Source organism: Pseudopipra pipra, chromosome 10 (genome assembly GCF_036250125.1).
Source record: "Pseudopipra pipra isolate bDixPip1 chromosome 10, bDixPip1.hap1, whole genome shotgun sequence".
Taxonomy (NCBI): Eukaryota; Metazoa; Chordata; class Aves; order Passeriformes; family Pipridae; genus Pseudopipra; species Pseudopipra pipra.
This window is the reverse complement of record NC_087558.1, coordinates 20,123,547-20,195,635: the sequence shown is the minus strand read 5'-3', so window position 1 is coordinate 20,195,635 and position 72,089 is coordinate 20,123,547. Positions and strand designations below refer to the sequence as shown.

General features: G+C 39.3%; 2 protein-coding genes and 1 long non-coding RNA gene across 11 annotated transcripts in view; all 3 read right to left on the bottom strand.

Annotated features, from left to right (window-relative positions):
* Nucleotides 1-2,750, bottom strand: part of RBP2 (retinol binding protein 2) — an 8,334-nt gene extending 5,584 nt beyond the window's left edge. The window contains exon 1 of the mRNA XM_064666577.1: nucleotides 2,627-2,750. Coding sequence (XP_064522647.1) covers nucleotides 2,627-2,699 — 73 coding nt within the window. The 5' untranslated portion in view covers nucleotides 2,700-2,750. The remainder of the gene's footprint in view (nucleotides 1-2,626) is intronic.
* A 17,122-nt stretch (nucleotides 2,751-19,872) lies between these two features.
* LOC135419769 (retinol-binding protein 1) lies at nucleotides 19,873-59,615 on the bottom strand. 9 transcript variants are annotated; one of them, XM_064666572.1, is made up of 8 exons: nucleotides 54,434-54,560; nucleotides 53,052-53,137; nucleotides 51,540-51,676; nucleotides 44,151-44,334; nucleotides 39,921-40,030; nucleotides 35,679-35,857; nucleotides 23,242-23,343; nucleotides 19,873-20,151 (listed from the first exon to the last, which is right to left on the bottom strand). In XM_064666572.1, exons 3-8 carry the CDS (start codon nucleotides 51,646-51,648, stop codon nucleotides 20,098-20,100), a joined length of 738 nt encoding a protein of 245 aa, XP_064522642.1. In that variant the 5' UTR covers nucleotides 51,649-51,676; nucleotides 53,052-53,137; nucleotides 54,434-54,560; the 3' UTR covers nucleotides 19,873-20,097. The 9 variants fall into 9 exon arrangements, with proteins under 9 accessions (XP_064522642.1, XP_064522644.1, XP_064522646.1 ...); XM_064666568.1 differs by lacking the exons at nucleotides 19,873-20,151; nucleotides 23,242-23,343; nucleotides 35,679-35,857; nucleotides 54,434-54,560 and adding exons at nucleotides 37,959-38,454; nucleotides 54,808-54,923; nucleotides 59,368-59,455; XM_064666569.1 differs by lacking the exons at nucleotides 19,873-20,151; nucleotides 23,242-23,343; nucleotides 35,679-35,857; nucleotides 54,434-54,560 and adding exons at nucleotides 37,959-38,454; nucleotides 59,368-59,452.
* LOC135419771 (uncharacterized) lies at nucleotides 26,077-30,062 on the bottom strand. Its single transcript, XR_010433139.1, has 2 exons — nucleotides 27,677-30,062; nucleotides 26,077-27,315 (listed from the first exon to the last, which is right to left on the bottom strand). It is a non-coding gene; the product is annotated as an uncharacterized LOC135419771 (long non-coding RNA).
* Nucleotides 59,616-72,089: the final 12,474 nt, after the last annotated feature.

The following is a 72,089-nucleotide window of genomic DNA, read 5'->3' as shown; positions in this document are numbered from 1 at the left end:
GTGTTTAAATTACCTGAATTTCCAGGTTTTTTTGAGAACATGAAACAACAGGGGCTATTCAGACTGACATTGCCTGTTTGACCTCCCTTCCACATGAAGCTGTGGGATGCAGGAGAACTGTTATCATCTAATAACAGGGAGCCATTCCTTTGCCACTGCCTTTCCTGAGCATGCAGGAACTCAGGGGGCTCCCTGAGGCACATGGGGGTACTGCTCTTTGTCCTGCAGGATTACACTTCTAAAGAAGGATCTCAGAATAATATTCCTTTTCAGAAATAAAGCCTGTTAGAAGGAGTATGTAACCAAGGGAGAATGAGCACATAATCAAAGGGATTCTGGCATGTTACTTTTATGATGAACCTACAGCCTGTGGGAGTATATAAGAGGTTAATTAATTAACCTAAAATAATGAAATATATACTAATAAAAAAAAAGAAACAATTAACAAAAGCCTGACACCCATTATTGTCAGACAGTGGACGCAGAAATAAATTTCAGTTTAAAAGGAGACAAATTCAAAGTCAAAGTATCCATGCAGAGCATTTCCCAGTTCCTGTTCAATATTCTGTGAACATGTCAGGCAGCACTATCTCCTTAACATCCTTACTTTGCTGGTGACCAACATTCTAATGTAAACAACTGCTTGCAGTGGAATGCACTGGAAGTTACCAAAGGCAGAATATAGCTTACCATGCTGACAGCTTGCCCCAGCCAATCCACCTCATGCCAGCAGCATCACCAGCTCCAATAAATAGTTCTGCCCAGCTGGCAGGGAATCTTATTGTGGTGCTCTATGCAAATGAAATAATCTCACATGCTGCTGCAAGGGGTTGAAAAATGGGTTTGGTTTGCCAGCCGTCCTTTAGTGGTTTTGCATGGGAGTTAATCACTGTCAGCTGGGCAATGCCATGTTCTAAAGGAGCCCTTTTGCTTTTGGTAGATTCATTAGACTGCTTGTGAAGTGCTCATAGAGTTGAGTAAGAGGATTGGCTTTAAAAAAATGTGACTTTTTAACACAGGGAATAATGTTCTCGTTCGGTATTTATATTCAAGACTTCTTGGGTATATTTTATCTGCTGGGGTGGATTAAAGGTATCTCTGGGTCTGATTTACAGCCAGACAACATAAAATTTAGTTCTCTCCGAGGGAAAAAATTGTCTAGACCTCTAAAGAAATGCTATTTCTGACTAATATATTAGTCTTGTAGCTCCTGGAGAAAATTAGGGGAGGTTTTATTAAAGCATGGTTTTCATAACTGCATTTTGAACAATACAAGCAATAAAAAGGATATATTGTTCAATTTTGGTAGGTTAAAATACTTTGTAACATGTTTATGATAAAACCAAAGTTCCTGACTTAAAGGACAAAAGCATTCTTTAATTAAAGTATAGAATATATCTGTGCATTAATTAAAAGGCTGGATGAATTTAAAAAAAACCTCAGTGTGCTTTGAATCTGAGCACTTTCATACTTAAAATACCAACAACATGTAAAACTGTGAGAAACAGAGCAGAAGAATATTTTTTCACCCTTTGCCTGTAATTTGTTTTCATTCTGAGAATCACCTATAGCATATGTATCTTTGTGCTGGTTTTGGTGTTGGGTGTTTTTGCTAATCTATTGTAGTTTTAACTTCATATAACTTACAGTGTGTATGTGCATGTGTACACAAAAAAGCATGATGGAACACTCAATTGGTGACAACTGGAAGTTGTCTTAAGCATCAGCCAGACCAACAGGCCCCATATTCAAAGCTAAAATCACATTTCAGTTGCACAGAAAATAGCAATTATTCTTCATGCTTAACTAACTGCCAACCCCCAGCATGCAAATCACTTCAGTCAGTGTGTATCCTTCTCCTGAAATTCATGATATTGACTTAATCATTCTTATTTTTTTAAAACCTCACAGGTGTCTCTGTATCTTATCTACAGGTGTCCCCAAAGTTATTGATCTTTTTTCCATAAATACAAAGGGCAAAAACTATGAAGAGCGAAACTTGCCTTTCTCTCTTAAGCTTTGAGGAAATTAAAAATATTTTCAGTTGTTGGTGAATAATGATGAGAGTTTATTTATAAGTATTTTTGTGTATTCCCTCTCTTTCAATCTGAACAGATAAATCAATTAGGGTTAAGATTCTTTGGTAGGAGTAAAACTAGTACAAAATCACATAAAGCATCAAATTTTTCATTTATGTAACATATAATTTTAGTAGTTCAAAGCACTAATTAAGTATTAGCATTATTGTTGCTTTAGTGATCTAAAACATCCTATTCCTCTTTAGCAGAGCTAACCAGGCTGTGGCTTCACTGGTACAGTAAGTATTTACAGGAATAAAAAGAGTTTCTGTATCTGAAAGCCTGTTAGTTTGGATTTTTTCCCCCCCATCTGTATCTGTTTTTTCATTTAGCTAAATAAAGAATAATATATTTGGCTACAAATCTTCTCTTGCTTATATACTTATATCACAGTAATTATAAGTGATTTGTTGATTTTCACTTGATTGGCAGAAGCCCTTGTGCCACAGCACACACTACAGAAATAAGCTCATTAATTTTTAGAAGGATTTTCCTTATAATTGGAACATTTCCTCTTCTCTCTGTACAGTTACTATGTTTTCACTCACCTAAAGCCACCATGTAGCCCTCAAAGTTCTCGTTGGTCTCCATCTCCCAGGTGCCATTGTAATCAGCCGGCATGGTGGCCACAGCTTCCGATCACCTGCAGTCCAGAGGGGAGGCTGGAAACAGGACCTGCTCACACAAGGTTTTATAAAGCTTTTCGTATCTTTTTTAATAAGGTTTATGGTTTTCTAGATAATACAGTGTAAGGGGCAGAGTGATAACCCTGCAGACTTTGCCTTCGTTAACAAAGTTCACTTGAACAGCTGGCAGACAAGGAACACTGTCAGAAATCTGGAGTAATACAGGATATGATTTTCCAGTGACCTCTGGGAAGAATGACAAGCTATTATGGGATACCTTTGAAATAGACTGAACACAGTGTCAAATTGGGCAATCCACTTAAAAGTTTCCAAGGTGAATTCCCTTTTTCACTTCCTTTCTCTGTGTCACTGTTCCCTATGAAGGGTCAATTTTACAGAACTGTCACACCCAGAACTCCCATTTCAAATTTTTGGAATGTGCAAAAAATGTAAGGCAGGGCAGAAAAAGGAATATTCCCATTGAAAATATTTTTGTTTTCCTTTGATTTTCAAAGTAGCTGTGCTTATTCCAACCACACTTCCATATTTTTGTTTTAATTTAACAGCAAGTTTATCAAATATAAAGTAAATAAAAATCAAGCATAATTAATATCAAATCTGCCCTAAGAATGATTTTTAATTACGCTGAAACATGGCAGTTAGAAAGGTATTTTTCATCCATTGGCATTACATTGTTGTGGACAAACCCATGTATTTCAGTTGTGCAAATAAGCACATTCAGAATGTGTCTGAATGGAGAATTTGAATGTGCAGTCCAACTTTACTGGAATTTAAAGTAAGTACTAAAAGCAAATTAACATAAGATTTTACATTATGTGGCTTTAATCAGTCAAGAGAACTTAGAGATGGCTCTACAAAGAGAGTAATTGAAATGATCAGCAGTCAAAAACTCCTTAAACTCCTTGCCTTTCTTTCCCTCCTCTTTCTTCCTTTTTTTTTATGGGTATATTATTTAAAAATTTACTAGAAAAAGTAATAAAGTCTAGAACTCCAACTCAGAAATAACAAAACTGAATAGTTACTGATCTTATAATGTCTCTCCTATGCCTTCACTTTGTTAAAATTTAATGTAAAATTCCACAATTGCTGAAAATTTATGTAGGGTTTTAAAAAAAACAACAAAAAAACTAAAGAAATTTGAGAGTTTCTGGGAGCTGAGTTCTTAAAATGCCTTAACTTAAGGAGCTAATTTAAGATAAGGAAAGGAAGTCTCTTGATCTGTACTTACAGGAGATGGGGAGAGGGTTTTCAATCAGACAAAGGCTCCAGAATCTTTGTGTCTAAAATATTGTTCTGTGGTCATATTAGGTAATACCTATGCAAAAGGTTTGATTTTACATATCTTTGTGTACTTTCTTAGCCTCCATGCTGCATCAATGTCAATAAATACATTATTACTATTTAGATGTTTTGTGTATGTACTAAAAGGTTCTATAAATTTTATGTATGTACTAGAAGGTTCTATAAAAACAAGAAAAAGCAAATGTTATCATTCTCAAGTCAACCACTCCAAATTAGCTGTGTAAGCACCATCAGTTCCCTTGTGCACATGCATAATAATCTTTGCCTTATCAGGCTGTCTTCCCAACTGGAAGTTCTTCTCTCCCTCAGGATACTGAAAGAATGAGGTACAATTTATAAGCAGGTAAAGTTCTTCTCTCCTTCAGGATGCTGAAAGAATGAGGTACAATTTATAAGCAGGTAAAGTTCTTCTCTCCTTCAAAATACTGAAAGAATGAGGTACAATTTATAAGCAGGTACTCGGTGTTTTACCTTATATCTCCAAATGCCTAGGGGGGGATTTATGAGGAGTAGATCAGACTGAATGTCTACAAGCACCTCCAAAAATCAGAGCATTTGCCAGAAGCTCACGGGGAGAGATTTTATGTGCCTGTTGATTTTAGTTCTGCTGTAGTTTGCTTCCTATGTAACAGTCATTTGGGTAGGATGTGGAGGAGACTGAAGCTGTGCCATGTGATGATCACCAACTAATGTCCATTAACAACCAATAAAGTAACAGAGGGTCCTGTTGCTGCAGATAGGCAGAGCCAGGTACATTCAGAGAAAGTCAATTATGAGATGAGTACATCCTTTGCATAAAACACCATAATTAATTAACAGCATACACATATAACTGTACAGGTTTTTCTCATGATGTTTTGATGATATTCATCCCTTTTTCTTATTTTTCCCCCAATGTGTATATTTTCTAAGCATGTGTTTACCTATTAGACTAAAGTAGCATTTTGAGCCTTTTCAGGTAAATATACAGCCAAGAGGTTTACAGACACGAAGCTTAACCAATCAAAGAACTGGCTAAATAGGGAATTAATAAAACTGAAATACTGAAAATTAAATACTGACTTGGCAGAGTTCTGTGATGCTTCATGAGCTTTTAAAGAGCATTGTGTTAAGGTCCATGAAGAGAATTTTCAGCTTAAGAATGAATATCTTGGTAGACAGTAAAAGCTCTACCACAGTCAAACACCTGCCTAAATCATATGATGCCAAGACACAGTTTGGATATTGTGAACACAATTCTTTTTACAGCACTAGGTGGATAATTGCAAGTCTTGGGTCTGTGCCTTACCAGATATAGTGACCTGCTTCTCATCACATTTCAGATTTAAAATTTTGACTAATTATTCATTTGAAATCTTAGAAATTATTCAGTGCGCTCTGTATTTATTGTTTATGTACTGTAAACATAGAGACATACTCTCAAAATGGCAAAGGAATATTTCCTTCCCATGGGACAAGTCTACCTTTGGGGAAATGAAGATAAGGTGCCTTCTCCTGATTTTCATTAATATTTTGTTCTCAGCACCTTTTCTTGCAAGACCACCAGGGATGCCATGTGCAGCATGTATTGAACCCCAGGAATGGGGAGAGGGAGGGGTCTTTTCCATGTTTTCCAATATGTGTGTTAAACCCCAAAGTTCTGAGCTCATATCTTTTGTGTCAGGTGTCAACACAGGCGTAAGTTTTATGGCTGAATAGTGAGACCTTAGAAATAAAGCAAATCATGAAAAATCAAATTACTTTTGCTAAATGCCTAAGTAACTTTTTCAGTCTTTATTTGTGTGTGAAAAAACAAAGACAGTGTTGCCTCTTTCCTATGAATCAGTATTGAAAAAAATAATCTCACAGAAGGAGTCTGGACTGACAAGATGGAAAAGTGAGGCCCAAATGCTGTTTCTGTGGAATAAGTCAGCACTCATGGATGCTACTTCTAACACTTGCCTCCAGCTCTTCTCTCTGTGTCTGAGACCTACCTAGAAGAGAAATTCTATCCAGGTAGCTGAACAAAACTCAGCCTTTCTTGCTGCCTGAAAGAGCTGGTGGTGCATTCTGCTTGGAAAGGTTCTTCTGTAAAGCTCTGTTGGGAGCACCACATAAAGCACAGAATGACCAGGTCAAACAGAATTTTTCCTGTAAACTTTTGGGCATGGTATTTTGGAGAGACAGTAACATGCTTCCCACTCTGTCCTTGCCTCATTTCATTTTCATTTTAGATTGTCTAATATACATATATAACACAAGAGAAAAATGCCTTGTACTCCCCCAGCCAGCCCCTACACTCCTCATGCTTGACAGCTGGGACTTTTGCCTATAGTTCTCTGGTTGTTGTTTAACACATAGAAATATGGCAAGCTGTGGAAGTTGTTCTTAGCAACTGAATTCCCCTGAAGGCTCCAGACAGAAGCAGCATGGTCACAGACACCTATTATTATTTTTAACTTGTTAGCACATGTGAATTCACTGGGTTTATTTTTATTTTTAAGAAAATTAATCATTTGAAATGTATTCGGTGATGGCTGCTACTGCAAAAGCTGTCAGAGGTGCTGTCTCACCAGGCTTGGGGCTCTGTTCTGCACTAACCTGAGGAGTCCCATTATGGCAACTAAAAGTACACTGGCAGGAGGCAACACACTGCCTTGTAGGTGTGTTGGAGGCCTTGGGAGTTCAGCTGGCTGAGGAGAGCAATCCCTGCTGGGCAGAGACCTTAGCAAGAAGTGGCAGGAGCAGCAGGAGGGGGCAGAATCAAAAGGTGCTATTTGCAAAATGAGCTCAGCAAATAGGATTTGATGGCCCCCTTCCTCCAGCATCAGCTGGCACTACACTCCCTTGGATATCCTTAACTGAAAAGCTTTCCTGCTGGGTCAGAGCCATCTCTGAGCACCGAGGTTGGGGTGCTCAGTGCCTTGGGGTTGGAGTTTTGGGTTCTAACTCTTGAGATTGTTTGTTTGTTCAGGCCTAGACCCTCCAGAGAAGGACTGGAAGTCTGACCAGTTGTACATAAGAGTTGTTGGCTGAACACATATTATTTGACATCAGTTCTTAGCTGATCATGCCAAAACAGAAACCTGCAGGAACAAACTTTTTGTTGACAGCTAAGAGAAGGGAGAATTCCTTCATTCCCATCTCAGCAGAGGAACATGCCTTACACCTTGTTGACACAGCAGCAGGGACAGGTTGCAAACACTGTGGTGGCGTGAGGGAGTGCACAGGGCTTGCAGTTATGCCAGTGTAGCACATTTTGTGTTTACCTTCAGCTTAAACAAAGATGCACAAAAATATGTTTGTGATCACTCTCTTAGAAAGAAAATACTTGGCTTTCAGCCATCGGATTTTTGTCCTCCCTTTTTTTTTTTAAATCAATGACTGGCTGTCTTCAGTCATTCCTGTCTTACTCCATCTGATTTTGCTGATGGAGTTGGATGCAGATGTTACACACTTTATTAATTAGAAGCCTTCCTCCTCTCTAACTAAGGACTTTGGCTTAGCTCTTAGAGACTTCATAATGTCACTAGTGATCATGTTACTCAGCTTGATAATATTAAAAATACAAGCCAGTGGATCCTACTGGCTTGAGAACTCACTTTTATTAAAGTGGTTTACATTATGAAAAATTATGCTGTAGAGATAATATTAGCCAATGGATAAAGCTGACCTGGGTTTTTAGAAAAAAATGGGGGTTACTGAATTTATTTGTTCCTTAATTCTCCTGAGCATTTATTCAATGCTCTTTACCCAGGGGAAGCAGGCAAAAATCATTAGCCTTTATGAAATTAGAAAAATGTAGGGAGTGACATGGTTTGGCCAAGGGCACGAAGGTCATGAAGCCAATGGGCAGAGCAAGTTAGTGAGTATAACCCTTTATGTTATCCACTCAAATCATGCTTCTGCCTGGCCAACTTTAATGTGGATGGAAAATCTGGAGCCAGTTTAAATGCTTTGTCAATTTAAGGCTGCTTAAATTTTCCCTTCAAAGATTTTTTCAGGATTTGAATTCCCTGCATGAGCTGCACATTAATATCTGTAACTGTAATCTATAACTTAATTGTATTTATTCTGTGGCAAAGTTTTGTAATTGCGACTGCCACTTCTTATCTTCATCAGATAAAGGTTGCATTACTCAGACATTGGACTGGAATACTGATGGATGGGTTTTGAATTAAAAGAATCTATAGAAAGCAATCTGAGGTTTTTTCTTTGATACTTCTATGACAGGCACAATTTAGCTAAGCAAATGTGTATCTCATGCCTGACCATAAAAGCCTAAAGGTCATTTTAATGCAGGGTCTCATCCATTAGAAGAATATTTTAAAGAATCAATTTTGTCAAACAGAAAAAGTCCTTTTTACCTCATCTGAAGAACACTTTATAGGGATAATTTCAAATATCTTAGACCTCAAGTTTTCACATACCTCATAAGTGGTTTAATTCAATGATGGAAAGATTTTGCTTCAAGTTCTATAATTCAGATGAACAGAAAAATTGTATCAGGTGTTGCAGTTAGTGCACAAATTTGAATTCACTGTAGCCTTTAAGAAAAAGATTAAACCCGTTTTTGTGATAACCTGAAGGACCTAAAGCCATTTTCCCAGAAGAACTGTAGATTGGGTCCAGACATACTGATGAAAATCCGCAATAATGTTCTGCCTCTTTTCTTTCACTTCTCTGCTGCCAGTGTGGAGCAGTCACAGAACTGTTACCCCAGTCCTGGGGAAACTCTGACAGTGAGTGTATCTGTTTCCTGAATGCTTTCTTTTTGCCATACATCAGTTTTTTACTGCTTCAGATTGAAAAAATCACAAGCAGCTCAGGGGCAAAATCTTCACGGTCACTGAGTGCAACCGTCCCGTGCTGTCCCACCTCTCAGAGCACAGGAGAAGTCCCTATTTCCTGTTCATTAAGGGATGCTCTGCCTTGTAAATCTCAGGAGTTTACTCCTCTCCCAGTGCTGCATGGTTATTCTTTTCTGCCTGCATCTCCAGCTCCACAACAGCACCCCTGCTGTGGGAAAGGCTCTGCCTTCATTCTACCCACATTTGTTGAGCAAAGACCCAGTGTTTAGCTCTCCAGTGCATCCTGGAGCTTATTAGAAAATAGTTTGTTGTAGTAACAGTGGTGTTTAGATGTCTGTCTCTCCCTGTGGTGAATTTCTGGCTCCGAGTTAGTTGGCAATTATTTGATAGAAACAGCACTTAAGATGGAAATTTACAGTAATCTTTAAAAAAAAATCCCAATATTATCTGAGGTAGTTAAATGAGTTGGTACACTCTATGTTACCAAACTGCAACACTGACACTGCAAGCTGGCCCTTAAGGCATGTGTATAATCAGTCAGTTTAGGAATCCCTGGTGCTGGGCCAAGCAATATAATTCAGGACACGTTGCTGAAGTTAAGATTTCTCCCTGGCATCTGTCAGGATTGGTTCTTAACAACAGTGATACCCAGTAGTCTCAGGAACTGGATGCACATGCATGCAAAGCAGGGGGAAGGATCAATTTGATTTATTGATATTGCCAGTGGATGTTTGAGTTGAAATGAAGAATTGATAAATATGGTAATATCAGTTTTCAGTAAAAAGTACAAAGTACATTTAATATAGAAGAAGATAAAACAGAAAGTAAAGTTTCTTAAATGGTGCATTTTAGAAGAAAATGTATACTTGTAGATATAGATATACCTATACCAACATGTATAATATAACAGAATGGCAGGCTGTATTTAACTAGAAGAGTAAAAGAAAAGATAAAAGTAATTGAAAATTGAAAACCCGAGGCCTAAATAAAATCTCAGATCAGGGAAGAATTCCCCAGAAATTCAGTCATGTTCATGATGATGTGATAGTTTATGCGTGAAAATAAAATTAATCAATTGATCAGAAGAGTTACTTTCAAGAGAGCATTTGAAAGTTACCTTTACAAATTTCCATTTAATGCTTCCCAGAAATTGGAGAACTATATCAGTGTTTTTTCTCATACTAACTGGGTTTAATAAGGGAAGGAAGAAAGGAAGGGAGGAAGAGAAAGGAAGAAAGAGAAAGGGAGAAAGAAAGAATCCTTATTGATGGATGTAAAAGTACATTTTTATTTATGATATCATTAGTATAGCAGCTTTCCTAGAATGTTGACAAAAGGGACTTAAGGAAGCTGAATGAATAAGGCAAAACAACCACGTTTACCTTTGCCTTGCTAAAACTATTTGCTACTTAGTACAAAATGAAAGTATCCACACTGATCTGTTTTCCCACTCCCTTTCAGACTGTATTTGAAGTTATAGCTATTGTGGTTATTTGGCTTCATCTTGATCGTATGGAGATTTCCAGATGATCTGAGGTTTGAGCAGAGGAAAAACTAATATGGAAACAAGTATCTCCTTTTTATGAACACAGATACAGCCTGTCAGGTGTGTGGAAGCAGTGCAAGTGTCAGCTTTGACCTGTCTGATAGCGCCCATGACTAAAGAGTGTGAGCTGGGAAGTATTTCTTCAGCACCATCAGACTCCTTATGAGGAGTCTCCCTTCCTGACACTGGGAAAACAGCCTCGTGCTGAAATGAAATGTGTTACTTGTGAAAACATAGATAACTGGGCAATTTTTTCTGATTTGCCAAACAGAAACAGAAGTGGTTGCAGTGAGCTATATATCTGTTAGAATGATGTTTAGCATTACCTTTGTTTCTAGTAAAGGACAACCCTGTCAGGGAAAAGAAAGTGTCTTAGTTGTCAGGGCATTGTGCTCCATTGCTTCCTAGTTGAAAGATGAGCCTTTTGGGGAGAGGATGCTGCCTCAATTAGCTGTGTTATCAAGAGATTGCAACTAAAAGACATTTCAAGGGAGGAAAAATGTCTTTTAGACCAATATTGAGCATGAGAGGGGGAAAAATGATGCCTTTTCCTCCTTGTGACTATTACAGCTACATCTTCAGCCAGCAGTTCTAAGGATTCCAACAGCCCCGTGTTATAACAGTGCCAGTGCCAAAGTCCAGCGTGGTTGGAAGGTCTGTGAGCCCTGTGAACAGTCACTTGTGACACTGCCTGGTGCCTGCCATTCCTTGGAATATGCTCCTGGCCTTTGAAGGCTGATTTGCTATCTCTGCTCAACAACTTACCCTTGGCTCGTGAGTAAAGGTTACAGCACTGCGTGGCAGTCACACAGAGCTGCAGTTTCAAAGAAGACATCACCTCATTATTCTAACCTTTTATATGGTGTCTCTTAAACACACAGTCATTAGACTGAGGCTAGTTGGATGCTCTGAGAGCTTGGATTTATCGAAAGCAGCCCAAAACTCTTCCTCTTCCCCCCAGTAGTATACTCTTCATTAGGATCTGACCACACAGGCTGCTGAGTAAACTGCCTTTTATCTGGCCAGCACACTGACATAACTTTTTGCTTTCTGTCAGTGCATAGCTTTGTGTTTTAATAGCTTTCATATTTCATATTTCATATTTCAAGATAGAGATCTTGGGACCTCGCAGAATCTCATTCAAGCACGTTTGCAGTGCAGACAGTAGACTGAGTTTAGGTATTTAATTACAACAAGGAGACATACCTGCATTGATCTCTAACATGGAAATACCTACTTTTGAAATCCTTGGTGAAATTGCAGGTAGTTTTGCTATCTTTTCAAGAAAAAAGAAAAGAATTTAAACAGTGTTATTTCGGAAAATACTTTCATTGTGAAAAGATCAAATTATCAGCAAACAAGCACCAAAATGACCTGTGGTAGAGCTTTACAAAACTGAGTTTTCTAAAAATAAAGATCGCTTGCACCAGAAAAAAAAAGGAGTATGAAGAAAGGAAACTTTTCTTGCTTTGTGTAAGCTATTTCATCAACAAATTTTTTGTTCTGATGGAATGCACATGTTGCACAACAAAACAAAATACACTCCAAAAGAAGTTGTAGCAGGTCCAGGAAGAGCTGTACTTCACAAAGAAATAACTCTTATGAAAAGTGGCCTTTTCTGTGGGTACTTGTTCCATTCATTTTTTCTCTTGACTCGTACAGACGTTTCCAGGAGGAGGATTTACCAGCCAAGATAAGCAGTGTGCCATCCTGAATTCAGGCACAGTGTCTTGAGGTTTTATGCTTCAGAGATGAACTGCAGTAAGCTTTTGGTCAGCTCTGTAATTGAAAGCTGTACTTATTTTGCTATTGATGATTTTGCTGTTGTGGGGCTTTTTTTTCTTTTCGTTGTGCAGGGAGGACTTAAAAGAAGACCAGTGTTGTTTATGTGGGGATTTAATCTACATTTGCCTGCACATCACTAAGATTTAGGCATTCCTTTTTCAAATTTTAAGTGTTTGATGAGTACTGAAAACCAATCACTTCAGGGGAATGTATGACTGAAAAGGCAACTGGATGCTCCTGAAGTTACACAAGCTGGAGTGGGAAGTGCAGGACATCAGGCCAGCTTTTTAAAACATTCTGGTGGCTGAAGAGGGCAAAAGGCTCTCCTAAAAAAATCCACATGATGTTCAAGCAAAGTAGGTACTTGTTACCTGTTAATTTTAACTAACAGTAAAGCACCTGGTAAGGTTTTTGACTGACCTTAAGCAGTCTGAGTGTCTACCTGTTCCCTTGGTCCCCAAAATACAATCAAAAATAGATGCCACCATGTTGGAAGCTGGAAACAGAAATGGAGTTTTGTGTAATGTGATACTTTAAATGTTTACAAGGCAGAATTGCTGTGTGAGAAAAATACTCTGGAAAGCGTTGTGCATATGTTGAAAAAACCATTATCTGAAATAATTCTGCATTTGTGTTTGGGACACATTTGCCTTGTGTTCAATTGCACAAAAGATGACAAGGAAAGTTTCTAATGGAAATTTGGGGTTTTTTTGGTCCATAAGGAGGTGGAAGCAGACTGTTCACAGACTATTTTGCTATGGAACTCTAATGTTCTACTTATTTTCTGTTTTGCTTACTAGGGAATGAGTCATCTGTTTCTGCATCATTTAGGACAGTGTGAAATCCAGTTTGCAGTTCTTGTTTGTCTGGCTCCTACGTCAGCCCCCGTGTCTGAGATTGGTTGGAGTTGGGATGATGTGTTACTGCTGCAGAGTGTTGTGAAAGTCTGTTCTGTGCTTTTGGCTGGGTTTTAGGTATAATATGTCTAAAACTCTCAAGTAATTCTTTCAGAGCTCTCAGGAGCTGAGACAGTATCTGTGTTTACAGGTGCAATAATGGGACATATGTGTTGGAATCAAGGACAGTGATGGCTGGCTTTCCAGCTAGTGCTATTTTAGACCATATGTTGCCCTTAAGGATTGTCCTGAGTAATTAAGTGTCTCTGATGAACACTGTCATCAGTGATACAATGGAAAGGACTGACTGCATTACAGGGAACTACATTGTGGAACCTAAAAGTGAATGTTTGGAGGAACTGCTTGGTGCTGTGTTTGAGTAAGTTCTTTACTGTGTTGCTGTTACACACATAATATGGCACTTTTCTCTCCTTTTTCTCTACAAAAATAAACTTGGAAATGTCAGCATCAAGAATGGCAGCCTGTTTCTTGACAGGATGAGTGAAAGATCACACAGTCATTTCACAGAAGCACTGCTGAATAGTGTTAACTTCTTCTGTGTGCCCTTAACATGCCCAGCTGGAGAGAAGTGTTGGAAATTGTAATGGTTATGGATAATAAGGGTCAGTGTTTTGGTAAGAAAATATAAACTGAGTCATGCTGATTTAGAATTAGAGGAGGAGGTGAGTCTTATTGCACTTGATTGAATGTTAAATTTCAGTGAGCTCTCCCCATATGCTTTGGTTCTAAGCCCCACCAAAGTATAATGGTGACTGCATTGCATTATAAACAACTCCTTTTTGCAGTAAGTCCACTGACTCACACTAGAGAAAGATTTGGTGGGAACATCAGGACAAAGAGGAACCTTTCAGTTTAAGGGTAACTTCAAATTTCAGTACCATTTTGCATAAGCTCTTTCTTCATCTTTTCTTGTGTTTCAGTTCTGCACTTCTGTACTGTTGCTTTGTGCAGCTGAAAGGAGAGGGGAAAGAAAACCCAAAGAGTTAGAGGAAAACTTTGGAAGTGAGGCTACAATACTGATCAAAGCTTTTTAAGGAGTGCACATCTTTGCAGTGCACTGCTGAGGGTAATGCTCTCTCTGTCTTTCCATGTGCCCAAACAGGTTCTAAAGGTTTGCTGCTCTGTAATGCCTATGGACCCATAAATAACTGCCTCTGCTCCAATCTTTAACTATCAAATAGCTGAACATTTAAATAAAATGCTTGAAATCTGAAATGCTCTTGCTACAATATTGGCCTTTTAATTTGCTCAGCATTAGAACAGTGGTGTTAACGAGACAAATGGTCTCTTGTTATGTAAATAAGTGTAGAGTCAATAACCACAGACCATTTCTTATCCTTCTTTCCTCCACTCCTTTAATGAGAATGTTGCCATTGAAAAAGGGAATTTTATTTTGCCTCCATGGTGTGGAAACTTGTCAGGTGATCCTGTTGAAGGGTTCAGTGAAGAACTGAAATGCCAGTCCGTGTAAGTGTTCAGTGTGGATATTTATATTTAGCTATTAATATAGAGAAAGTGCTGGCCCTGGTAATAAAACACATGGTACTGATGGGACTCTGCTTTTGTGGGCACTTCTGCTAGACAGGAGTAAATTATTTAAATGAATATTTGCTTTGAGGTTAAAAACTCCTGAAAATAGCAATAGCTGTACCACACAGAGGGTATTCCAAGACAAATGTGCTACTAACAGAGGATGAAAGGATGAATAGCTGTGACTCTGTTATGTGATTACAGATTGAGGCTGTCCAAAAAACTAATATCATACAATATGATACATACTAAGAAATGTTATTAATGTTGTAATGGAGAACCATTGCTATTTACTGTCAGCTTGAGTTTCATATAGCAGAGTCAACCAAATGATTGATGGAAGTGGATGTGTCTGGTGGAGCACATCATTCATGGCATGCCAGCAGACCATCAATCACCCTCTGCTGCTCAGTCCCATGGGGGCCTTCAGGAATCTAATGCACCTTCTCGTTTGAAGGGATTTGCCACTCAGCTCCCTCCCGCTTCTTTGACAATAAAACACTTACACAGATCACACTAAGCACCTCTTCCCCATCTTTCAAAGCTGGACTGTTGCATAAATGAAGACTGCAAGCCCAACTCTTATTTCAGGTTTGGTTTCCATGGCTTAGGTTGTAAGAGTTGCTCTTAGTCCACGTGTTTCCATGGAGTATTTCACTGGTGTGGGCTGAAATGAGAACACTGATATTCTGATGTTTTAAACAAAAGCTTCTAGGAAAGAAAACAGTCGAGTTTATGCACTAGAAGGGGTAAAGAAAATCTGAGTGGCATGGACAAGACAGAGAATGGCTCTTTGGTATCTCTTGCATTACAAGAATTAGGAGAAAGCACATTATAATAGCAAGTAGCAGATTCAAGCAAACAAAAAGAGGTGTTTTCTCAACAAGGGACAGAGGGTGTTTTGTTTACATTGATCCCACGAGTCATTGGAGAGTTTCATGAAAAAGAATATAGTGAAGGTTAATCAATCCAAAGAGAAAATATTCTAGATTCAGCTACAGCTCAGTAGGTCTGGGAGAACACTGTAGTATAACGTTAGTCATATTTTATGGAAATCACAAAGGGGGATGTTCTGCACACATGACACTGCAGAATAAATCTGCTGATGAAATGCTCTGGCAACATTAAAGGCATTTCAAAAGATTCATTAGTACCATTAATTTAATAACACTAATAACTGATATTAAAATACCTCTTTAGGTAATGGAATCTGGCTTAATTTGTGTTCTCCTGCTGGCAACATATTTTGTTATCTATTAAAAAATCCTGGATTTTTAGAATACAGAAACGAAACATTTACAGTCCATAGACACACATGCATTTTGTATAGATTAGATTAGATTAGATTAGATTTGCACTCATATCAAATATCTAGTCTTCAAGTAGTGAGTTAAAGGCTTTATACTTATTTGCCCCACTAAAACTAATATGTATATTTTGAATTCTTCACATAAAACAGAAATCAAACTGGTTTCCAAATGAAAATATAATCTGTACAGGTTATTCTATCAAACATGATCAATTTATTAAAAATATTAGTGCTACTAATTTTTCTTCTTTCTTTCTCACCCTTCCCTCTCCTCCTACTCTTATAAGACCATCCTGTTTTCTTTAAATGCCACTACAAAAAGTTTCAGTTGGCTGGGGCTCTGAGCAACCTGGGCTAGTGGAAGGTGTCTCTGCCCATGGCAGGAGGGTTGGAACTGGATGGTCTTTAGGGTCCCTTCCAACCCAAACCATTCAATGATTCTGTGATAATTCTGTCCCTTATCCTTTGCATTTGCATATATATCATGTTTTCAAATCCTGCTGAAATTTCTTTCATGTTCTGCTCTGTGAAAGCCTTGTTTCCTAATCATTGTGTGTTCTAAGCACACAACCTGAATTAATCCTTTATTTCATTCTCTGCATCTCCAGTGAAGATAAGCAGGCTGCTCATGGCTCTACATGTTGCTGCTTCTGTTTTCACAGGAAGTTTGGCCATCCCAAACTTTTGCTCTCTTGGCCCATGACTGCTAAAAACATGGTTCTGTCTCTCTACTTCTTCTGTAAGGCTGCAATTTCATACCCACAACATGCTATAGAGACAGAAGGTATGTATTCCTTCTGGGTGTCCTTCACTGAAAAGCCACAGAACCATAAAATGTAGCAGTGAGTTCCCCAATCATCCTCAGAAGATCATACCTACTTAGAAAATGCACACAAATCCCCAGCTGGGGGAACTGAAGTAGAAGAATCAGCCTTATGGAACACATTGGCCTTTATTCTTCAGCTTTTCTCACCTAGAGGTTTCTGGATCAAGAATAAAAGCAATACTGAATTTAACTTTTAGAAATGGTGTAATGCACCCTTTTGCCTTTCCATTCCCACTGCTGCTGTGGGCACTGGTCTTTCCCTACAAAATGAAAAATTTCCATTATCTGGAAGGAATGCAGTTCTGCAGAAATACAGAGTTGGTATTGGCAAACCACAGCTGAAATTCTGTGCAAGATCAAGAAAATCAATATGATTCCTGAGTAGTAAGCAAATCTGGATATGAATTCACTGTGAAGGTCTTGGCTACTAAGTAGTTATGAAAATAGTCAGGGAGGCTGATGTTTGTCAGGTGACTGTTGAATGTTATACATTCAGTGAGCATTTATTTTACAGAGAAAGTCTTAAACTATATTTTTATGGTACATTTTCAATTGTTCAAGGTTTGTGGCAGCAGCATGGTTCATTTTACACTCATCAGTTGGAAAGCATTGTGGTGGAAGCAATGAATGAACATTTCCTTTTCCAAGGGAAAGGATTGCTGCAGGAGAGATAGGAGGTTACAATTATCATGACAAGCAATTGAGCTGATTTGAAGCCAGTGTATTAAAAGTTAAATATTTCTGAAGTTCCTGTATTTTACGTCCATGGGCTGTGGCAGTACTTTGTGAGCTTGCCTTTTCTCCATAATTAGCAGCAGGTTACATTGCTCCTGGTTGAAAAGCCATTAGTTATTAGTACAGTGCTAAATTTGCCCTTGTACCAAATGACCCAAAGGGGAAAAGCTGTCTGTTTGATTACAATAATAATAGCTTTTAACAATTGGATTTACTTAGCTAGATGTTAATTGATCCACTTACAACCTTCTGCAAAAAGAGTTTGTGAATGTTACACAAGACTGCAGAGAGCTGCAGGCAAAAATTAGAAGACAGCTGGTGAATTAAGGGTTATGAACTGACAAGTTCTATTGAAGGAAAACTACAGTTCAAAAAAGGTCTCAGTCAGTGCTGAACATTAAAAGAACTATGCAAAGTTTAACTTTGGATAGTGGTGTCACTATCCAAAAATCACTTTATTACATAGTTACTTATTTTCCATTATTTTCCATTGTTCTCTTGCTTTCCTTGAGGCTGAAGAGTGGAGAGGTACCTGGAGGTGTCCATGATTATGAAATCCATAATTAGGAACTTGAAGGAAAGACATTTCTGTGTCCAATAATCTTTCAAGAAAAACAAATGACCGATGCACTGAAATTTGGCAACTGGGAATTCCCCAACCTTGCATAGGATGGTAAGTAGCACTTTAAGTAGACAACTACTTGAAATTTCACTTAAGCAGAGAAGTATTTTAACCTGAGATCCACAGGTTTCTGATCCTTTCCCCTCTCCCAGTACCTTTCCATCTTATTTAATTGTAACCTGTTCCACGCCAAGTACAAGAAAACTCGAACACCATTATTTGCTGGTCTATATGTTGGTCAGGAGGGGGATCCATTTAGCTATGGAAACACAGCTCCATGGCTAACATACTCTTCCATGTGAGAAAAACAGCTCCTGCATGTTTCTGGTTGACTAAGCCAAGCACAATTCCCCGAGACTTCCTCAGTATGAGGAAGAGTATTGCCAAGAAAAAAAAATTACAGGCGAAAAAAGTAAACAATTCTCTGGAATTCTAAGTAGTATGAGCCACACCTGTTGCAATAGTAACACAAGAATTTACATGGAGAGGGAGTATTTTTCACCTGTTTATCACATGGGGATGCTTAAATCTTCATGAATAATATATTCTGTGTACTTTCTGAAGTAAAACAACCCCCATAACTTTAGAAAATTGAATTAGATGTCCATTACAGCACATCTGGTGCTAAACTCACTGTAAATGTAGTACTACTGAAATACCATAGTTTAGAAAGTTTATCATCCCTGCTGTGCTGACCTCAGAGTTTACAATGACTGTTTCTGAACCTCCTTTCCTTCATGTTGGATCAGGCTTCTAAACAGGTTTAATACCAGTGCATAATTTAAAGCAGACCCTGATTAGTAGAGAATGGCAGCATTTGTTCCCATTTACATTTCTAAAGTCTCTGTCAGCACTGGGTTCCCAAGGAAGGCAAAAGCCATGCTGTGCACAGGAGCTGCAGAAGAGTAGGGAAACACAGAACATCTTAGAACACTTTAAAAAACACCTCAAACTCTGCCCCAGCAACTTCCCCACTGATTGAGTCCTGGGAAATGGCTGGTAACAGTTGTTCTAGGAGACACTTGGAATTCTGTTACATGCTGAAGGTCTGATCCAACCAGACACCCTGCATCCTTGTTTCTTTTTGAACTTGTTGTGAAGTGGTGGTGCTAATTGTATATCCAGCGTGGTGATGGACTGAAAATACAACAGTGTGCTTTGAAGATTATTACTCCAACTAATGTTTAAACCAGCACTGGAAGCTGCTCAGCCAACGCTTTGCTACACGCTCAGTCTCCACTGAGGACTGTGATGGGTCATAAATCCTCTGCAAATTCTATGGTCCAAAGCAATGCCAGTCACATCTGCAGTGTGGTGTGTGTACAGTTATATACAGCTTCTAGCAGTGATCCTACTCTTAGTTTCTCAAGAATAAGAAAACAAAATGCAAGGGCAGATATTTGCTGAAGTGTTCAGGAAAGAATTGCCCCTTAGCCATGCTTCTGTGTTTTTGCAGACTATTGATCCATAACTTTACTCATTTTGAGAAATCAGATTTTTATTTTTAGTGGAACTGTATTGCTCCATTGGAGCTAATGGTCAAATCCTCACTGGCTTCACTGAATTCCTGATGTAAGTGTAAGCTCATCCTACAGCTCTCAGGTTTTTCCCTACAACTACACTTTGGCTTTTGACACCAAGACTACGTGGAGGCCCCTTGCTAAGGCTATGAAAGGGTGATGTCTATTGAGAATCAAAAATTAGCTTACAAGGTCTTAAACTCCAGCCTCTTGTTTTGCACCAGGAAGTCCTGTTTTGGTGTAGCCAAATTATGATATGCACACATTTATAGCGTTTAGTATCTTTATTGGCATTTCTAAAAATACTTTTATTTGCAGTCATTTTTTCAAGATTATTTCTTAAAAATATTTTATACTAATTATACATTTCTAACGTGATCTTCATTTCTGTGTTTGCTCTTGTCACTGATGATGTTCAGTGCTAGCACTTGGAGATTTGGTGGTAAGTCTGTAAATTCTACTGTTCTTCACTTCTGTATCAGCAGTAGGCTCACTGTACCTTCTTAAAGACCTGCTTACACATTACTCCACATGCTCTTATTTCCTAAGAAGAGAAAATAATTAAAAATACAAGTTTTACTTAGAACACATGGATTATAGATTCATGTGTATGTCTACCTTAATTTGAATCCACAATTGTCTATTAAATTAGTTTGGGAGGCTTGTACATATTTTTGCCTATTTTTCATCCTAAAAGAAACAATTTGGTTTGGGGTTTTTTTTTGGTAAAAGATGAAGTAAGAGAAGTTATTTTGGGACCTCTGATCTTAAAGGGCCAAATATTGTGCATTATTCTCTATTTGCAGTTTATCCAACTGCTTAGATCTTTGCAATGGGCATTTCTGGTTTGGACACCTAAAGAAGTGGAGGTGGATTTGACTGACCAGTTCTGAATGTGCCAAAGCAGACACAGGCTGAAGGCCCACACAGAGATCATGGGACAAAAGCCCAGGTGTGCAGGAGCTGAGTCTGGACTGAACCTGAGCACACTGGATGCCTAATGCTCTCTGCTGTTCCTTTGTGTTCCATAAGAGCTTTCCAAAAATGCCCACTTGCCAGGCATTGGATCCCTGTGAACTGGGCATAAGCAGGTGCAATAACGATCACGTCCTGGCCTCTGATTTGTGAGGCTGCTGCTGCTCACCTGCTTACCCTTCTCTATTACTGAGACTACTTAACTCTGACCTGAGAAGTGCCCACAGGTGTGTCCATGTGGGATGTGTGCACATGGGGTGTGTGCATGGCTCAGCTGGTTTAGGTGGAAGAAAACTAGTGCAGTAGCTCTTAAGGGACACAAAGACCAAGGTTCCGGATGACCCAGCAGAAGGGATGGTTGTACTTTCTAGACAAGACTTTTAATAAAACTGTCAAATACTTTGAGGAAGTTATGCACATTTCTTATGGGGGACTTACTTTGATAAAATGACATCAAAACCCTTACATTAAGTCAATAACCTTATTGACAAATGTTGCTGGACCCCAAGAGGAGAAAGTGCTTCGTAATGAACCGGTGCACCAAGCAGACTAATACACTGATTTTACTTGGGGCCTGTTTTGTTCACTACTCTATGGGTAACCCAGAAGAAGGAGTGTGCAATAAGGGCTGAGAGATCTGCTGACAGTGACAAAAACCTATAGAGCAGAAGCAATCAATACAATAGAAAAGGGCAATAAAACTCAAAAGGAAATGGAGAATGGCCAAATAAGTCACTCACATAAAATAAAATCTAAAGAGGAAAAAGAACTACAAAGTGCAGACCATGGAATGAAATGAAGGAAACAGGAAACAATAAACTACTAAAGGATGTGGTATCACTCTCTACAGAACTGTGGAAGAATTAACACTTGGCTCATTGTGTAAAGTTCAATAGGATCATAAAGCTATCGAAGTATCAATTTTTTAGAGGTAACTGCTCATTCTATCAAAGCACTCTCAAAAGTACAAGCCCTAGTTACCTTAGCTGGTCAAAAATAAGGTACGAAATGGGACTCTCTACTGTGTTTTTAACAGGGATTCAGAGAAGTAAAGAGGATGTCTTTTGAAGTTCATGAAATATAAAAAGTGATAAAATTGAAATACTTGGGAGTGGACTCTAAAATATTTTTTGCATGAAGTAATTTTATACTGAGTTCTGAGACAGATTGTGATAAATTGTACAAGTGCTGATGAGTACAGTGATGCCTGCATGAGCTGGCAGGTGTGACACAGAACCCTGCACAGCCTTCTGGAAAGAGCCCCAGGTCAGTCAGATTACCCTGGGGTACCCAGAGTGGCACTGCAGACATATATTTGAGAAACTGAATTGCACGTTCTGACTTCTAAAATCAACCTCTTGACAGGGACAAGTATAGAAAGTGGTCTGGGCTGGAGGTCCATGGGCAGGCTGTGTGGATAGCAGCACTCAGGACTAAAGAAATCCATGCTGGGGACAGGAAATGGGAAGAGATAATGACTGCAGAGCTGGTGAGGGACAGAAACCAGGATGCCAACACAGAGAAATGCAAGAGCAACTGCTGCTCTTGTTTCACATATGTCATATAGCTTTCAGATGAGTGCATATATGTGCATGGTTGAGTGCAGCAAGGTGTAAGCTCAGCTTCTAGGCCAGACATTGTAATGGGTCATTGCAACCTGTTTGCCAGCAGAGAATCTGGAAGGGCTGCTGCTCAGTGGCATGGCAGCAGCTGCTGGGAAGCTGGGAGGCCGTGTGGAAATACTGTGATGTGCTGAATAGCACTGGTAATGTATGGACAGGCAATTCTGGACTCTCCTCATTGCTTGGTCCCCTACTTTGTGTGAGGCCAGGGCCTCAGCTCTAAGGTGATCACTGAGCAACTTTCTCCCTACCTGCATTGGATCAAGTACCTAGTCCAGTGAGTAAGATGTCATATATATTCCTTTCCTGAACTGGTTTCTGAGACTTCCTGAAAAAAGTGTTTAGTAGAGGTTTGTGGTACTTTTGCAAAGATTTCATAGCTCTGCTACTGATTTGAATATTTAGAGACCATCCATTTAGGCTGCTGAATACTAATAGTCCTGAACAGAAATGGAGGCTGGATTTTACTATCTCAGCAGGAAGACTGCTTTTCACCCACACTGATGAGAGAGTGAGGCTGCTATAAAGCCTTATAGGATAAAAGAACAGGCATCTTCTTTCAGGTCCTGTTAATCCAGGAAGATAAAAATGATGATCTGAAAAACATACATTTCAAAAACTTAATTGCTGTTTTAGTTCTGCAGGCTATAATGCAGTGTGACCTGTAATTATTTTAAAAGAACAATGATGTATTTTCCCTTTAGTGTCGGGTGTGCAATTTTACCAGCTCCCATACTGAGTATTTCAGAAACTGTGAGAGGGACATTCTGTTAAATGTCTTCCTCAGTGTGAACATTTCAGCCTGGCATGTCTGGACAGACAGTTAAAACAGACAGAGTAGTGCTCTGAAACCACCAGTCTTTGTAAGGGACACAAAAGTGTAATGGCTCTAAAAGACATTGTTGCTTTAGAAACAAGTCAAATGCTGCACCGATACATAATTATGTCCAAGTGGCCCAAACAACAGCACATCCCCTGCTGTGTTACATCCAACCATTTTAACAGAGTGGCATTTAAAACCTCTTACATGATCTTACCAGGTGCATTTTGTCTCCTTCAATCCACTGGGTCCAACCACGACCTTCTTTTTCTCCATTCTGTACACAAAGAAGTTTATCTCCATCCCAAGATACAGTGGTCTAACAAAATAGACATGTTCAGTGTTACCACAGTATTCTCTGATTTTATGATTAGTTTCCACGAAGCAAAACTTATCTCTAATGTAATTAATGATTAATGTATCTCGTAAGAATTGCAGAGTGTTATAATACTTAGGGTAACTACAAAAGAAATGAGCCTGAACAGAAAGATGCTGCCCAACTGCCTGCTAAAAACTGGAATAAAGTTGTTTAAATGCAAGAAAAAATACCATCAAAATCACTGATGATGAGAGCACACTGCTCCCTCCCTACTGACAAACACAGCAGGAGAAGGGCTCTGCAGCCTAACGCTGTGTTTACAAAAGGAGCTGAAAACTTGAGATTCACTTTGGTTCTTCCACCCTGAGAATGATTCCCCAGCTGCACCACCTGAAAAAAATTCCCACTTCCTGGCATTACGGATGAACAAGGCTTTTGAATACTGAGCTGGTTTTAACTCATGTCTTAATCTGCCTTCCTTCATCGAGCAGAGTGGTTTGGAAGTATCAGCAAACTGGTGACTTTCCCAGCATCCCGCCTTTTAACTGAGGCTGGGGAACTACTGGAGCCAGGACTGGCAAATGAGAGTGAGAGTCAGGTGTTACAGTATTCAACACAGCACTTTTGTGAATATTGGTGCTGTCCTGAGTAGTTCAGTAAAACTTGATTCATAAAACTATTTAAATGCATGATGGTGCATCCTCCAGCTTGTTACTCTGGTTAGTGTTGCTTGACAATTTGCCTTTCACATCTCCCTAAGATAAAGAGGAGCAATACTCTGTAAAATATTTAAAGAGGGAAGAGCAGTGACAATTTGTGTTCCATGAGGATAATTTAACATCAATATTAGCACATGGCTTTTAAATCAGCTTGTTTGAAGTGGCTCTGAGGACTAAATATGAAATTACTGTCTATCTTGTAAAAGCCTTCAGCCACTGCCTGCACGAGTAGCCAAATCGGGAGAGATGATGAATTCTGATCTGTCATTAAGGGAAACTTCTTGCATCCATCCTGTGTAGTTTCTAAGAGAAGTCAGCCTCCATTTGTCATTCTGGGAATTAATGCCACTTCAACACTCAGGAACTATGTGGTGCTATTTATTTAATCTGTGCATGTCACAAACAATTAATTCTTAAATGATATCCATGATAGCCACTATCTCTGCATGAGTACAGCCAGCAGGCTCCTACTGCAGGAAGCTTTGGACTAAACAAGCATGGAAAATGAATCAGTAGAAGGAGGGCCAGAATAAATAATCACAGGCAAGGCATTGGTATTGATCACACATAGTCTCTTTGCACCACAGGGGGTCTCTGAAAGACAAACTCACGTGTCCCTGCTAAAAATCTCCTCAGTTTGGAAAACACCTTTGCAAATTCTTCTGTTTGCTTTTGGAAAATGATGTATTTAAACAAGCAGTAGATAACATTTTCGCAGGCAGTACGGCCCAGCCCTGGTCCTGGCATATTACAAACAGCATCCTGCAGTCCTCTGAAGAATCCTTAGGGTTCTCCTTCAAGAAGAACAAGGACTGGTTTGATGAAAACAATCAAGAGATCCAGGAATTGTTGAGGAAGAAGAGAACCGCCCACCAAGCACACCTTGCACTGCCATCCTGTCATGTGAGAAAAGCAGCCTTTTGTCTTGCATGCAGCAGGATCGGTGTTTGCAGAGCCTTTGTGCTGGCTACTCTTTTATATGGATCTGAATCAGGGGTCATCTACCACCACCTGCGACTCCTAGAACGCTTCCACCAACGCTGTCTCTGTACAGTCCTAAACATCCACTGGTCAGATTATGTGACCAACACATCTGTTCTAGAACAAGCAGCAGTCACAAGTACTGAGGCCATGTTGCTGAGAACACAGCTGTGATGGGCAGGGCACGTCTCCAGGATGAAGGACCAACCACCCCCTCCCTAAGATCTTGCTTTATGGTGAACTTGCCACTGGCTGCTGCAAGAGAGGAGCCCCGAAGAGGAGATACAAGGACTCCCTGAAACAACATCTCAGCCTGGGCCATATTGATCAACACAACTGGTCTACTCTGGCCTCCAATTGGGAGATCTGGAGACACACCATCTATAACACTGCTGATGCCTTTGAGAACACACACAGGGTCACCCTTGAGGAGAAAAGACAATGCAGAAAGAATTGTGCCTTGCAGAATTTACCACCTAAGGAGTCTTTCTGCTGTGCCTTTTGCAATCAGACGTGCCTGTCTCGTATTGGCCTTTTCAGCCACCAGCGCGCTTGTAACAATCGTGGGTAGAGCCCTCCCCAAATCTTCGTTCACGAAGCCCAGCCAAGATGATGAGATAACATTTTAATGAAACTATATCCTCTTAATGTAAAAAATGCTAATGCAGGAAGGAACAAATTCGGGTAAAACAGTAGTTTATGTGCTCACCCACAATATAAATCCTCTCCTCTGTTTGACTCCTATTATTTGCTATCTTCTGTCTCTAAGTGGATGTCTACAGATTCAAAGTCAAAAATGTTTATAAGCTAACATATCTAAGAATTTCTGATTCTGAAAATGAATGTAACAGAAAATGAATGATAACCTGTACATGTGAGGGATAGCAAGGAATGAAGCATTTGCACTAAGCAACTTTGCTTAGTAACTGCACTTACTTGTATCTGTTGAGTATTAGCTCAGCATAGTTTAATCATTAGATTACCTTAATAGTTTCTGTGGGTTTATATGGGAATTCAAAGGCAATACACCATGACAGAGTAAGATCCAACTTTATTAATCCAACTATTAATGTTCAAAGTCAGTTGTGAAAGTTATTAGGCCTGATAATATTCCCCGGCTTAGTACATTTGGGGGCAATTCACAAATATTTGTAGCTGTCCAAGGAAATGTTAACTTTTTAGCCTCCAAGGGTGACTGAAATTGTTTCATCTCAGAAAACAACACACTTTTTTCTCTGGCTTTCTTGTTTTTCCAGTCAAGATTAGATATTGCTTTTTGCAATCTGATGATAACCACAAAGAGTATAATACCACAGACCGTTAACCAAGCTGCTTTATCAGGCAATATTCTCGGTTATCATCCTCTGCCTTCCCTTGGAGAAATATAAATGCTGAGGGGATATGAGTAAACCATACAATTTCTGATTTTTGTATGTAGCTATTTTGTTCTGAAGGTTATAAAGGACAGAATATTGCAGGAGGACATAATGTCCTTTTCGTTATTAGCAGAACAACCCCTCTATGACAGTGAGATTAATCAGCAGCACCTGTATCTTGTCTTTCTTTAGGTCACACTGTAATGTCTCAATATCTCTTTTATTAAAGGCACACTAATACAGAAGATAGAAAATTCTCTTTCAACTCAGACTGAAACAAGTTCTTCCTCTCCAAACATCTCTATTGAGACACACAGTGAGTGGCAGCTGAGGTCAGAGGTGCTGTGGCTGCTACATTTGCATCCTCCACCAACATCTAAGACAGAGCAATGCTTGCCTTACAACATTCCCAAACACTGGAGTCAGAATATAAAAATAACACTCCAAAAATACCACCGTAGGGCAAATGTTGGTATACATCATCTCTTTTGTTGTATATAAGAGCAAAGCTTTTATTTTTGAAGACTGGATCCAGATTTCACCACAGCAGAATCAGGAGCCAAGCACTGGAACAGACTAAGGCAGCTCCGCCTGAGCCTTCAGTTGCTGCTGTTTCCCCCTCCTGGCACACACTATCAAGAGAAAGAAACACTTCACCTTTTATGCCAAGCTACTTTTCTTAGAAAAGTAGGCCTTTATAATTAACCTTGTTTGCCCCTGTTTTGTTAATAGTGTTACCTAAGGTTTGCCTGATTACGGACACTGAGCCATGGCTGGAAAGCTTTGCCAGGGTTTGGTGGACACAGCTTGCCCAGGCAGGCAGTTCCTGTTCTTCATCCTCCTCCACAAGCAAGAGGAGAGGTACACTAACTCAGAGCACTGAAAACTGCAGTTTCCTGATGGTAACAGAACCAAATAGATGAAAATGTAGTATTTTAGATTCCTGCAGGATAAATGGAAGCCATCATTTATTCCTTTTAACTAGGTAGTACATAACCTAATTTGTCATAAGCACACTTAAATTTTGCTTACTCACTGCCTGATCATCCTTAAACCTAAAATGAATACTTCTTAGGTCACATGCATATAATTCTGTAGGAAACTTCAACAGAGAATGGTGATTAATGTACCATTAAAAATACTGAAGGTACACAAGAAAAGTTAAGGGAGTATGATAAATAAGAGTGAGTCTTGCCTTAATTTAACTCTTCTCAAAAACTCTAACCAACAATACTGCACATTTTTCAGACTACATACTCTTTGTTCTTGAAGAGTAATAATAGACAATGGAGCTCCTCTGGGAAATGCAAAAGCCTTTGAAGCCTGAGAACACAAAAAGTTCAATTTTTCTTTAGTTTTATGCTATGATTTCTGTAATCTTACACTTTTTCTGTACTCTGGTATTTTCCTTTCATTACTTGGTCATTCACACACTTTAGTTAGTGATTTAATCTCTTTGTGCTATGAAGATTTAAATTCATGTGCACAGCAGCACCATCTTCCTGAAAATTAAAGCTGGAAGAAATTATGATTAAAATATTCTCATCACCGTTTTCAGTTATGAGACAAGAGAGATTTATTAAATGAAATATTTAATAAAACCAAATCACATCATTGACTATGTATTTGCTTTTTCTCCAGTAACAGTAGTGAAGTCTTGGACAATTCCAGCCTCTGGTGGCAAGTCATATTGTCCCACAGCCAGAGATAGTGACTTTTGTCATTTCCTGACATAGTCATCAAACATGTTATCACAGAACTTTGCATTTCCCAGTGAGGTCTAAGTGCAAAACCATTTGATGCTGGCTCTGCACAATGCTTCCCATTCCCCTGTTGGCTGCTCCTACTGTGCTGCTTTGTGTCAGGTGCTCTGCACCTGAAGGTACATAATATATTTCACAGACAAATGAAAGAAAATAACTTTTTTCAAAGTAGTTCATGAACATTTTTTGTTAATGCTACATAGATTTTTGACACGTTGCATTTACAAAAACGAACTGCAGCTACCACCTCTCATCCAAACCATGTTATTGATTTCCTGTCTGCAGGAGAAACACAGCAGTACCAGTTCTGTTTTTCTCCTGCTTCCCTTCAGAGTGTTGTCTCTATATATGGTGCAGCAAACGACTGCAAAGCTCTAAAAGCACACACCAAGCTCCATCTCAATCCAGCAAGGCCCTGCTTGTGAGAATGACATGTCATTTTACAACTGTAATTATGATTTAAGAAGGATTAAACAATGGAAAGTCATTTTTTTTAGGTCAGATGACACAGGAAAATCCAATTTGAGCTGTGTCCTGTACAGTGTTTAAAAATAACACCAAAGAAAATATCCCAGAACTTCTGGTCACACGTGGCAATATATCCAACTAGGTATCCAACAGCTTCTCAAGATAAAGCATTTTCATCTGTCCTAAGTATCAAAGTGATATAAAAACCTCTGGTAAGCAGGTTGCAGGGGAAATTTTCATCAGATGAAGTGCTGATGGAATAAACTAATGTTGATGTCACAGCCAAAGTCTAACGTAGCTGTGAAGGGACATTCTGCACTGTTGTGGTCTGGGGAGGAGGCTGCACGCTGCTGCCAGGAGGCTCCAGCCATGCTCAGGGGTTGTCATCTTCTCTGTCCTGTAACCTCTTTTATCTCCTCAAATCTGTGTCTGGTAGGTTGGTGACAGAGAGAGAAATCACTGAGAAAACAACAAACCCAACAGAAAAATCAGTGTTTGGATTCCTGGATTTATCTCAAGATCCTGTTGCTGGCCATATTTCGCCACACTGTACCTAGGTCATGATAAAGTCTTCTTTGCTTCTATTACTGTCAGCATTTCCATTGCTAGAATAGCTAGGAAAGGGGCTTAGGATTGGATTGTCAAGTTTTAGATCAAAGGTAAGCTGCTGTCAGATAGGAGCAGATCTTAAATGTCCCAATGCCTTATTTTGAATCCTTGCTCATAAGAGCAATGAGTAACGATACGGTGCAGGGAGTGGTGGAAAAGCTGCAGGCCATGCAGCTGGCAGTATGTGGGAGGAGGGGTAGAATCAATATTTTGGACAGTGCATATTGCTTCATTTCTTAGGCATGGTGGATATTTTTTCCTACTGAAATAAAACTGTATACAAGTAATACAAAAATAGGAAGAGCTGTGTATATCCTATGCCAGGAAAAAAAAAAGGAGTAAAAACCAGCACATCCAATTCACTTTGTGCAAGGATCAGAATCGATTCTAAGACACTCACTGTTTAAAGTAATGTGTATAATTGATTTATCCCCTGTGTAATTTTAGCAAGATGCAATTGTACATAACACTAATGGCTTGCCATTCAAAATTGGATTTGTTGCATCTGGTTCTCAGCTTTTCAGCTGATTCTTTCTGATTGTACTTTCTGCATTCATAACTCTCAGAGCTTTTCAGAATTCTCAAAAAGCTGAAATGCTAAACCCATCCAAACCCATGTTCCCTACAGAACTTCAGTGTGCTAGCAGTGCTTTTGTGAATAACTAGCTCAAAAGCTTCTGATCAGTCTCAGATTTTAGACGTGAATCCAGCACTGCAAAATTCGAAGTTTATGACAAATTATATGGCAAAAGATTCAGGAGATCTCATCTGCTGTCACTGTGTGAATGTGCTGAGCATTTCACCTGCAGTGATGCCAAAAGAGCAGGCAGGGTGAAACAAGGCAAGAGAAAGGAAACAGCCCCTCTTTACTGAGGCAGAGACAGGATGAACTAGAGTTTGAGAGAGTCTGAGACAGAGCCAGGAGTGGACCTCTGTTCTCCAGACCTCAAGGGGATTTACTGGAGGGATTTTCTTCCTCACTTGTGGAGAGCAGTTTGTAAAAGGTCAGAAATATCAACAGAAAACTACATGAAAGTCTCCCTCTTTTAAACTATTAAAAAAAAGTGATTATGCCAGCGAGGAGCTGGGGAAAATACAGTGCTGCAGAGAGAGAGGGGGCACTAAATTTGGGAGAAGACTAGTCCCAGCTACAGTGATTCCAGAACAATGCTTGAGCCAACGAATTTATGAGAAAATACCTACAAGCCAAAAAGGACAGAATGTGCAGGGTAAAGAAACAAACCAGCTCAACCAGAAGGATCAAGTAAAGACATATTGATGATCTTGCATTTTACTAGACAGGCACAAAGTGAGTCTTCTCATCCTGTGGGGATCCTTACTGAAATTCCAAGTATTGGAATGTTAGTTGTTGTTTTTCTAGCAACAAAGTCTTAATTCCAAAACCTACTCTAAACTAGATTAAGAGCTGTGAATTCCATTTGTGTAACAGAAGAACCTTTCCTAAATAGTTAAATAAGCTTCATGAGCCATGTGATTTTGTTAACAGGGCTTTATCCTGACCTTGCAGTGGTATAAATCAAATTCTGTCCAGAACAACGAAACTTCATATAAACTAGAGAGGAATCAGTGTCACACAAGGCATTTTTGTTAATTAAAACTGCAGTTTCAAACAACTTATCTCCCCTCAGTAGGATAAGGCACATGTAACAGGTGCCTATGAACAGTCCTTATGTGGCTGTCTTAAACATTAATTGACTATATTTTCAGGAAGCTACTTCATATGGTTAAGATGGATGATAGTTCTGATGAGTGAATTCTACAGCTCCCAAATCCTCACCCTACCCCACCCCAGCAAGCCTTAACTATGACTAGAACTTATAATAGTTCCAATAAAGGAACCCTAAATACCCATTTGATAACTTATTCACAGTTATATTCTGCTTGCATTCAATTTTTGTAACTAACTGGTTAATATTATTATTCCCATATTCTGTTTCCCAGTTCCCAGTCATTGTCATGTCATTTCCCACTCCAATGGAAGAAGAAAATTACTCTGCCAGAGAGCACAAGGCTCTGAATGACCGGAGCAGCCCTCACGTGCTTGGCCAAATACGCAGCTCTAATGCAACTACCACTGTTTGCAGTTATCCAAGGAATTCTGCTGCTCTATATTTAGAACATAAAATCTTCCTTGAGTTTTTAAACAGCCCTTAGTCTCTGTCAGCATAGTGTGAGCTAAAGCAATTCAGTCAAAGGCTTGAACAGCAGAGAAAAATTACAATGCACAGGCTTCCTCGGACTTCAGCAGCAAAATGATTAGAAAAGTAAAAATTCTAGGAAAGTAATTTTTGCATCTGAGCTATCCCATTTTCAAGCTGCTTTGATTCATTGGGTGCAAAGACTTGGAATGTGAACCTTCAGCCTTTGTTTCAGCTTTTTTTTCAGTTAATATTTTTGTAAATTTTTTACTATATATTATGCAAATACACTTTGAAGGCTTATATTTTCTGCTTAGTGTCAAATCCTGCCCTGTTTTTATGTGTGCTGGTACATACATTGCAGATGACTCCTCAGTTCCACTGTTTATTACTGGTGGTGAAAAAGGAAAGCAAAATTATCTGCTGATGAATGGGATATACTCTCAGAGATGGTTTTCAATTAATTGTTGTTTCAATAAGGTCTTGCCTCTTTTCTGCACAATAAATTTTTCCCACACGAATGTTTATACACATGAAACAAAGTTTCATACTTAGTGCAGTACCTGAGACAGTCACTACATTAATCATGATGAGAGATTACAGACATTATCTTTAAAACTGAGGAAATCTCATGATGAGACTGGAGCTTCACTAAGAATTAAGATAGCAGGAAATACTCAGTGCAGGAAATACCAAAGCCAGAGTTATCCGTTTCACTTTAAATTTCTGTCTTGGTACACTATCCATCTGATATATGTTACCAATTAAAACCATGAACAAACTCTCCAGAGTAGCAGAAACTTTACTTCATGGTCTGATTCACATCTCAGGAGAAAAAATGTAACACAGTATTAATGTTCTAAACTTCTTTCTACATCTTGTGCTCCTTGCAATATTTGCAAAAAATAAAAGAGGTTCCTGAATATGTCAACTTTCATTGTACCTTTGTACTTCCAACTGCCAAGTTTTCAACAACCCTGAATATTAAGTATGATTAAACCTGCAGAAACACTTTGCTGAAATCGCCAAATAAATAGAGAAACTGTCACTTAACTTTTCCCTAGGAGATAAAATCTCTGGGGGAAAGCTGGAGGAGCAGCATGGCAGCATTCTGGGGCTCAGTGAATGCAGGTGTCTGTATTCCTTAGCAGCCCAGGCTGTGCTGCAGCTTGATCCAGCCATGCTTTCAGTAAGGCAATGACACCAGCTGCCCTCCTGGAAGTACCTTGCACTGGGATTAGGGATCTCTCCTGTGTGGGCAGCTAACAGAGAAACTGCATCTTTAACTAAGGGAGAAACTTTTGACTTTCTCAAGATTCCAAACCAGCACATGTTCACTTCCCCACAGAAACAAAATCTTAAAGAGTCACCTAAAACATGTGCATACAAGAAAGAGACAGTTCAGGGTCAAAAGGAGGACAAACTGAACCTCCTGAGGTTTATCCTGCTCAATTAACTCACTGATCCAGAAAGTTCAGACAGGCTTCTGGGAGTGACCAACTAGAGAAATGAAAGAGCCTTCAGGGAAATGAAGGAGAGAGCCTGTACTGCCACAGGAGTATCAACTCCCAGTGTCAAAACTTCCACTTACTTCTAAAATAAGTATCAGCAAAGCTTTTTAGCCTTTTCTCACTACGGACAGTATCGATTGGAAATTAGTGTAGTTACACTCTGCCCTGCCTGCCTCAAGGATATGTTCTACAACTGAAAGGTGAACACAATTTCAGTGAATTACACACAAGATGTAACCTGTTCACTGTGCTAACATTATGTTAACTCTAGTGAGATGATATATTCTTCATTAAAAGGAAAAATGATCCATACCTATAGGGTGAATTACCTCTAAGGTTGTTTTTGCTGCTCTCCTGATGATTGCTCTGCTATACAGATTAATGTTTAATGTGCAATTTGTCTTATCCATGTTACTTTGTACTGCTCATACATTGAGCTACTTGGATGAAACTTGCCCAGTGGTCTGCTCAGTCCACAACATAAATAACAATAATTGATTCCCAATCTCTCCCACTACACAGTCTGACTATTAATGATTAAGCCATTTATGGAGGCAGTTCCACAAGCTCCAGCTGAGCAAAGGAAACACCAAGAAAGATATTCAACCTTTGCTTTTATGGTGGTATTCTTCATAAACCCACTCAGGGAGTGGTCCAGTATCTCTTATAGCCTCCATGACCCTGCTCTCACATGACTCTTTCTGCATTGCTGGAGTTATTTTGCTGCTTAACAACTGCAAATTTTTCCTCATGTTTATCAGATTTGGACTGAAGTGATTTCAGAAAGACAGAGCTTCTTATACTGTTTTGCCTTTGACAAAACAGAGGCCTCATGTAGAAATCTATAATTGGAAAATGGAACTATTAAGTGTGATATGTTGCTACAAGGCAAGCAGAGAACCAGGGATCAGTGACCTGAACTGTACAGCTGCAGCTGGAATTTGTTCTTGGAGGCCAAAAAGAGACATGGAGACCTCTGGAGAGTTTTGTGGAGTTACATCCCTAAGTCATTCTTAACAAAAAAAACAGTCTGGATTAGTGATTACCTCTGATTTTTTTTTTTTTGAAAAGGCAAGAAGGTGCTGGTACCTTCTGCTTCCAAGGCTGAATAAACATTTTGCACTAAACAGTAAATAGATAAAATGCTTGAGTAACGTTTGAAAGTAGGGTGAATTAGGTTCTACTCCAAATCACATAGCTGTTGTAGTGGCTAAAATGATCTTCCTCCAGTTTCTTCTTTCTTGTTTAACATTTTGAATTCTTCCCTATCACTCAGTTTAGCAAAAAAGGGTAGCAAATTTTTGCTTATTACAAATAAGGAAATATTTAGGATATTTCTCAAGAAATCAAGAGTTGTGTGTTAAATCTATTCAGCACTTTGAAAGCAGGATTAGGCAAGGACCACATTTCCCTGTCTTCTGAATCTGATTTTTTGGTTCTCACACATTTTGTAAGAACTCAATGCAGGCACTTGCTAGGCAGCCTCAGAGCACAAAGACTTCTTTCTGCCACGTAGAGGATGGTTTAGTCCTCCTTTAAATGGGAGTTTAATGGCATTTAAGTACGGATAATGCTTAGATGGAGACAGCTCTGTGCACACCAACACCGTGAGCAGATGTTCTGAACTTTGCTGTCTCCAACGGGAATTTAGCCACCTAAGTCAAATCCTTCTGTGGGCTCATAACTGTTCAGTGCATCTGGACCTCATTATCCTGATTAAGAGCCTTCCAGGAGTCAAAAATGCATTGTGTCATTGGGGTATTTCCCTGTTCACAAATCCATGTGCTCCTCCCTTCTGTGCACTTTGGATTCTGCACTCCTGGCACACTTGGACTCTCTGGAACAAGGAGTCCAGAGGGGTTACCTGAGGCATTCAGCACGTAGCCATTCTTTTTTTTCTGGTCTCCACAATCTTTCCCTTTCCTGCCATGACCTGAGCAAAAGAAAATTTGCATATCCTAGTGTTAGATAAAAGTATTGGCTTTAAATGGCACTATCTTTCTTGGAAATCTGTTAATTCTCTTTTATGTAGATGTAGAGTTCTCCTCTATAGTCCCTCTCGAGATAACTGTCTTTTGTTTATCACCTTCTTCACTGTAGAATATTGCCAGCATCATGCTTTCAAACTAAAAGGGGAGAACTTGGTATTCTCAAGTTTTTCCCCTGTTAATTGCTATTTATCAGTCATAAGATAAAAACTACTGTCTCCCTGGCAAGCACAAAGAGCTCATAAGAGTCACAGTTTAGAGTCCTGTTTGTTCATTTCAATAATATTTGTTCCAGTAATTAATGTGTCTGCTCCAATAAATGCATATAATAATTTTTAAGTAATATATCTTTATAATTTTAATTAACTTATATAAATCTTTCAAGCATTTGGCCATTCTTACACATGGGGACTAGTGCCTGGTCCTGCAATCAGTGCATTTCCTCTACCATAAAACATCATCCAGTGAAGAGGTTCTGAAAAGGAACTGAGATGCCTTTTTGACTAATGAATATCCCAGTGTAACTGAGCAAATTTTCATTGAAATGAACTGAAATCAATTCTCACTGATAAAATCGCTTTGTGCTCCTGATTAAAATTAGTAAAGGCATGCCCAAAACTGTAGGTACACCTTGGCCAACTGAGAAATATAGAAATAATTTTAGGAATAGCCCCCCAAAAAGGTAACAGATGAGCTTTGTGAAAGGCCTCAGATTAGTAGTATTCTTTTTTTCTGCCCGTGGTTACAGTTCTAATTCTTACCATGCATTTGCGATCATCCACCCCGGATAAATCCTCCTCAAACTCCTTTCCTATATCAAATTCCATGATGTAGTTTCTAAAAGTGCTTAGAGTTTTAATGATCATATGATCCCCATCCTGAAGGATTTCTTTGTCAGGCTTTACCAAGTTTGCTATTTTTCTTACGGCAACGTTGACATCTGAAAAAGAAAAACAATTATTTTGATCCAGAAAAGTCGTCCACAAAAATAAGCTTGTCACTTTTTGGGAGAACTAAAAGGAACAAAGATAAATAAAATGTCCAGATCTTTCAGGCCAGCCTTCTCATCAGGAAAAAGTCCACAACCTAATTCTTTTAACTTCAATAACTTAATGTTTCAATTTTCTCATTTCGTGGAATCTTAAAAAAATTTGCATTGGGCAGTTCATAAGGCCTTGAGTACTTCTCTAGAAATACTAACACTTAACATCAAATACAAACACACAGCATTGCATAATGTACAGTACTGATTCTTTATTAAACATAAACATTTTACTCTTTTCAAATTATGGTTTGAAATCTGCCCCCCCTTCAAGCTATGTAGTTTAATCCCTGTTAATGTAAGCGTCAAGATGATAAAAAGTAGAGGCTGCTTAAGGTGAAATAATTTTCCTTAAGGCAATTCTTAAAGTGCATTCCTGAAGAAAACATTTCTCATGAAAATGATTTATGACTATACAAAAAAAAATAGATTAATGTAAAGACCAAGGTGGCATTTATTGATTAGTTATTGAAGAAGTAAAAAGGGGACCTTACCCAGTGCTTTCAGATACTCCTCAAAATTGTCATTGCTGACCATTTTCCAGTACCCATTGAAATCCACAGGCATCCCTACTTCAGGGAACTGTCAAAATCCAAGCCCTGGAAGCGTGTGTTGATGGTGCCCCACACAGCTCACTGCCTTTCTTCGGGCAAGCTGCAGCTCTGCTTTCTTTTATCTCGTTTTCAGCCCCCAGAGCTATGCAAGTCCTCCTAAGCCGATTAGTGCTGAAGTGCTGCCTGTAAAGCCTTCCACAAGGCTGAACTCGCAGGCTCTAATGACACCAGGATGACTTGATTTAAACCCAATGAAACTTTCACCTTTCATGGAACTTCTGTAAGGGAGATCTATTTTAACCATATTACTCTTCATTTCTCATGCCACTCAGAAAAAAACCCTTTTAAATAGCTTTAGTTTAGGATATCAGCCAAAGCTATACAAGGGCTTATCTTGTATGGTTTTTGAGGCAAAATCTTCTTTCTTGAATATGTTTCAGCTACTTTATACCTTCTTCTTTCCAGAAAACAATCATACAGACTCTTTCAGTGAAAGCAATTTGGGTCTGGCTTTACTTCAACTTGTTCCCCAAGCTCCTTCATTCTAGAGAACTACCAGTGGAAGCTGTTTGGCCAACTAAGGGTTCTAAAAGGGCCAGTGGAGTGGAAACTTGTATTAAGAAGCAGTGGTTAGCTGTGTATATTGATAAATGCTACATCACTACTGAACACATAATTTAAGAAACTTTGAAACACAAAAATAACACTTTAAGAGTTTCTATATTCTTTCAAGGTGTCTTCTGTTAGAAATGAGAAATACTGATTCAGCACAACAGGCAACCAGCACAGAAGAGAACAGATTTCTCTGGCTAAAATTATGGCTCAAAGACTGAGCCCTATTAATAATTTCATTTATTTTCCACTGTTTATTTTCAAATGGAACAAGTGATGTTCCTCTTGGATATATTGTCTACTCTGGGGCTTTGGCAACAACTTACCCTTACAGAAGACTCTGGATCAGAGAAGTAAAGAAACCCACTTTAAACGCGGGGATGAGGATTGTCTGGAATTTGAGAATGCAGAGGCTCAAAAGTGGCGTAAGTGTTACACGTGTCTTTAAGTGCTTGCATGAAAGAAAGATATATTTCCATCTCTTGGCCAAACTGCCAAAACTCAAAAAGTTTTTTAGGGTCTTATAAAGTCAAATTTTAGCATTAACATATATTTAAACATATCTGTATAAAGTCACGGTTCATTATATTGTGCTGTTTCAAACAGTAAGCCATCTTCACGCTAAAGTAAGATTACAGAATTACAATTAGGAAAGTACTATGTTTGACCTTTAAGCATCACTAAAGATGACCATTCATTATGCAGATCTCCTTTTATTTTCCCAAGGAAGCTGTTCTTTTTCTATTTTCAGCTGTGCAGCTGAGCATCCCCATTTGCTTAAGCACTGCCACAGGAGGATTCCCTTGTTTAAAACACCACATGATTTCGAGACATTTGGGACTGACGCGCTTTCTTTTTATTAACAAGAAACAACTTTCTGAAGAAATTCCAGTGGACAAACTGGCTGTGTGTGGAGATATCAGTCCCTCAGGGGGGTTCCTGCTGGGTTCTGCAGTTTCAGAGGCTGCAGCAGGTCCCCTTCGTTCCTCCTCTCGCTCTCCTCCGTGTAGATGTTGTGCTGGGCGATGTAGGATATCACCGAGTCTGGCAGCAGGTATTTGACACTCAGCCCCCTGCGCAAGGCAGAGCGGATCCGTGTGGCACTGATTTCATTCTGAATCCATTCTTTCACCAGAAAGATGTTGTGCTGGAATTGAGTTAAAAGGTCTGATTCCTTGATATACTGAGAGGGATCAGAGCCAGCCCGGCTAATACAGACCAAACCAAACTTTTCCACTATTTCTTTGATGTCTTCTTCCTTCCAGAGATTGGGGGTCTTAAATGTCTGTAGAAAATCAGCTCCACAGAGCAGCTTTAATTCTGGTAGAACTGGAAAGACAACAGGAAATAAGAGATGTCTATCCTTGCTCAGTTTTCTAGGAAGTTTTTACTTAAAATTGGTTTTAACTCATCACTTCATCCCCACCTCCTCCCTATTTTAAAAATAATTTAGCTTTACTCCAGTTTGGTGTTGGTGATTTTTTCAAAAGGCTGCAAGGAAAAAATCAGTTTAGATTTTATGTGTCTCCTCACAATTACTTTACCACCTACTTCATCATCACTCAGCATATCAAATATTATCAGTACAAAGGTAAAGGAGAATTCTTCCTCCACTCAAGCAAGCCAAAAAGGGGGAGAAACAAATGAAGAGAATTATGACAAACTGTATCTAATCAACTGCCTTACAATAACCTAGTTAGATAACCTACCAAATTTTATTTCACTTTTAGACAAATTTGAATGGGCAGAATATTTTACAGATATTTTGTGTCACATGGCCATGGCATTTTCACTTTGTATCTTGTAGGAATGACCAAGGATGCTGCACCAGTACATTTTTTTCTGTTTTCTCTCCATTTCTTATTTGCTCTCCACTGCCTAAGCCCCAGCACAGAACTATCTCTTTCCTCAAATCATTTCTATGTAACTCATCATTATTCCATCTGAGTATTTTCCAAACACTGCCCAGGTATTTTCACAGCCTTGTATTCACATGAATACAAATGAAGGGGAAGGATGGAGGTATTGCCTCCATTTCACACTTATTTGTGGTTGTAGGTGGTTAACACATCTGCAAGTCTTCTACAAACTCGTTAAATGGGCAATTCAGAAAACAAGAAACATCCCAGTGATGATGCACAAAAAGCAGACCTTTTTTTCTCTACCAGCTGTGAAGATACAACTCATCAACAACCATGAACAACTGAAATGTATTATTCATGTCCAAGAGAGGCTGCAATACTACAGGAAAAATGCAAGGTATCAAAAATCTAGCAGCATCCTAGCAAGTCATAGGGCCAGGGAATATGATTAAATAGGAAACCCAGAACTGACATTGCTCCAGGACCTGCCACACTTTTGCTGTCAACAGAAGCTTTTCTGGCCAGAAACACAGTAAACATCAAGGCATCAGCATCACTGGTGTGCTATCCAGATACTTTGTTTTCCAATACTAGAATTAGAATTCTAAGTAACCCCTGTATTTTTGATATTTTTTATTCATATATTCTGTGCTTTGCAAAACAAGCAGGGCCACAACATACATCTCTGACATAGCTAAAGATATGCTTATAAAACCCGGATTTAATACAGCTCCAAGGCCTCCTGTCTGAGTGGGAATTATTACAAAACACTGTACCAGCAGTTCTATTGGCATGGCTTGTTTTTGGCAGGCAGCTCCAGCCCTCAACACTCACCAGCTACTCTGTTCAACTTTTTCATTGTCAGTGTAACCTGGTAAAGCTGCACAGTTTTTAATACTAAACAAAGAGTCATGTTCACAATTATGAACCAACCTGGGTGCTGGCAAGAAAGGGAATCCCTGGTGGATCTTTCATGGGGATGTTTGTTTTCCATGAATTCCTTCTTGGACTGGTGCAATCTGAGTGATTCATTATAATGGTGCCTGCATTTAAAAGAAAGGCTTCTGTGTGAGATAATCCTCTCAGAGATGCAACAAAGCGATTACCTGGCACTTTCCCCTTCAAGAACAGAGTCTGCTTTTATACACTTTGGATTTGAATACAATTTGTTAAGAATTTGGCATATTCACTCTGCCATGAGATTAGTATCAATGCAGTTAACATTTTGTGGAATTCACAAGCAATGTCCTTTCATGGCATTCTGGTTTTTAAATTCCTTTTGAAATTATGGCAATTTTGGTAGCAAAAAAAAATTCATTACAGTTAAAACATTGTGGAGGTTTTCGCTTGAAACAGGATTAAATCACACTTCAGTCATTAGATTTAAGTTCTTGATTAAATACAACTCCTCATGATCATGTTTTTAGAACATGTGCTCAGATTTCAGGAGGAGACATTTTTGTTCTCTCTCCTCCTCTTCTCCATAAAAACATGTTCCCTGAGTTTTCACCTTGTGGTCTTCCCCTTCATTTTAATTGAAAGAATTCTGAGAAACTAAAAATATGCAATTCTTGTAAGATTTTTGACATCTGCTGTGCTTCTAATTTTACTGAGCTCAGATGCATGATGGCAGTCAAGGATCCCTTTGTCAGTTTTTCCAGGTTTTTATTACTTTATTCTTTTGCTGCTCCTGATCACTGGTGCCCCCCTGCAATACTGGTATTGCTACCTCATGTAGGGGCCTTTTCTTTGATCATGAGGGCAAGTGCCAGTGTCAGATCCAAACACCTCAACTCCCTTCCTTCCAAGTCAGCATGGCCTTAACTATTTAGAACAGTTCCAGACTTGCCCCATCCTGAGCCATGCTCAGGTGCTGCTCATATTGGCACAACCCAAAACTGCTTCAGGAAACAAGCTCATGGTTAGACAGGACAGGCAGACCCAGAGTCACATCAGTGTCCAGCCTCTGTCTAGCACATCCAGAGCTGACATGACCATCAGCTCTTGTAACTGTACCAAAGATTATGAGCTGCAAGGTCCAGCCTGAATCCAGTGCGTGTACAAAGCCACAGATGACCCTCGCAATGTCTGGTGTCAGGAACGAGTTTATAGTTGAGGGATTTAAAAGCACACTCTTCAAATCCTGTAAATACTTTAGCCACAGGAATAAGTTGCACATGTGCCAAGGACCTGCACCCAGACAGGCTGCAAAGCAACCCCCAGTAATTTTTAGTGCTCAGCCACTGGCTAAAGAAACTGCACAGACAAGAGGTGAGGGACATATGGTAGCAGAGAGGAGGTACCAGTAGCTTGGTCTGTGCCTTCCTACACTTCTAATTTTAATCCTGTCTTGCTGTAAACAAGATGCTATGTATAGTCAAGCACACTAACTGTGTATTGTGGTCTGACATTCTTGGGCCATGATTCAAAAACAAGAATGCTTGGCAAAGAGCTCCCTGCAGGAATAACGTTACAGGAGTGCCGAGCCTGAACTGCACAGGGGCTGTTCAGCAGGAGTTTCAAGGGCTGGAGCAGGAGGGTTATGTTGCTGTAAACACACACCAAAAAGTACAACCAATCTGCCTGTTTATTAAGCATTTTCTGAACTGTGTATGAAGCTTTGAGTCACTTTAGAACTCAATCACAAGCACATCTTAACAGAAGTTAGGTAATGCAGATCTTTGCCAATTCTTAATTACTTATGAGTATATCTGCACAACAGTCAAATCTACAATGCAAGAGGAGTGAATGGAGCTCTTTGGTTACTGACAGCACTGTTTCCTTGGCTGGGAAGGATATTCTCAAACAGCAGATAAGTGGAAATTAGCTCTAGTATGTTCCCTCCTGCTCTCAAAAAAAAAAAAGGCTTGGGATAGTCTCCAAAATTTCCATTCTCATTTAACAGCACCACCATAAGTGGGATATGAGCTTTGCTGCTTAAAATTCTTTTATGTCACAACTACTTGTGAGCCTCTGCAAAATCCACAGATTTTCATGAAATGTGACATTTTTATCGCACTCAGTTAAAACAAGCACTGTAAGAAAAGGCCATTCATGTATCTCAGGACAAAATGTTCCTCTGCAGTTAAGTGTACAACTCAAAATACTGATAAGAAGAGACATTTAGGTAAAATAATGATTTTTACCTTTGACTTGCAACAGAAATATCTCTTTCTATTAGTACTGCAGTTTCCTACCTGAGGGAGCTCATAGAGAAGGCAGCAATTGCTCCTTGGTTCTTTGAGCTGGGAAGATCTATAGACCAACCTTGAAAACACGTGAAGAACAACAACTCCACAATAAACAATTGCCTGTTTATACTTAGTAAGATTCTAGCTCTAAACCCAGCTCTTTTTCATCTTTTTTTTTACCCGTGACACTTAAAATACAATATAAAGCACAAACACCCACATGTGCCATTTCATCAGAATGCTGCTTCCCCATTCAAGGGACAGGGTTCAGCATTACATTAGGGCACTGGTTCAGCTCATTAATACAGGTCTCAGAATTAGGAAAAAAATATTTAAGCTCATTTCTCTCCTTAACAAGCAGCCACTTTAACATTTTGTGAATTTAATCATAAAGCTAGAGGTTCATTTTCTAGGCAGACAAGAAGTCTGGCTGTTTGTACCACATTGATAACTACTTTGCCTGAGCAGAAAATTATACATGTAAGTTTTATTTATTGTACCTCTTATCCTAAAGGACTCTGAAGTGGATTTACAACTTCCAAACCCAATCTTGCAAGCAGTACTCGCTTGGAGCTGTGCAAGATCAAAGCCTTTGTAAGTAGGATCACCTGATCTGAGATTTGGGACTGTGTCCTCTGGAGGAAAATAGTTTTACAGAACTGAAGTTTAGGACAAACATCCCAAACCCAGCCAATACTGCAGAAGAGACCTTTTGGTGATTTCTCACACTGGGATATACAGTTGTGATTTGAGAACAGAACAGAGTTTTCTGCAGGGACAGGGGGGCATTGTCAGGCCTTCCTCCCATCCCAATCCTATTCTGCTCCCTGGAGGGGAGGGGCAAATGGAGCAACTGGATGTCTGTGTTCCCTCAGTAAAGCAAATAAAAGCCAAACTAAAAGGCTCCTTGAACTGTTTTGTAAACATGTAGTGAATTCTTATGTATGCTTTTGTAAAGTAACAGGTCTGGCTTTCAACTGCTTTCACAGGAGCCAAAAGATCTTCCAGGGCAGTTGATGGAAGGCACAATTTAGAGCCTTAAGCTACATGAACACCTGTTTCCACTTAAATAGTAACCTAAAAAATGGGGATAGAAATGAAGAATCAGTGACAGCTCTTAGAGCACATTTGCTGTAGACATCCAGGAAGTCTTTCAGTTTAACTCTATCTGTTGACTTCTGTAGCACCTGTGTTTCCAAAAGATGGTTTAGCACAAGAACTTCGTGTTTTCATACCTTGCCTCATAATGCACTTATTACCATATGGGAAAAGGCATGTTTCCAGGTCCTTGCATCAAGTTAACAGGCTTGGGACAAATTGTTTCATTTTTCCTTCCAGCACAAAGCCCCAGCAAACTCAAAGAGATTTTGAAGAAAACATCAGCAGTGATGAGCTTGGGTTTAACTTGCCATTAGAGTTAATAAGGAAACTTTTCAAGGAAGTGTGAATAGATAAACCTGGAGGCACAACAATGCTAACAAAGCTAATCTGGAATAGGGATGCTCCTGAAGAATTGAATTGTTTGTAAACCCTCTCACTTTCTGATTATGATCTCTATTACCTGCTTAGAGACTTAAAACCAAGAAAAACAACATGAGAGCCAAGAACTTTTCCAGCAGAACTCTTTCAGTGGCCAGAATTTTGCAGAGGCTTTCCACATGCATTTAACTACTTAAAGGGCATTAGTGCAGTGCTGTGGTTATTATAGAGGTTTGGGGAAAGCTTATCTGCTTTGCTCTAGCAAAGGAAAGCCTCCTGGTGGGGAATCCTGACTTCTGAATGAATGAAAGGGATATCAATTTTCATTGCTCACAGGTACAACACTTTATTCCACAGCAGGTGAACACAACCAGACCTGCTCTGCTTTGCCTGGCTGTTTTACAGGAGCGAGGTCTGTGCACTGACCTGGAAGACCAGCAGATTTTTGGCAGTCAGCAATTTCATAAAGACAGAAAAAAGATAATGTAATTACCTTAATACTTTGACTGTCTCTGTCCATGTCTCCTGCTCACTCTCCCATGGATCAACTCGAATCCAGTCAGATGTCTTCAGTGCTAGTTTAGCCATTGCTATCCTGTGCCTTGCTGGAACCAAGCCTTTCTTTCCATAGTTGTCATTAACAGGAGACATTATGCCCTCAATCACCCGGTACCTTCCTTTTGAAAAAAAGAAAAGAAAAAAGAAAATGATGTCCTCTTCACAGAACCTTGAAACTTTAGGGTGGATAACACCTTGGGAGCTCATCTAGTCCAACTTCTTCAAAGGTTAACTTTCATGGTTAACTACAAAATTATAAGACACTATGAACAACTTGTTTTGGGTGTTGTTTTTAATACATTAACAGCAATTAAAATGCAGCTTCTTTGTTCCTCTGTGAACTGCTCACAATTACTATCAATATGTTTATCCTGTTATATGATCCATAAAGGAAAGCTGGATGAACAGACAATTTTAAAGCAAGTAGAGATACTCATATAATATTCATATTCAATAATTAAATTTCTGTGAGATCATGCTAACCAAGAATGAGTCTGTCCTATCCCTGTGAGTTGTAATGATTTCAGTCTTCAGTCTGGCCTAGAACTGCATAAATGGGCTAAGAGCTTCTGATGTCATATCAGCTTGTTCCAAAGCAGAAATGAAAACAACTAGAAGGAAAAAATGAAGGTACTTCAGTACTGCCAGTCAAACACAGGAAGTGTTTGAGATGATTCACAGCTGAGTAACCCACACTATGCAAACACGATGCCCAGGAGAGCCTTCCACCTAAAATTACAAGCTCTAGCTGTCAAAACATAGGAAAACATTTTATTATTGGCTGGTAATAACTTGTGTCCTCTTCAGTAATTTGAAAGTTCACCTATTCAAATATGGCCCTCAATTCTGGCAGGCATGCAAAGAGAAAATCATTAAATTCTGTCCCCTTGGGCTTTTCTTAATGTCCACTGCCATTCTCTTCTCTGTCCCATAAATTATTATAGGTAGCTTTAAACCTTTCTTGGTCCAGAATTATCTTCAAATTCTATTTCTCTGGAATAGAATTTTTCATCCTGAAGTGTGTTATTCTTGCTTGTCCTAAGTATGTGTAAAAATCCTTCAGGCCCTTAAGTGGCTTTGTTTTTCAAAACATACCTATCACAAGTAGCAAAAAATTTCCTCTTGCTACCAACATATATTCTCTAAGAACTGTTTAGGAAAATTTGTTAGTGGCTAGAAAACTAAATATAACAAAAGTAATGAAACAAAAGCTGTCTCTCAAACATGTTAAAATAGACTATTAAGTAGGTATTTAGTTTTATATAATAAAAGTCACTGTCAGTTGTCACAAACACTAGCACAAATTGTAATGCTGAATTAATTTATTAATACTAAAGCAATTTTATCAAATGGCAATTTCATATAAAATTGTATGTGTACTTTGGTTGGGCTTCTAAAGATTTATTTCTTCTTGCAGTAAGCCTAGAATTCACTGTGAGAAACTATACAAAAGGTAAATCATAAAAGTAAATAACCACTATAGGAAACCAAATAAATGAGATACTTCCATACATTTAACTCTGACCCATGACTCATTTTTCTCTCAGTGTCACAGGAAAACCCCCAACAGACTGGGAAGCTCTGCAGCTTTCTGGTGTGATCCTCCCCAGAGAAGAGGAATGACCCCACTGCTGTTCTTCCTTCCTTCCCATCCCCAGCAGGCAGCAATGGCACTTGGGGCCTCGGTGCTGCTGGATTTCATTCCTTTTCCAAGGTGCTACTCAGTAAGTATTATGAAATAGTTCTGGTTTAGCATAAGCAAAATTTCTAGAAACTTTCCTCCCTGCTGAGCAGTGCCCACAAAACATAAGTCTCTTCTGCATTTCCATGATAAGAACTTCCACCAACCTAAACACCAAAAAAACCCCAAACCCACTGAAAACCAAAGACCAAAAAATCTGCCCTCAAACCCCACGCACTTTACTCAAGATGACAGCACTCAACTCATCACCTATCTACGGTTTCTGTCCTGTGCATCCAGTCTGCAAGCATAAGGGAAAGAAAATTCCCTGGACTCCTGCTTCTTTCTAGAGACTCTCCCTAATTTTCTTTCAAGCACAGGACAAGATAACTTCTACACAGTGCACTCGTGAATGATTGTAGGACACAGGATTGTAAAGTTTTTGGCGTTGGGTTTTGGAAGGTTTCTCCAGGAATAAGTATTTTCTTTGCTTCATTAAGCCTGTTCTAAGGGCATAAATCTACCTACACATCTCAGATTTAACCAATGCATCTGATGAATGGTTTAAATTTTACTGCATAGTAGGTACACAACAAACACATAAATAACAAGTATCACTCTGCTGAGGAGTCAGTTCTCCTTTGTGAGGGAAGTGGCAGCTATTTCAAAATGTAAAATGATGTAAAATGTGCTACCAGTCGTGAACAGTGTTGGAAAATAAGTTACAATATAATGTTCTAACTGTCTAAATTGAAACAAGAGCTTACCTTAATGTAAGTTTTCATTTCTTCGTTGAAACGACTGGCACACTTGCTTTTACAAATACAGATAATTACTGGACTATTTAATTTCTTTTATCAGCCTTCTGTGTGTGACTACACACAGATTAAAATCACATGACAAAATTCTGTATTCAAGCAATAGCAGTGGTTTCCCTTGAACCCAGAAGAAAGCCACAATTATCCTCCCAGAACTCTCAGTCTGCTAAGGCAAGGAAAACAAATTTGTCATTGTTCCATTTAAACTAAAATGTTAATTTTATTTATAAGGTATAATTAACTGGGGAGGAGGGAGGGATATCTAACATCTTTGTTCAGATTAAATATCAAAAGGATATCATCCTAAGCTTACCTTCCCATGACATGTATACCATGCCAAGCATGAAAAAGGAAAAGACAATAAGCAAGACTTTTTTTTACTTCTTGTTCAGTCTCCTTCTGTGAAAGGAATTCAACAGAAGGAAAATCAAAGGGGAAACAATTCAGAAACCATTGCATTGAAAGTGAACATCCATCACAGTCTTTGAGGAGAGTCCTCCACAGGATGGACGGCTTTGCCTTCCTCACTTCAGAGCACAGGAAAGACGCAGTGACAGAATGAGATGAGGTGAGCAAACACTGCAGGGAGAGGTGCCATGGGAGCACCAGACAAACACAACTCATACCCACCTGGCTGAGCCAGCTGCAGGGCCTGAAGGTGCACCTTTACCTCCACAGTCAGACAGGCACTAAAACACACTGTGGCTCCAGGAACTCCTCCAGCAGCTGAGTAACTGAGCATGCACAGGGACCAGCCCTCAAAGAAATGCTCAGCCATCTCCACACAGCACATCCACAATAAACCTTTCATAGCAAGATCTTAAACACAACTTCACTTCTGCAGTGTTCACTGGATCTGGACAAAAAGGAGTATCTATAAAAATGAGTATTTCCCCTAGAAAAGATGGATAAACCCACCATTTTGAGAGTAACAATGTGAGTAACAAAATATTGTAGCTCTACTCATAAGACACTTTATTCTGAAACGCTCTCATCCATGTAACATGACTGGGAAGCAATGGTTCTCTGCAGCAATGTTACAGTACGAGAGGCTGTGATTCCAAAGGCAAATACAGAGGTAACACAAATACCACTGCAAGCTGGGGATGCTCACTCTTTATTCTGCTGGGCTTTATAGTAAGACAACAAAACTTGTGGAACAGAAACATACCTACACTTCTTCCACTTAGGAAAGCATAATTCAGAAAAAGGTTAGAAACTAAACTGTATGCACTGCTAACAGTATTCAGCAAATGGAGTTTGATGTAATGGAAGTGTTTTCATCAGGGATGTGGTATGCCTTGAGATGTCTTAAATTCATGCTTTTGATTTGCACCTCTGCAAAGTGCATTCTATAATTCTTTTGCAATGCTAAGCCACACGTGCATCCCTCTTCATGCACCTTTCAAGGGTAAAGCCTAACACAATGAACCAGGTACTGCTCTAGCCAGGCAAGCACTGCTGTAAATCTTGTAATGAAAAGAAAATAATCAAGTATTTGTTTCCTTTGCATTTTTTAAGCTAAGGCAGTTTTAACTAATGTCTGTCAATATTTATTGTAAATGTAGTGAGTAACTACAGCTGACTGGATCGTGTTCCAGCCCTGTATCTCACACTGCTGCACACACTCAAAACAGCAGCATCCAACTGGCGTTCTTCTGTTGTTTTCAAATTCCAGTTATCAGACTTGTTGCAGCAAAACCCAAACTGAAGCCTGCATTTATGCTGACTTGCTGGTGTTACAATCTGGTCCTATCCCTTTCTTGAAAATATTGTTCCACTTCAGTCAAATGCAGCCCTAGAGAAACATAAACTTCCAAATTCTCAAGGCTGGTTAGTGACTAATTATTCCTTGGACTTCTCAGCTCTGCTGTCCAGCACTGCATCTGACACAACCCATTGATGGTGGCACATTTTTTCCCACCTTTTCATAAGCTAGGAATTCATTATTCTACAACTACCCCTTGTGTGTCTTGTCACATAGAAACATCTTAGTCTTTCATCCCCTTCTCCTCTGCTCTCTATCCCTTTTGGTCTTATCTGGAAACATGGTGATCTAATATCTAAGTATTCCACTGGCAATACTTGGGAAACAAGATTATAAATATCTTACATAGATTAATTCTAGTAATATATCTTTTTGGACTTTATGGTCAAATGAGAAACACAGAGAGAAATAAAAGTATTAGTTATTAACAGACTGGAAAGGTACTTGCTGCAGTCACTAAAGTTCCAAGAAACAATTTTAAAACAAGGGATTGAATCTCAGAAAATTTTAGCTGTGTGTGAGGATGTGTAAGGCATCAAATTTGCATGAGTAGACTCAAAATCCAGATAAAGAGAATCATTAGAGTCATCCAGACACATGTTAAATTTAAAAAGCAGCATGACAAGATTTGTTGGCTGAGAAAGGATGAATTACTTCACATGTGGCAATGAAACTGCTTAAAATACCAGAAACTCAATAAAATTTCCTACTTGAAATAGGGATGTATGAAAAATAAGATTAGGCAGCATTTGAAACTGAAGTGATGTACAAAAAGCTGGCAGAGAGAATTACTGGAGCTGTCAGTCAGGATGCCCATCAGGGATAGTCATGTCATTCCTAACAGCAAAACCTGACTCTGAAGTCACAGAATCATTAAGGTTGGAAAAGTCCTCTGAGATCATTGAGCCCAACCATTAACACAGCCCTGCCGAGTTCAGCACTACAACATGCCCCCAGTGCCAGATCCACACAGCTTTGGAGCACTCCCAGGGCTGGTGACTGCAGTGAGCTCCAGCCAAGCCACTTCACAACTCATCATCCCAGTCCCATCTGGAATGAAGAACTCCTGCAACAGAACCAAATGAAGCCATTCTCACAGCCTGGTAACAGCCCCTTGTGCTGGGTGATTGCTCACTCCTGCTTCTCACCTTCCCAGGCACTCAGTGTGTGTCAGCTTCCAAGTGCACTGCTCCCTCTGAGGAGGGAATCCCTGGGAATACAGCATCCTCCTCCCTCAGTTCAGTCAAACCCTAGCCATGGATCACCATTGTTCTCCAGCCCCACTACCAGCTCCCAGTCTGCAGCTGGGGCTTCTCAGCAGCTCCAATTTCTCCCCTCCTTCCCTGGGTAACCACAGAACTGGAGACAGGATGAAAATCGTGAGAGAATGACCAATTAACTTCCTATCAAACAGGCATCCTGAATCAGTCATTTTTATAGCACTCTGCCAACCCCTTATGCTTGAGAAACTATCCTCACAGTGGAAAGATCCTACAGGAGATTTGTATATCCATACATAAAAACACATATACCTGCACTTACAGATACTTCAAATAAAGCCACCTCGACTTGCAATGGGTAACAGGATTCTTGCTTTGCACTGCAGGCAACCCAGACACAAATGAAGGGTTTCTTTAACACATAAAGCCCTAATACTAGTGAGTCTTCACACATTAAACTAAGAAGCCAAAAGGCAAGTCACACCCTATCCAGAACTAAGCACTGACATTAGAGAGGTGCAATGTAATGCAAAATTTCCATTTCAGCTTTTCACAATTTCACTTTTAGTATGATTTTTACCAGACTTCTTTAAGTAACCTGCTCTGAGTAAGGGCTGGAGTCTCATTACACACATCCTGGAGCAGACTAAACCATGAATTGTGATTCAGACAGAGCTATAATTCATTTCCCAGTTCAATCATTCTTCCAAGGTAATGAAATGTTACTTAAACAGAATTACCAATTGGTCTCACATTACCCTTCTACTCCTTGCACACCTGGGCAGCAGAATCAGTTACAAAATTACAGTGAAAAAAGTCAATTAAAATCTCTTTTTAACCCTTTATTTCCAGTCTTGCAGGAGCAACAAAATAATATTAAAGTTATAGGACAACAGAGACTTGTAGAGGTTGCTCTCTGAGCCAGCTCTGTAATTGTTCCTCCTGAGGGTCAAGGTATTCTGACAGTATACAGAGAGTAGGCAGTTGCTGCATTTCCTGCACAGGGGTATCAGTGGGTTACCAGATTCTCCCCCCGCCTCAGTTTGACAGCCACATTCCTTTTATTGTTATTTGCCCTTCAGGTTCCTACTGAACCACCTCCCTAGGAACTTCTGTCAGATTCCAGTAAACTACAATTCCCTCACTACTGCTTCCAGAAACATAAATGCAAATTTTAGCTGCCAAATGAAAAAAAAACAACAAACCAAAAAAACCCCCTCAGCAACTAAGGAGCTGATCAAGCTGAGAATTCAATGCCTCTCAGTGGCTCTTCTGATTCTTGCTGAAGTTCCTGATGTTACCCACTTTCTCCTTTGTTGCCAAAACATTCTATCCTGCTGATATCTCACCCTTTTTTTTTTTTTAGTTTATGAACAAATTATTTTTCTAGGATAATAATGAATAATTAACGTTTCACCTTTTCTCCAGTCTCACCTGGCTGTCAGGACTGCTGACAGGTACCACTTCTCACTAAAACACAGTGTATCATAAAAGCATGAAATTTGAACATAAATGATTCTTCTCAGTTTCAGAATTATTAAGCATACTCCTTGACAAGGCTCAGCCAGTTCCACGAATATGATCCTAAAACTGATAAAACTTTCACTTTATTTGCGTGAACACTCATTATACTTTTTTAAACCCTGAGCCAAAGGCAGAGGTAATGCTACACTTCCTGCATTGAATATGCCATGAAAGCCTCACATTAAATGATCAATAAAGAGCATTAAAATAAAGCCAGACATAAATGGAGAGCTTATCCAAGCAAGTACTGAAGCTGTTCCTTCCTTTTCCCAGCCAAGCCCTGTGCGTGTGCCCCTCAGCCCCCCCTACTGACCTGTTTGGTGCAGGTGATCTCTAGCCAGCTCAAACAACCGCATGTGCATGTTTGTGATGGGGTTGAAGGAGCCACAGGCTAGAAGAATGACAGGGATCCTGCTCTCCATCCTGACAGCAAAACATTAAAACTCCACCCTAAAGAAAAAAAAAATTAAAATAAAAGACGCTTGACAAAGAGAAGCCCCTGTCTATTCTTCCTAATCTAAAAGGAGCACCATTCTCAGAGTTGTGTATTCATGGAGCAGCAGAGAAGTAGCAGGAGATCAGTCCTGTGTGTTAAAATGTCAGGCACCTCAGTAAAAATGGAGCAGAAATCAGTTTAAATTAGTCACTGTGCTTGGAGCTACTTATTTGCATAGCTCTTTTTACAACTGATCCAGAATATACCTGGCATGGTAAAAACATGTATGTCCCACACACGTCTGTGAATTCAATTTATTTTCCTAGATTTGAAATCTCTACAATGCTCACACCTATATATCAGACATACAGTATTATCCTCACTTTCCTGGGCCTCCAGGCCTCTCCACCAAATGTTAACTGTCTTCCTGCAGAAAACACTTGCATCCCAAACTTCAGCAGTCAGTCTTGGGTTAACAGACCAAATCCAGTCTGGATTCTGTACTCTGTTCAGCCAAATCTTACTCTCCATCTGCAGTACAACCAAGTACTGTAGCTCAGAGCCTACCTCCTACTGTTCCCAGGCCTTATATTCCCTTTTTTTTTAACTTCTCTGACTTAGAAAAATTTAACAATAACAGTTACAACAATGTGAAGTCGATGTTTTGTAGCTGCCAACTCTATCAGTTAATTTACAGAGGATTTACAGTTCTGAAGCTTGGGACTGTACCTCTGAACAGAATTCAGTGCACCCTGAAACAAATTTTAATATTTCCACTTGTGACACATTAGCAGTTTGCAAAATTTTATAGAGAAAATTCTTTGAAGCATAAGTGCTATCTGTAACTTGAACATTTAGTACTAAATATACATATAAAGATTCTTTCATAATGTTTTTATCTTACTTCACTCATTTCTCATATCTCACATCATACTCAGGGAGAAAAGACTTGCTGGCTGCAGAGCCATTGGAAGTTAGCAACAATTTTATGGTTTACAGTTGTAGCAGCTGCAGGAAGCACATTTCACAGCACCCTCTTCTCTCTCTCTCCTCTGCTTTACTGTCCCTGTGTGGACACCAAACAAACTCACACATGAAAATTGTATGCAAAATCTGCAGGCTGTTTATTCAGAAAAACCAACAGCAAAGTTTTAGTTTCCATATCAGCAGTTCTGGAAATGTATCTTGATTGTCTTTTTGCCTTGAAACAGTGAGCAAAACATTAGTATGTGAATGGGAGCTCTCACATGGGCTGGTCCATGGCTCTGTGAACTCTTCTGTTCTCATGAAGGGTGGTTTATATTCCCATTGCTGATCTTTAATTTGCCATCTTAGCTGAATGATTGCTTTTGTTTTTCTTTTAATTCTTTAGACTACTCTATTTCTCACCTGAAACAAAGGTGTTGGATGGTTTGATTGCAGCTCTTACTCATTCATACCCTGGAGACTCCAGGGAAAGACTTCAACCTGTAATTCTTAATGATAATCAGACAACACCAATAGTGGAAACTCAAAAATCAAGCCAACAACAATAAAAAGACTAAAAACAAACAAACAAACAAACAAACCAAACCAAGAATGCACTAATATTAAACATGTAATGAAGTTGTGTTGCATAAGATGTTTTATACATATATACACCCCCATTTACAAAATCTAGTTATATATTGAAAAAAAAAATCAAAAGAGCAGTGTTTTTACTCCTACTATCCCCAATATAGTGTATCCTAAACCTATTCAACAGGTCTAGTACAACAGTTACAATTTCAAACAAAACTTTCTGATTCAGCCACTATCTTGGCTGGTTCTAATTAATTAAAGGTTTAAAATCAATAGAACACCACTCAAAATAAGAGGAAAAAAAAAAAAGAAAGTTAAGTGATTTTTCAGCTAAGCTCTCTTGAGAAATCAAACACAGGAGAAAACTTTAACCACAGAGCCTGTGTGCCCTGCTCTGGGCACTTGTACCAACAGCCCTGGCCAAGCAGGTGTCTCCCTAGAAATGCCAGTCACCTCCCACCCGAGGGTCTGCAGCAGGGAAAGCTTTCAGCAACATGGAACATCATGTGGCAATACACAAAAGGGCAGTTACCATCAAATTTAATCCATATAAAAAAGGGTTTATGATGGACAAATCACTATTAACTTCATTAGAAAATTCCTGCAAGTTCTCTTCCTGTTGCCTCTATTCCTACAATATGTCAATAATAGATGATGTAACAGATGACCACAGCTAAGTTCTGCTGAAAGACAGGAATTAGAGCCATATCTGATTAATTATCAGCAGCACAATGAAGTGCTGAGCAGTGCAGACTGATTCATGAGCTGTTAAATTAGTAAACTGGAGAAGAAGACACTGATCCGTGCCCGCTCTGAGGCACTCACCCTTGAGAGAAAATTTCTGCAAGGAACAGAAATAAAAAACTAAATCCTAGCACAGGATTAAAGTGTTATCTCCTCCTGTGAGGATGAATCTAGATTAATTTAGATGAAATTTAGATTTGAACAAGTTCAAAGCTGCCCATTTCCATTCTCTTACTGGGCCACATCATTAACTCATATATATTCATGGAGATGCACTGAGTCCAGCTGAGTTACACCAAATGACATTACAAGAATATTATGGCTGCTAGACGTATTTTCAAAGTCAGAAAATAAAAAGTGCATTTTAGTAGCTGACCCAAACCATAGCAAACCACAGCACACAAATGTCCCTTAAAAATATGACTGGATATCAGATTTTCTCACACTGTAAATAATGAGAGCCACACCTGTAACAGAAGTTACTCCAGTCAGTAAGTTCCCAGCATGTGCTGTCACTGAAATCAATCCTCTGCAACAGTGACAAATATTTACCAGTGTATCCCCACCTTCCACTTTAGTAATGAACAGAAGTACCTGGGTGAGAGAAAAAATTAAAAATGTACAATCTAAGGTGACATTTTATTTACTCATTAAAAAGCTTGTCACCCCAGCAAAGAAGAATAGTTTGTTTCAGTTTTCACTGGAGCAGCAGCTTGTACAACCTTATAAAAATAATCCCTGCTTTTTCACATGTATCTTTGAAATTGCCTCAAAGCACAAAAATAATAAATAATATTAATAGTGCATAGGGATCTTTTGCTTAATTTGAGGGGGTACTCACTATTTTTATTTCATCTCTGTCCAGGCAGCAATTTTCCCAACAAACCAAAAAGTTTTCCAAGGAGAAGTTACCTCACAGAAAACTGTGATATGTCTGTGGCCCAAACTCCAAGTGCCCTGGTGGCAACCAGAGAAAGCAGCCTGAGCAGAAGTGTCTCTTCCTCTCCTGAAATTATAATCCTTCAAATCACAGTAGGATACTTCACTCTTGCAATTCCTTTATTTCAGGCTGTATCTGTGGGGAAGTTCCCTCTCACAGAAGAGCCAACAAAATCTCTTCATCTGTTACATCTCTGAAATCAACCTAAACATCACTTACAGTTGCTTTTACTTTTATTTATTTTTTTCTTCTCAATACAACTAGTTTTCAATTTCCATTCCCAACTGTTTCTGCTCCATTGCTACAAAGAACCTACAGTTGAAAGGAACTAAACAAAAAAAAATCACCATAAAAAGTCCACATGGATAAAGCATGAAAAATATAAATAATAAATTGAGCACAGGATTCAAGCAATCTGAAATATGTGCAAATATTGAACCTCTAGTTAATAATGCTCATGGTATTGCCTTCAGTGATTTTCAAGTGCAAAAAAAATGAGCAGAAATATTCTTTAGCACAACTTTAAAAGGATGGTGTTCACAATACACATAAAACAGTGCCTGTGAGCTCAAGTCAACAACGTCATTTTTTAAGCCTGTGGAGTTGTTGCAAGTTTAGAACTTGTAACTGGAATTACACAGTGGGGCACAAGAGGGTCTGGTCCCAGAGTCCAGCCAATAAGGAGTCCACAGTGATGGTCCCATGATAGTATCCTATAGGATATATTCCTCTTCATATTCTTAATATTAAGAATATTATATTTTATTAATATTCCTAATCATCCTGCCAAATAATCATGCTTACAGGCTGCCTCTTGCTTGAACAGCAATAAGGGATGGAAGAACTCTGCAACATGGAATTCAGAAACCACCATTCATGCACGTCAACAGTAAACTCCCATGTTTTTAACACGCCTACATGGGCATTTACTAAATATTTTGAGGTCATTAGATTATCTGTTATCCTTAAACAGTAAACATGTAAAGAGGAAACAAAGTATAACACTCTTAATATTCTTTCTCTGCATCTCTGGGAAACTAACGAAATAATCCCCATTTTGTAAACTGCCCCTTGAGCATTTGACAATATTTAGGCACAGAGATCTGTAGCAGTTCCATCTGGTTACAAAGCCAATGATACCTCCCCAACCCATACTATGCAGAAAATAAGTAAAAAAAGACCATCTTGTCCAACTTCCCACAGCCAGTTTGCTGGGAAATGCAGGATGTCAGCGTGCATTACACAACAGCAGTCCCTGCACATTTGGCAGCATTTCCACAGGGTCACAGGGACACAACCAACTCCTGGCATCTTCTTGTATTTACTGCAGGATGAGCTTTATAATTACTTACCCAGTAATCCCCTGTGATCACTCAACATCTAACCCTCAGCTCCTTTCCTACTCCTTGTGCCCATATCACATGAATAAATAAGTTTTTTATTACTCTAAGTAAAGCCAATAGTCATCCTTCTGTTTGCACGTATGAGTCAATCACCCACAAAGAGCAATATATTGATCTACAGAAAAGAGAGGATACATGCAGAACTAAACCCCAGGGTGGTTATTTTTAAGCAAACAAACAGCTGATTTAGTGAAAACACCAACTTGTCTGTCAAAAACAGTCTCTTGCTAAAACTTCAAGTTCCTTTCGAGAAGCCCCTCAGAGTGATTTTTTTTGTCTATCATCATCATTGTAATTTTCTTACAACTAGCAAGATACACTTAGCATAACCTAAGGCAAATCTCAGAAATACAGCTTGCACACAAATGGAAGATATTTAAGCGGTAATGAAAGCATCTTCAATCTCTAAAATTTGCTTTTATAAAGCTGGCTTTAAAAGGTAGCAAACTAATGAAACATCTAAAAGCACTACTGTGGAACAGATGCAAAATAATCATATATAGCAACCAGAGGGAAATGCAGGATTTCCAGAAAAAACAGCAAGACCAAAGTTAAAACATCAACATCCATAATCCCACTAGTTACTTTTGGGTTTCAAAAAAGGGATCACTATTTGCCATCATGCTGTGTTAGGAGCAACTAATCCCTGACAGAGTTCATGTAGTCAAGGAAAGAACATCTCAATGGCTCTTCAGTCATATGGAGCAGGTCTTCTAGCAAAGAATTAAAAACAATAAGCTAAAATCATGACGAAGAAAGCTCTCTTTCTATGCTTTGAAATTTACCGGCCCACCTGCAAGCAAGAAGGAATTCTGCAATCTGTAGAACTGCTCAGTTTGTTAAGTGCATGACAGGTCTCCTTTTCCTCTGAAACTTCATCTATTGGTTACTGCTGGAGGCAACAAACCCAGCTCAACAATTGAGGTTGATAATGAATCTATAAGGCTGCTGCTGGAAACAATGTGCCCTCCTGCACACCCTGGGTAGCATCCAGGTGCCCCTCAGCATAGCCTACTTGCCAGGGAGAAACTTCCTTGCAGCTATATTTTTAAGCCATCAAAATGCAAAGCATCATGTGCATTTCTTGCACTAATATATGAATTTTCCTAATAAGACTGAGGATTTTGCATAGCAATGAAGCAGTTTAAGTAAATGGCTCCTAGGCTCAAGAGTTCACATTGCTTCTTATCTTTTTATTTTAATTAAATGATTGCTTTAGAACTTTACTTGTCTTGTACAACCAAAGAACTTGGAAATTACACTGCCCTGCCTATTGTCCAAAACGTTGTGCTCTCTCTTTAAGAACATCTCACCCATGTGGGGATTTCTATCTATCCAAAGAAAAAGACATGAGATTCTGAAACAACTACACTGAAATGTTTATAAATTGTTCTGATAATTAAAATACACACTAATAACCATACAGTCATACTATCTCCAAAACTTTGCACCTCCTCTTTTTTTGGTGGCAGACAAAAAAGCCAACAAAATGCTGGGCATCATGAGGAAAGGTACCAAGACCATCACATGGGGTATTGTCTTAGTGCTACCAGAAACCTGGGTGGGACCAAGCCTTGGCTGCTATGAGCAGTTCTGGTCTCAGCTCAGGATGGGCAGTTCAAATAGCCAAGTGAATGGAGCCACCACTGTTCAGGAGAGGCAAAAAATGTCAGAGACTGGTTGGTTTGGAGAAGGGGGAGCTTGGGGGAGGCTACAGCTGAGTTTTACAGAATGATGAAAGCACTGGTTAAATTGAAAGCACAACTTCTTCCTGCAGTACCAGATCTAGACAGCAGTCAGTGAAAACAATACCAAACTTTACAAGAGGCAAAAAGAGCACCCTGGGAGGATATATCCATGTGTGGTATCCCTAAGGAACACAAGGTGAAGCAAGTTGCCAGGTTAGTTTCCCTAAACTGCATCTCCTCTCTCCATTGCCTGTGACAGATCGCTGGCCTGGACAGCACCTCTTATGTCTTTGAAACTCTCCATTATACTTTGTGAGCCTAAAAGGCTCATTTCTTAGTTTCTTCTAGTTATTGTTAAAAAAAATGCACAATGCTTGGTGAGGGGACATCCACACATTTTTTTTTTTTTTGAGTGGCAGTTGCACTAAAACAACAACATGGGGGGAAAATACAGTTGTGAAGTTGGCTGGTGAGATGCAGCCAGTCCTTCTTCAGGGCACCTGCTAAGGCCAGGGCAGGCAGCTGTGGGTTAACAGCTTCACCCAGCCAATTTAGTCTGCTCCAGATGCAGCAATAGCTCCTGAAACATTTTATGAATTAAGTCCTTAGAAATCATCACTGCAATGAAATCCAATTTGTCTAATTAAATTATTGTAAAAGAACCTTAAATAGCTCAAACTCTGCTCTGACAGGACTGTCACCTATTGCATCCTCAGTGCCTCCCTAAGACATCTCTGGACTTCCCGAAGTCCGGATCATCCGAACACTAATTAGCTTATCATAGCTACACCAAAGCCTAAAATTTGCATTTCTGAAGCGAAAGGCATGAAAGGTAATTTACTGCCAGAACCACACAATGGAACCAGACTTCAGCAGCAACTGTGGTGCTGCAAAGCTTAAAGAAGACAAACATCAGGGACTGCTTATAGAACTGAACCACAGCTGTTGCACAAGGGGGGAAACAACCTCTTAAAGTGAAGTAGAGGAGAAAGATGAATTACATAGATATAAAAAAAAAAGGGGGGAAAGTAACCGTATATGCTCTTGTCCTATTTAACTCTAGCACTTGGGAAGGGGAGAGAAAAAAAAAATCAGCTTTAATTTTCCGTTTTAAATACAAATATATATGCACACAGAGATATACACACACACGTTCCCGGATATACGCTTATGGTGTGATTGCCGGGGAGAGCACAACACGGGACAGCGAGGCCTGCCCGGCCCCGCCGCGCTGCGCTCCGACCGCCCGCGCTCTCCCCGCCCTCCGCCCCGCTCGGAGCCGGCCCCGGTCACCGATCCCCGGCTCCTGCCGCCGCCGTCGCCTCCTCCCCGCCCTCCCTTCGTCCCTCCGTCCCTCCGTCCCTCCTTACCGCGGCCGAGGGGCCGCTCTCCCCCGCCTTCCCCCGGCAGCTCCGCCCGGGCCTCCCCCGGCGCCGCACGGAGCGGGGACTTCCCTGCCGCATTCACCTGGAGGTGACGTCCCAAACCTTTGCCTTCCTGCTGTTATAACTGTTTTTTAAGGACGGGCCCTGCGGCTCCAGGGTTGCGCTTTCGGCGTGGTGAGGACGAAAAGGGTTCCTGAGTTCGTATCCCTTTCTCAGAGGCTTGGAGCAGTGGAGCTCAGGTTTCTCGGTGTATTGAATGGCCTCATAGAGTCACCTCCTTTTTCAGCAGCTGTGCGATATTCTGAAAAATACAGAAATGTCACAAAATGTGCGTTTAGTAGATTTTTGCATAAAAGTGAAGTCCAGAGAATTTAATAATAGCTTATTACTTTAATTTTGGGCATGTAAAATCCAGTGTCTTGCGATGTCCGAATGTCACCAGTCAAGTTTAGAATCTACCCCAAACCTCCTGTTTTTCATGGTGTTGAAGGGAAACACAACTATTCTTCTTGTCTGACACTGTGGTAAAAAGTAAATAGGACTGTGGGTTGCATTTTTAAGCTTTCCTGTGTAAAGTGCACATGCAAACAATAAAGCTTCGCTCTTACTCAGAGGCCATAAGCTGGGCTTCAGGCTGGCCTTGCTCAGGGCTGGCCAAGGGACGGTGTTGGCATTCACGTCTTTGGATTGAGACTGGCAGCAGGGTTTATGCTTTTGAGGTTTAACCTCAGGAAGTTTGAAATCATAAATTAGCTTTCCCAGACAAGGCACAAGCTGAAACAAAAGCAATCCAGTTAGGTGTATAAAGTCTCACATCGTCTCCTTTTAAGCATATATGGCTGTTGGGTTTGGGACTTCCTCCCTAATGTTGAATTTCTCACACCAGCAGATGGTCCCCACAGCTTCAGGGTGATAAGAGCTGTGCTGAAATTCTTGTTTACCTGTGTGTGGCTGTGTATTTCTCCCTGACATTTCCTTGCTCCTCTTTGGTCCTGCCCTCTTCACATGAAGTTTTAATTTTAGAATGCAACTTGTAACTTGAGATGGTAGGGAAACCCTGTTGCTGGTGGTGTTGTTTGTCATTGTTTTAAAGAGAAAAAATGTGGGACAAAAAGACTACACAAACCCTTTCATATATTTAACAACCCAGACTATAGGTGCTCAGCTTTTAAATTCTATGGGATGATAAAACGATGGCAAGCCAGATTGGCAGTTTTGAAATTAACTAGTGTGTATATAAATAATCTTTTTTTGTCAAAGGATCTACAATGTTATAGAAACAATAATTCCCCAACTCCTTTTGAGAGACAAAAGTCTATTTAAAAAAACTTTATGAAGCTGACATCCTAGTGCATAATGGACCATATGCTTTGGCTGACCAGCCTTACTCTGAAAAGGAGGAGTTAGGATTAAAACTTCCTTTTTCTAGAGTTTGAATTACTGTTGGGTGTTTTAGGAATAAATAAGATTCCCTATAAAAGGAGACCTAGTCCTTTATTTACAAAAAAGATGACCAATCCAAAGATTAAATCTTGTGCATCAAGCTGAAAACTAAAAATGAGCTGCTGAGTTGACACAAATTAATGTGGCTCAAGTGATCTCAGTGGGAACTGTTCTGTGCTGGCTGAGGTTCTGTCCTTCACAAGTTTTGTTGTGAACTGAATCGTAGTTGTGGTAATAATTACTTCTTTTCTGTTGCTTTTAAACCTAAGGTTTCCATTTCACATTAGGTTTTAATAAACTGTTTAATATATAAAATGCTTTTAGAACTGGGAATAATTTGCTGATGCTAAACGAATGGAGCAGTAGGTCTGATCCTAAGCTGTGTTCTCCTCTGAGCCCGTGTGAAGTGGGTGAAATTGCAAATGGTGCCTGAAGTGCAAGTGATGTAAAAGGGAAGATATGAGAAGAGAGGCGTGTCAGACAAGGAAGGGGACAGGAGCTGCAGCACTGAGATGCCACACTGCACAGGAAGAACAAATGACCACAGAAAGTTCCACGATGATTGTGAAAGATGATCTGGTTAAAACCTGTCTTCCAGCAATTAAATGAAGACAAAGTTACCCCTGCAAGATCATGTAGCACTCTGACAATTACCTAAAGATAATGGGAATCACTGCACTGGCTTCTGCTCTTTGTCACAGTATTACTTCCATGGGTTTCAGTTCTGGCCTGCTTTCAGTGCGACTTTGGAGCAACATGTTGCTCTGTTACTCTTCTGTTAGTATTAAGTAAAACATAATTCAGAATACCCCTGCCAAGGTGTAAAACTATGAGTACGAAATTCCAAGCCAAAGTTGTTCCAGATGCTCTGAATCAATGGTTGTAAAAAAATTTGGCATTGGATGCGGTGCTTGAGACACAAAGCTCCCAGGGTCTGACATGAGTTCTGCACACTGAGGCTGCAGGATTAGGCTTTGTAATTGTAAAATCTGCCAAAACAGCAGCACGGCAAGTCTTTTAGTTCTTGGCATCTGCTCTGTACTGATGGGTGGTTCAGATCTGAAGAAAATTCTATTGGGACAAGATAGAGAAGCAAAACATGAGGGAAGTGTTCATTAACCTTTCCCCTCCATAACAGAATTGGAAAGCATTAGCTTGAAGGCTTGGCTTGGTTCACTCAGCTTCATTTATGAAGTAAATACACAAGCTTTTATCTCTAAATTACTTAAATGCTGCAGTTATGGTTGGTTTGAACATTACATCAAATATTACGAGTACAGGAGGACAAGGAAATGTTAACTTCTTGCAAATGGAAATCTTTCAATTGTTTGATTGCTGTTAGAACTAAAGGCAAACATTAGCAAATCCATTATTACTGAGGTGAGCAGTAGAAATCAAAAGGCTAAAATGCAGTACAGACACAAAGCAAAGAGGGTTCAAGTGTGCTGATTCCTCTGAAACTGCAGAAGATAAATGAGCTGAGGTAGAGATAGGGCAGAATACAAAGCTTTGTCTGAAAGCTAAGGAGAAAAAAACCAAACCAACTTAAAAAGGGCTCAGAAACAATCATAAAACTTTTTAACTTGGCTGCAAGGAAGACTTATCTAGAAAATCAAATAGAAGCATTGAAAGGGAGATAAATAAAATTTTCTCACTTGTTTTAGGCTCCCTGATGATAAGAGCAGGTTTTGTTTTGGTTTGTTTTTTTGGTCACAGGTGAACAGAATGGAACGTTTGGTTCATTTGTTTCTTTCTTTCTGTTATTAGAGAGTCTGTCACGGATGCATTTTAAATTGGTTTGGTTTTTCCCCTCTCTCTCCTTAATCCTCCACTGTTTGTAAAATTATATCTATATGTATCAATTGTTTTTGTCATTGTCTTCACTTGCTTGTATTTTGAATTTTAGTGACGCTTAAAACAGCTTTAAAATAGCTTGTTTTGTTTGCAAAATGTTTCAGACAACATTCCATATTATCTTTCCAGTGAGTGGTATTATTGATTGATAAAATCATAACATTAGGGTTGTTTGGTATTTTAATCACAATTAAAAAAATTTGCAGGGTTGTATCTGGAGGTAACAACAACATATATCCAGTCTGAGAGAATTTTTGTAAGATAATTTAAAAATCAGTTTTTAATATACGTGGGTTTTTTTCAAGTGGATATTATGAAAGTGTTTGGCACCTTGCTTTTCCTTCATAAATTCTTTGGGGTCTCTGTTGATGCATGTTATTATGCTGCTGTGTTGTTCTGTAACCTGCAGGATTTAACCCACAGGTATTTTTAATAATTGTACTGGAAACCACAGCACCATTTTTGTCGAATGTCAGCTTTCCTCTACCTAAAGCCTCCATATCATTGGAAGTTTAAGATTTAATAGTTCTGCTGAGCTGAAAGTGAGAGTAATACCACTACCAAAAGGAAACCATTCCTGTTTACCTGTTCTGTTCTAATTCAGAAAGGAAGGACCAAGACAAAAAATACTGGTACTTTAATATATTTGTGTGCAGCAAATTCCCTCGGCAGCAAAGGTGGGAGGGAGGGCAGAAACTCCAGTAGTAAAAAGGGTTATAATGAGAATACACTATAAACTTTACATCTCTTTACCAAGAATGAAATGGGATTGAAAATAAACTCTTGCTTCTCTGCTGATAAATGACAGTAACTCACTGCTTTGCCTCCTTAGGCTTAACAGACCGTTTTAACTTTACACAGGTTTATATCAGAGGAACAGCAAACTCTGGGCATTAAGATTTTGTTTAAAGTGCTGGGAACAGCCTTGTAATGATTGGAGTGATTTTAATTAAATTACTTTCAGTTAAAATACAGCCCTAGTCAAAACTGAAATGTGTCGTGGTGGCCTGTTTGTTCTGATGATTTTCTGACCACGTAGGACTCACTGATCTCTCACACAGATAGGGCAGAGAGAAAAGCAAGCAAGTCTGATGCTAGAAAGCATATGGGTTTTCATAAAATGGGATATCTGACACAATACCATTCTACAAAGATCTGGAGAGGATTTTGTGTTCTTTCAACGCAGAACAAAGACTAATTTCGAACCTTGGAGGTTTGTTGTGAAACAGAGCTGTTATTTTTTGAGAGCTCTGTAATTTTTAGAATAGCTTCTCTGTAACACAGAGTTGTGTAACAGAGGAAAAAATGGGCATAATATGTGGATTTCATTATTGCTTTTCTGAGAGGAATTGCTGTAAAGGTGCATCATTTCCCCACTCTAAATAACAGAGATACTCCAGGCTTCAATTCCTGCTGCCACAGCCACAGGTTTGAGGGAGTTTTTGCCTTCTCATAACTGAACTTATGGTTAGTACACCAGGACAACGTGGTCAGCAGTGGGGTTTGTGTTCTGGGGAGGCATTGCAGTGTCACTGTTCCCACAAGAGAATTCTGCCTGTGCACACAAGGTACCCTTTCTCTTAGCTGTACAGTTTCACCAGGCCATGGCAAATGGGCAGCTGCAGCCCTTAATGTTGGGCAGATGCCTACCTTTCCTGGGTACCTGATATTGCCATCCTCCTCAAGGATTATTGAGGCACAGCATGGTTATAATTTAAAAAAAGTATATTTTTGTTCATATTTGTAAACCTCTTTAGAACACGCAATATTGAACTTTGAAGAATAAAAATTAAATGTGCTGAAAATATCAATTTTTACCCATTTTTAACTATGGTTTCTGTTATCTTAGCGACCTAGAGGATCTCTCTCTCAGCCTTCACCTTCTAGTTTTTAGTGACTTGACTAGAAGATTATTTAATCTGTTTTATATAAACTTTGAAATGATAACGATGAAGCAGAAATGTAACGCTTAAAATCTTGATTTCAGTATAATTTAATATGAAGGATCTTTCACAAAGCAGTTTTGTGCAGCGCAAAGCATCAAGGCTTCATCCATCTTTATTGTTCCTCATTTAGGCCCAGATCCACACTTACATGCCAGATGGCAACTGCAGAGGAGTTTCAAGTTATAGCTGCAGTAGATGAGAAGATAAGTGCCTCCTGAGAAGGGGAAAGCCAGATTGCATATTCCTTTCAATTGCACCTGATGACTTATTGCTTGTCACTAATTGGTTCGTCCATACACAGGCAATTCAGATCCAACAGCACTTCCTAAACTTTATCTGCAGCTCAGTTCTTCCTGCAGAGATCGCGGGTGAAATAAACCCTGGCAGAGAAGAATATTTTATAGGAAGCTCTGTGGAAAGCAGACCTAAGGGCTTTTTTTTTTTTTTTTTTTTTTTTTTTTACTTTTCATTACTGCTGTGTCAAGATTTTTTTTCCTTCAGGAGAGCCATAAAATCTTTTGTAACTGTCATTGTTAGTTGTTATTGTAAAATAGCATAGCTGGCTATGGTGTGCTAACAATTGGCAATATATGCCTATTAAAAAAAAGAGACAGAAACCTATGGTAAGTAGAGCTTGGTCTATTTTTCATTAAAGATATGAATGTTTTAATAGAAATCTTCCTTTTTCACATGTTTTTGAGTGCATTTTCATTTTAGTCCTGGGTGGGGCACGTCAGAGACTGAAATGGTTAATGGCTTAAAGATTGCTAAGACCTTAAGGGTTATTGTTATGCTATAATAGTGCTCTGTTACTCTGGATGATAACAACCAAAATGGCTACATACCTGTTTTCCTTTGAAACCGAACTGTTCCCAAATAAACTCCACGTGTATATATATTTACAAACACCGACCCTTCGGTGGTGTTTCGCTCTAATCCACCCCAGGGGATCTCTGAACAGAAACCTGGGTTACCCTCACCTTCTGGGGTGGGTTATAACAGGGCATGTGACTTATTTACACTGCACACAGAGAACAAGAGAGCCAGCTATGAAAAACATAAAGTAACCCAGGGATGAGAAACCACTGGTTTATTTTCACTACTTAGAGGCCATCAGCAGCTGAAACGTCTCTGGAGCTGCAGAGCAGTGTTACTGCTTGCCATTGTTGTTGATGAAAGACAAAATCTGTGTGGAATGGTACAGCATAGAGCCAACCTTGTAATAAGCCCTTTAAAAGGTGAAGTATCCACTTAGAAAACAGCATCCCTCATGCAGTGAAATGTCAGTAATTTTCCAGCTAATGCAGAACCAGCATTATCTCCTGAACTCTTCAATTGAAAGTATTTTCCCAAGATGTGTTTTACTAAATGCAGTGACAACATAACAGAGTTATGTGCAAACTGAAAAAACCTAGCTTTCCATGTTATAAATGATTATTAGTTGTCCTGAAGAAAAAAAAAACAACAAGGAAAAACAGGCTATGTAATTAAGATCTTCAGTGTTCACTATCTTTGTTGCCCATGTGTTTGTAATCACAATTCCAACAAAAACAGAAGTATGGGTGTGAAAGTGCAACATCTCGAGGCTGTAATGCCATATAAATAGGTGGAGAATGTATCTTGTTGAATAAACATGAAGTAATATAAATCACTGGGAATCAGTGGTACTTCTCAAAGGTATTCTCACCAAAGAGGGGTGTGAAAGAGTAGAAATATTCTTAACTACAACAGGACCACATTAAACATGTGGAGAGATCACTGGGGAGATTCCCAGAGCTTCAACCAAACTGTGAATTGAGTTCACATCCTGTAAGTTATTGTTTGCTTCAGAAAATTGCTAAATTGACTTCACCTGTTGAGGGCTCCACCAGTAACAGATAAAATATAATCATGGACAGGCATACAATCAGGAATGAAGCTGTTTAAGACTTGGATAGCTGTGTAGGCAAACCCCCAGTCCTCAGGGAAATGAAATTTGAACATTGCAAATGTGTTAGAAAGTAGTGAATGTAGATCCCTAAAAATCCTGCGTCAGGTCTTTCCAGTGTTGTGCTTTGCCTTTCCTGTATATAGGCTCTAGATCTAGAGTGTAATGGGGTACTTGAGTGGCCCCTCTGCTACAGCTGAGCCAGTGGCTTGCAGGTGCCATGCCTTGAAATCCTTTCCATATATGGGAAGGAACCACCTCCTCATCAGCAGTCCCAGGTGGGGGACAGAGAGCAGTTCTTTAGCTGAGCCCAGCAGCTCTGCTCTGGTGGTTTGGCAGCAGCAGTGGAAGGTCCTTTATCCAACTGTGAGTAGCCCTCAAACAGAACTTCACAAATGTGCCGGTCTGGGGATACCTTCAGCTTGCCCTGTGAGTCATGTGCTGTGGTAGTGAACCCCTTGGAGTGGGGCTTTTGAAACAGTGCACTCCCATGGGATCTTCGGAGGGGGTTCCTCATGGTGGGTTCTATCAGAGCTTTGGCAAAACTGGGACCTAATTTAATGAAATGCCTTTCAAAACACAGCTACACTTTGGTGGATAAAAATGTTTGTGGTACCTTTTGTCATCTTGCAAAATCAGAGGTGTTTTGTACTTTAAAGCATTTCTTAAACCCTCAGGGAAAAGAAATGACTGCAGAATAAGGGGAAAAGTTTGGTATGGCTTGAAGTGAACATATTAAGAGGGTAAATCCAAAGGTTTGGGACTGATGGCTGCAAAGATAGGAAGAATTAAGTTAAGTTTGCCATGAGATGTTTGAAATGGCAATATACTTTAGTTATCTGAGAATAAACACTTGTTAATAATAATAATGATCAGATAATACCACAGTCTGCATCTGGAGTCTCTTAAAACACTAACTTGAACATTATCAGTTGTTTACCATATAGTGCAACAAGACTTGTGGCAGGCTGTGTATGTTATAAGGTAGTGTAACAGGTAAGATTATTAGACAGAAGTAAGCTTTCACCAGGTTAGATTGCTGGCAAATCTACACTTGTGATTTTACAAATGGGTACAAAAGTGACAGGTGCCTTAGTTCAGGGCTCTGCTGCTTTACTCACGGAGCATTAGCTATTGGTTATAGTTGGAGGAGATTCAAAGGCACTTTGGGCCAGCAGTGCAGTTGTGGCAAAGTGACATAAATAGTTTGTGTGTGAATTTATTGCCCTTGAAGGTGCTGGCTTGACTGACATACTGTACAGCAACTTCATCTTTAGACATGCAGCTTCCAAAGATGGAAAAGTGGTTTGGTTACTGTACAGCTAAAAAAATACTTTTTCCCAATGGAGAAAGATTAATTGCTTTTTCCTCCTTCAGATTAAATATAATTTGTTGAAAATTTTAGGAGTTGTTTTCTTCAGTTTCATTTTTCATTCTTGGCTGAATTCAGTGGGGTCGTGTGGCCTAAACCAGTAAGGTTGTGTTTGAAATCGGCTGATTGTTTGGTGAGAACAGATGCCATGGAGACGCTTATTTTTGGTGAGGTGGAACGTCTTATATTTAAGAATAAGCATTTTTTAAGAAGGTTTTTCTTCCTGAGTTGGCAGTGATAGGGTGACAGGTCTGCATGAACAGGGGGGACTTTCTTGTACTTGCTTTTCTGCTGCAGAGATACTCATATGTCTGAGTAATAGCAACAGTCTCTGTGGCTTTTTTTAACTTGATATTTTAAATACTCCAACCACTGTTTGTATTTGTTAGTACTTCATGTCTCACACATCTCTGCAAATACAGCAATGAGTGATTTATTTTTGAGGTCAAACCTGTTACAGAAGGTGCTATTTTTGTGAGAGGTTCGAGGTGCTTTCCAATGAATCACTGCTCTAATAAATCACATTGTGTATATACCAGCATATACAAGTTAGGGCATTAATTTCCAGGCAGTGCCTGCCATGAATATGTAGTTTCAAAAAGCCTGAGATGAATAAAGCATATGGCCTTTACATCTCAAGACCATATCTGTAATTCACTGTACATTCATGCTGATACACAGACAAAGGTGAATTAGTTCCAGACAAAAATGCCTCAGTGCTCTATTGAATAGTCAATTATTAAACATGTAATGGAATCTCTGATTATCAAGGTGTGCTCGGTATGTGCACAGAGTACATAATTTCCACCAGAATGGAGCAGAATTAGTTTATTTCTAAAAAATCCAGGCAAAAATATATTAACATGGGATTAAAATGAATTATAGCTTCTGCTGTACAACGAATGGGCTTACTTTACTTCATTTACCCTCCCAAGGAGCTAATTTCAGAGTCTTGTTACATGTACAAACCTAGAAAAATAGCAGTAAACACCATTATTTTCATAGCCTGAGGAAATAATCCATCCAATTTCCAGTGTTCCATTTTGTGGAGAAATAATATTTTTGGAGAAGCACACATGAGGGTAAATGCTACAACCTAAATGTCCTAGCAACTGTTCTTGTACCAATTTGGTTGAATAAAATGAAGAAAAAAATAATTTATTGTTGAATGATGAGAAAAATATCGTATTAATGTCAATGCATGAGGTTTTAGATATTCTTCATTCTCCTAAATCTACATTAGAGCTTTTATTCAGGAAAAAAAGTAGTTGACTCTTGGGTTGTTGACATTGTCAACAAACTGTGAACATTATTCAAGTTGTGGCTGGTTATTATTTTACTGCAATTATATATCATGATTAATGTGTTGGATCATTGGTCTATTGCATATTTTTGATTAACATTAGCCAAGCTGAAGATTTATTACAGAATGTTTAAAGGCATCCTTTAAGTCAACAGAGAGGTGTGTCGGGCTGGTTTCAGGTGGGTTTTAGTAAAGTTTTATTCTCAATTGTATGAAATGTAATTATGGGTATAGTTAATTACAGTATTCCTGTATATATTTTCATGGTTTGTAAAAAAATATTTTCTGATCTAGGACTTTCAAAAAATAACGTTTTACAGACATTTTTTGTGGCATAAGTAATTATAGTTATTTGCATGCTACAATAAAAATTGCAAAATCTCCCCTTAGTGAGGTTCAACACATTGCCATTCATTTCTTTCCCAAAAAGACTTGGACAGTACATGAGCTGTTACTCAGTTACTACTGACATTTGGTCTATATTAGACAGGAAATATGAGTGATGGAGGCTTTGTATGTCTAAATTAATATATCCAACAGAAAGGAAAAAGCAGAAATTGTGCAACTGTTTATAAGATACTGCAAGAATTTCTTGGCTAATGAGATGACAAGTTAATTTATCTGTATGAAAGTAAAGGAATGTAGAGGCAGAAATTCAGAAGTACAAACTGTCCATATGCTGCTTTCAGAGATACCTTTTCATCTAGAAATTGGAGTTTCTGCTAGGATTAGAATGCAAAAGTTAGTTCTTCATTCTGCAGCCTGTGGTTCATTAGAGAATTCTTGTCACCATGCTGACCTGCACTCCAGGATCCTTCTTTTGCAAAAGACTCTAAAGACCAGAACAATTCATATTTTATGTGCAAAAAATTCTTAGCTGAGGTACTGATACAGAAGAAAAGTTTGCAAAAGAGGTGGGATAACATTTCTCCATTTCTGCATAAGGCATTTAAATGCCTCTCCAAGTGGATAATGCAGGTGGGATTTTTTTACTGCAGTAAAACACACAGAGAGAACAGGCCACAATGGTATAAAAGCAGGTGTGTCATGTTTCTCTTGATGTGAAATACTCCAGTCACGTTTACAATGGTTACCTTGCAATAGTGGGATATGCTGTGATAACTTCCTGAAGTTAACTCAAAGGGAGTAGACTTTAAGTAAAGATTTTAGCAAAAACTTAGCAAATGAGTGTAGTTAAAATTACCAGTTCAAATCCTGAACATATAATGCATCATTAAACCCTAACCCCCCAGCATCAATGTTCTAGCAAAGCTCTGAGAAGAAATATCTTTGTCTCTAACCATTCATCCCACTGGGATTCTGGAAGTGAGGCCTCCAGGTGGGAACCTGCCATTAATAGTGATGATCTTCAAACACCTGCAGTCCAGGCATTTGCTCCAGCTGTCAGTCAGTGAGGCTGTCACTGCTGAGCTCATTTCTCCTTCTGCTCCAGTCATTCATCAAGCAACTTCTGCTGCCACTTTGAGTGCCTCATTGATACCACAGTGGATGTAATTGCCTGCTATTATGATTCATGCTGTTACTTCTGTTGACCTTTCACTATTGTTTTGTTCTTCCCAAAGAAGAGGATATTTTGTTGGCTGTAGGGCCTTTCAGAGTAATGGTGTGATCAGAGCCCGGTGAGGACTGTCCTGGAACATGGAATTATCTTGGTATGAAGGGGGGGCTCAATCTCAGAGACTTTTTTCCTCGTATTTTTGTAGCTGCAGATATAAACCTCAGGGTAAGGCCATGTCTGCCTGGTTGTACTTCAGGTAATGGTTGTCTCTTACATTAAAAGCCATTCAGGAGGGAGATGTTCCTAAAGCTTTCTCATGGATATTCGGTGATGTCCTCTGAAAGAAAAGACACAGTTCCAGGCACAAGTTCATTGAGTCCTGGGGGAAGTCCTGAGGGAGCTCAGATGTTTGGGAACAATGTGTCCTCATGTTGGCTCTAGCTTTGGTACCTGTGTTGAGAGGGAAGATGTGACCAGTTACTACTCTCCACCTCAGTGTGAAACCTGTATGCTTTTCTGTTGCCTGTTTGGGTCTAATGGAAGGTGGTTATTGGAGTTCTGCCCCTGAGCAAAACTTTATCTCCAGGAGACCCAAGAGAGTCTGAAAAGATATCTCAGTACCCCTGTTTAAACAGGGAAGTATTGTCACATGGTGGGTTTTAGTTCAACTCTTTTTGCTTGCAGCTTGCCTGAGTCCCTTCATTGAGCTTTATGGTTCTGTCTGTCCATGTTACCTCCGTTGTTCTTTCCAGGTTCACTTTCTTCCTGCTCTGCTGAGCAACTTTACTGTTACCTCTAATGACTGCTTATGCTGATCTAGGAAATGTTTGTAATAAGAAACCTTCTTGACACCTGCAATCATAATGATAGGTGGTGCTTTTAATGCAGCAAGGCAGACATGAAAATCATGATTTGCATACCTTGTTTGTCAAAATTAAAAGCTAAGGCTTGTGTTACCTAGTGGCTGTTTAGCAGCAGGAGAAGGAAATTCAGCCCATTTAAAAGGTATTTCCTACATTCTGTTTGGGTTAGAACAGGAGAGAAGGGAAAAAGAAACAGTAATTCTGCTGGAAATGTTCATAGAGTGCAGAGCAGATTAGCTGGCTTGCTTCTTTCTCCCCCTTAGGCATCTGTAATTCAAATAAACAGTAATTCAAACCAGGGATTCTGTTTGTCCCAGCATCCCCTGAACTTTTCCAGGCTTCAGTACCTTTACCTTAGCAAAGCTGCAATCCTATTGCTGGTTCCACATGACTAACCCTTGTACTCCAGGACCATGTCTGCCTCTCTGGATCCTGGTGTCTGCAAAGTCAGAGATGGCATAATGGAGAGAGATGTAACCT

Coding starts and splice junctions, on each gene's coding strand:
- LOC135419769 (XM_064666571.1), bottom strand. CDS start 51,648: ATGGAGAGCAGGATCCCTGTCATTCTTCTAGCCTGTGGCTCCTTCAAC. Junction 40,031..44,150: donor GAGACAGTCAAAGTATTAAG/GTAATTACATTA, acceptor TTTTAAATGCAG/GCACCATTATAATGAATCAC. Junction 38,455..39,920: donor CCTTTCTTGCCAGCACCCAG/GTTGGTTCATAA, acceptor TTGTCTTTCCAG/TTCTACCAGAATTAAAGCTG.